We start from the raw sequence: 71,160 nt of genomic DNA, 5'->3' as shown, positions 1-71,160 counted from the left end.
CACTGAAAAAACTCTGGGTGGTAAACATCTCATGAACAACAGCAGAAAGTCACACAGCAGTGTGAGTCTAACCAAATATCCCAGCTCCAACAGAGTCATGCAAAAAAAGTAGGTTAAGCAAAGTTTGTTTGTCCTCTGCTGCACAACCTCTGCACAGGGGTGTGCTTGCTCAGGTTTAACAGGTATTGGTCAACGTGAAATGGCTAGATAGAACTTTTTTTAGTATTATTTTTTTAGTATTTTATTTTGAACTAAGTGAAAATAAAACCAGAGAAAACTCTGCTAATAGTCAGTTAAGTTGCTGAAGCAGAGACCGAGGGTGCTGCAGTGGTGCTCTCAGCTGAGTTTAAGTGGCTGGTTTGGCTTCCACTTTCCCCTCCTGGATTATGGAACTAACTCATGTTTAAAAGTGTATTTTTATATTTAAATGTATAATTATGAACAATAAAAGTAATGCATATTAATATTGTTGCATATATATGTATAGAAGCTCAGGGACCTGAAGTGCAACAAGCAAATATCCCTGATACCACAGCAGCAGCACCCTGATCATATTTTCATGTCATTTGTGCATAATTATAACTGTGAATGTTGCAGCACAAGTTGACACTCACCAGACTTTGCAACATTTTTCTAATTTTTTGCTATTTTGCTGAGCCCATATAAACCGTAGTCTCAGCTTGTTGCCACCAGGTGCAGTCTTCTGCTGCTGCAGCCCATCTGCTTCAAGGGTCCATGTGTTGTGTGTTCAGAGACACTACTTTGGTTGTAACTGTAGTTTTTACTTGAATTACTGTTGCCTTCCTATCAGCTCAAAGGAGTCTGGCTGTATTCCTCTCAAACTTAGCAGACTGATCATGTCTGCATGCCTAAGCATACCGAGTTGCTACCATGTGATTGACACATACACATGAGTGAGCAGTTGAACAGGTGTACCTAATAAAGTGGCCTGTGAGTGTATTCTGTGCTATACTTTTGTTTGACCGAGACAACAGAGACAGATACACAACAAGATTAAATCAGAGATAAGACAGAGCAAGACAAGGCACACTGGAAGTCCTACATGACATGTACATGTATACACAGAAACGTACACACTGCATGTAAGTGTGTATACAACTGAATGTGGGTACTTTTGTGTGCATTTGTGGGAGGGGTGCATATGGGAAGAAAACAAACAACAGATAAATAATCATGCATAACCCTCACCTGTCATGAAAATCGCCAATCAACTTTAACTACTTCTGAAAACCTGTTCTGACAAGATCATTTCCAGCATTTCATGGTTGCCCTCATTCCCATCCACAAAAGAAAACGATGTAATCGGCCTACACTCATTTTGTTTGAGGTAAAGGTTTCGTAGTGACAATAAATATCAGTTTGATGCTTTGTGGCAGCATATTTGTTTAACCTGAAAGAGGTTAACGTTCCCTGCAATGATTAGGTGTCAAATTTCTATACAAGTTCTTAAATGTTTAGCAGACACGAAAAATCAAATGAAGTTTATGTGTAAGTTCAATAAGGAAGGTCTGTAATGACTCATATGCCTGCTTATCTGTTCTTCACATCACTACCACTTTCCCACGTTTTCATTCTCAACCGTAACTCTAGGCCTCAAGGGCCATTGTCCTGCAGGATCGAGCCAATTTAAATGGCTAAATGACCTCCTCAACATGTCCTGAAGTTTTCCAGAGGCTGGTAATGAACTAGTCATGTGATTCAAGTGTGTTGACCCAGGGTGAGATCTAAAACCTGCAGGACACCAGCCCTCGAGGCCTGGAGTTGGACACCTCTGCTCTAGTCCAATCTTCTTCTTGCCTGCCTTCTTTGAGCCAATCAGTCTCCTCATTCTCCCACTTAGACTCTCATTCGTGCAACCCACCGCCTTCCCATCTCCACCTCACAGACAGCTCAGTCAGAGCTCCACCCAAGCCTTTCATTTCAGTCAGTTGCAGTGCAGTGTGGGGTTTTTGTTTTGTTTTTTCTAACCATATGTGGACTACAAGTATGGGTTTTCTGGAGAGACTGGCAATGTAATTCAAACCCATCTTCTTCACAAAGGATCCACTTAGGATCACTGTGTACGATTTGAGAATCATTCTTCTCAATCAAGCACAGGCGACGGACATGGCAGCTGCTGAATGACTCATTAACACAAAGAACTGTGTTCATTCCGAGATAATCTCCAGTGAGCCACTGAACCACACACCTGCCCATCATACAGTAAAAACCTACGAGGCGACCGTGGCTCAAGAGTTGGGAGGTCGCCTTGTAATCCAGGAAAATCACCTTCATGTTTTTCTGTTTTATCTTCAGCTACTTTGAGAGTTGGGAGTTCGCCTTGTAATCGGAAGGTTGCCGGTTTGAGCCCGGCTTGGACAGTCTCGGTCGTTGTGTCCTTGGGCAAGACAGTTCACCCATTGCCTACTGGTGGTGGTCAGAGGGCCCGGTGGCGCCAGTGTCCGGCAGCCTCGCCTCTGTCAGTGCGCCCCAGCTGTGGGTACAATGTAGCTGCCATCACCAGTGTGTGGATGGGTGGATGACTGCATGTGTAAAGTGCTTTGGGGTCCTTAGGGACTAGTAAAGCGCTATACAAATACAGGCCATTTACCATTTACAGACCATTTACCTCTTGGCTTTCAGTGGTTCCAGTATGACACTGAAACCATACTTGTTTGCATCTTGTACATGAAAACGTGATATCAGATTACTGAATTAAATGTAAAGTTTCTGACAACAAAACAAAGACAGGCAGACCCCGGCTGAGAACCAAAAAATGTGAACTTGGATCATGTTCAACTCTTATATGAGAAATCAACTGCGGAAAGAGGGAGAACCCAAATACAGAGAGACAGAGGCAGGGAGTAACAATAACAAAGGCTGATTACCAAACATAGACGAAACAAGAAAACCAAACCAATGAACCAATGAAAAAAACCTAAACTGGAAAGACACTAGAAAACTTGGTGCACGGAAATACATGCTCTGACCAAGGACTGAGGAAGACAGAGACGACACTGTGGGGTGAAGAGCGAAGTGGAAACACATGGGAACATGGCAGGAACAGATTAGACGTAACGAGACGGGGGAAGCAAAACTGAACACACCGAACTCAAGAGACAGTCAAAATAAAACAGAAGTACTAACACTGAAACTATGACTAAGATGTGTGGACTTGATTCAAGCAGACATGACAGAGAGACCTTGACAAAGACAGAGAAAGGAGAAGCAAAGCCTGAAACAAACACAGAGGACGCGACAGACTCTCACAGGAGACACGGGGATGACACAGAGGAACCTAACTGACAAGAGACCAGAAACACCCAAAAAGACCCCAAAAGAATGAAACCCAAGATTAACTCTGTAAAACTTGAACCAAATCATCTTCATTGTGCCAAAGAAAGATTCAAGACGTTGACACCTGAAACAAGTCAGTATGGTTTAACCCACCTACTCACGGTGCAGGAGTGCTTTTGGCTGGTCTGGCTCTCAGATCGCTGACTCTGAGCCAGCCCTTCATTTTCCTCACGTTAAGGTTATATAGTGTTGTTCACAGGAATGTCTAAAAATTCAGCGCAGCATCATCACACAGATTAAACACAGTGTGCATAGAAAATGTTATTTATTTTTGTTTACTTATTTTTTATTCTTCTGGACAAACAACATAAAGGGGACGTGGCTGCTGACCCAACTGGTTCCATGGATGGTTCTCCAAATTGTAACAGAACTACAGCTGAGATAAGAAAACTAAGCATTAGATGCAAGAATGATGTGCAACCACATTATAGAAGAGATTATACAATATTTTCTCACTGGGTACTGAAAGATGGGGAATGTCCATGACATTCAGTCCACTTTTTCACAACCCTTGCTTTACACTTAAAGCCGCCCACCCTCCTCCCTTGGTGGCGCTAGTGTGCCCTACCTTGTAATTACCTTAGAAAAGACTACACGTCTCTCAACTGCATCAATATGTGGAATTTTTTGAGATTGTGATCCCCTGTTGGTGATGGAAGGAGATTACAAGCAATAGCAGGCGGGCCATTTCTCGACCATGGGCTAGCTAGAGTATAAAGATATAAGAACAAACCAGTCAAGTGAACAACCAAATGATCTCACATTGTAACAGTTGCTATTGTAATGCAGTGTATCACCACATGGCGGCGCCTCCTGTCTCACGACTGGTGTCACCCCCTTTTTGTTCTTCTTCGCACTCCTCCTGTAATGGATGCTCCCGTGTGTACGCGGACTAGGGTGCTCTTTAGTAATGTGTGGTAGAGGTGGCACTTTTATTTATTTATTTTTTTCATACTTTATTTAAATTTATACACATATTACAATCTCTCGTTGGGAGACAACATTAGTGCAACAACATGTTGAAAAGGTTGAAACCAAACGAAATAGGAGAAAACTAAAAGCAAAAAAAACAAAACAAAAAAAACAAAAAACCAACATACATAAATATATGAAGGCCATTCTTATGACATATAACAGTTTCCTTTCTGTGAAAACTTTAACATACATGTGGCTTACTTAGTACACCAAAAACACAATCATTAAAAGGATAGAGATTGAGTCCCATTGTCGCATATCAAAGCAGCCTCATTACATGAATCCCTCAGTAATTCTAAAGATGACAAAAAAGATTTTAATTCAATTTTCAATACAGTTAGGGAAGGTCTTTTACTTTGCCATTTACATTTGTGTATGTGGTATTTGCCCATAATTATCACCACCTTGTGTAGCATGGATAGTTCCTTAGATGGATCACCATTATTATATAAAACTTGTGTTAGAGTCAGTGGGGTCATCCCGTCTATTCTTACACTCAACCAGTCTACTAAATCTTGCCAAAAGTCAGTCGTTACTGAGCAGGAAAAAAACAAATGATCAATACTTTCCACATTTTGTGAACAAAATCCACATGGCTCTACCTCAAACCCAAACCTTTTTTTAAGCATTTCAGCTGCTGGGTAATATCCATTAATTATTTTAAATTGCATTTCTTTGACTTTGGGGGGGATAGGCCATTTTAAAAAGTGCGTATATTTGTTCGTTATTTTAACAGTACTCCCTTTTAGTTTTGTGTTACAGTTAAAGTCGTGAAATAATTTGTTTTTAAATATCTTGTTCATGGTTTTATTATTACAGTTTTTATCCGTCAAAGGAATCTGGTTTAGCTGTAAAGAAGGTAGACTAATTTGTGCCTTAGAGTAATACAAATAACCTTGAATCAAACTCAACAGAGGTAAGGGGATTGCCTTACAAACCTTGTCATATTCTCTAAGGGAACACTGGATGTTAAACTTAGCATTAAAAACACCCATTGAGAGAAACTGACCCCTTTCATCAAGTAAGTCTGTTATAAAGATTATGTTTTTTTCATACCACTCTTTAATAAACAACGACTTCTTATTAATTGTAATTGTTCTGTTATTCCACAAGGTGGAGCAATGTGGTGAAAAGTTATGGGCAAACACCATCTTCCAATAAGACAAGACCTGCTTATGATATTCTGACAGTTTCACAGGCAACTTCAATATATCAAAATCACATTTCAGGAGAAAATCCAACCCTCCCACCTTTTTGAAAATATTTTTTGGGATATGGAACCATATGGAATCAGGTTTTAAGAGGAAGGCTTTTATCCAGTTTATTTTAAATACTCCAACCATTGATTGAAAATCAATTGACTTTATACCACCTTTGGCATAATCTTTGACAAGTTGTGATTTTTTAATGTAATGTGTTTTATTGCGCCAAATGAATTGATAGATTATAGAGTTAGCCTTTTTAATACTTTTCGGGGTAATGTATAGTGAGTATGCTGGATAAACCATCTTTGAGACGCCCTCTGATTTAGATAATAGATTGCGTCCAAAAATTGTAATATCTCTCGTCAACCAATGATTTAGTGTTTTGGACATGCCATCAATTTTGTCTTTTAGGTTTTTTGATTCTCTAGTGTTGATGTCTTTGTTTAAATAGATGCCTAGATACTTGACTTCATTTTTCACTGGAATCGTCCTCATGCTATTTTCCAAACAATCATAAAGTGGCAAAAGTTCACACTTCTTTAGGTTCAGACACAAGCCTGAAGCTTTAGAAAAAATTGAAATGACATTCAATGCTTTCTCGAGTATTGATTTATCCTTTAAAAATATTACTGTGTCATCTGCAAACTGACTTATTTTCAGTTCAATATCAAAAATGTTTATTCCTTCGATGTCTGAATGGTTCACAATGAGGTAAGCCATTAATTGAGTGCAAAGAATAAATAATTTTGGAGAAATTGGGCAACCCTGTCGAATTCCACAGAATATGTCTATCCTAGATGTTATGCCTGGATTGAGCGAAACATAACTATAAATTTGCTTGTAGAACAGTTTGATCATTTTGCAAAATTTGTTTCCAAATCCAAAAAGTTCTAAAGATCTAAATAAAAAATTATGGTCTATTGAATCAAATGCTTTAAAAAAGTCAATAAATAGTATTAAACTTTCTGAATTAATAAAGGATCGATAGTCAATCATATCTAATATTAATCTTATGTTATTATGAATCTGCCTTCCTTTAATAAATGCTGATTGGCACTCATCAATCAATTTGGTTAAGACGCTTTTAAGCCTATTTGCATATACTAAGGCTAATAATTTGTAGTCGTTACATAAAAGTGTTATGGGTCTCCAATTGTCTAGCATTTGTAGATCTTTGTTTGGTTTGGGTAATAAGGTTATTAATCCTGTTTTCATTGTTGGGGATAGTTCTTCATTTTTTAAACAATCCAAAAAGCCATTAAATAACAAATCTTTAATGTCTTGCCAAAAGGTTTTATAAAATTCAATCGTTAGACCATCAATTCCAGGCGATTTTCCATTTTTCATTTGTTTTAGAGCTGTATCTAATTCGGATATATTCAAATCTTCTTCTAACCATGTTTTATCATCCTCTTCCAATTTTCTTACCTGGTCTTTAATCATATCAAAAAAGATATCTGCATTTTCTTTTTCAGTTCTTGATTTATACAGATTACTATAGAACATGTTAATTTCCTCACTTATTATGTTTGGTTCCTCAATTATAGTGCCATCCTTACTCAATTTAGTTATTTTTTTTTTTCTTTGTTTGTCTACGCTTCTCTAGACTATAGAAATAAGATGAATTCTTTTCTCCATGCTCAATCCACTTGGCTCTAGACCTTACATATGCTCCTTTAGCTTTAATCAAGTACACCTCATCTAGCTTATTTTGTAAAGATTGTAAGCGTTCTGACTCTTCCGCAGTCATACAGGGTTTACCACATAATAAATGAATTTGTTCAATTAGATTTTTCTGTTCACGTACGCGTAGGGCAGACACTTTCTTTCCCGTTTCTATAGCTAATTGTTTCACACTATATTTAAACCATTCCCATTTACTGACATTAGTCATGCTCATATAGTTAATTTCTGATTTAAGTTTTTTAACTTGTTTACAAAAGTCTTCGTTTTGTAATAAACTATTGTTAAATTTCCATATGTTTTCAGATCTTTGTTGTTTACGTAGAGATAATAAGAGACTTATCAGACAATAATCAGTAAGTGGGGTTGGCTGGGTCTCACATTTCGTAACATGTGATGATACTGTTTGGGAGACAAGCCAATAATCTAATCTTGAACATACGTTTTTATTTGATGGACTAAACCAAGTATATTTCTTCGTATTTGGGTTTGTCATCCTCCAATAATCGATCATATTAGTTGTCGCACAAAAGTCACAAATAATGCTATCGTGTTCTGGTTGATTTCCTCTTTGTGGTTGTCTGTCAAGCCATGAGTTAGGAGCCAGGTTAAAATCGCCTCCAGTTATTACCTGGGTAGAACCATATGTAGTACTCCAATTTGCAATTAATTTACTTAAGTTAGACATCATATTTCTATTTAGAGACCTGTTGTTGTATCCATACACGTTAATAAGAATAATTTTCTGTTCACAGACTTCTACCAACACCATGATCCAATGCCCCATTCCGTCGCTTTTATGATCAATAACTCTCCCTGCAAATTTGTTGAATAAGATCATTACTCCTGCTGAGTGAGTAGTACCATGTGAATAAAGAATACTATCTCCCCATTGATGTTTCCAAAATGTTTCCTCTTCCTTACCAGAATGTGTTTCTTGTAAAAACAAAATGTTTGCCTTAATTTCCTTGCAGAATAAGAACATGGCCTTACGTTTGACATTGTTTTTTAAGCCTCGAACATTTAAGGAACTTAATAGAACAGTCATCTATAAGATAAAGAAAAAACAAAAACGCAAGAACAAAATACAAAACAAGAACAGTAACGGCTTCCTTGGCACTTACTAGAAGAAAAAAAAAGTGCTTGAAGCAGGAATAAGCCTAGTGTCCTACCTATGTAATCATAACAGTACTCCGACCCTATCACAGTACTACCCCTTTATATATGCGGCAATTTCAGCTCTGCATAGCTCACATTTAACTACGACTTTGCTTTTTGACCCTCTCCTAGTTTTTATTTGTGTATTTTCAACAGATATGTATATATAAACATTTATATACACACATACATACCCACATTTTTTGGTTAACTTGTAGTGACTTCTTCAAGTGCATCTCACAGATCGATCCTTTTACCGTCTATTATTGCATAACCCTCCTTTAGGAATGCTCTTTTGCCGTTGTTTCGAGCTTCCTGCACCTTGGGCCACAGCTTGATCCGAGCTTCACGGTCTTCTTTGGAGAAGTCTTCTTTAAATTTTATGTTCAGTTCTTTGCAGACCCTGGCCTCTTTGGATTTCCTCCATACTTCATCCCTTGCCGTCCTCATGCCGAACTGTATGATGATTGGTCTTGGCACCTTGTTGCTCACTGCATTGTCTTTCTTCCCCAATCGGTGTACTGTATCAACCATGAGCTGCAGTTTTTCCACTGATACAGGAACCACTCTTGTTAGAATGCCGATCACTGTTTCACGTGTATTCTCGTTGTTCTTCTCTGTCAGACCCAAAATTCTGAGGTCCCATCTTCTGCGGTAACGTGCACTCTCCAGACAGCTCTCCTTTAATTCTTTGTTTTCCTTCATCAGCGACTCCACCTTCGTCTTCAGCTTGTCAATTTCCTCTCTGTTTTTTTGGGTCGCCTGTGTATTTACTTCAATGCGTTGTTCGAAGGCTTCCAACTTCTTTTCAAGCGAATCAAACCTTTCCTCGCATCTCTTTGTGAAGCCAAGTAAAATTTCATACACATTCTCGATGCTCACCTGCTTCTCAGTAGTTTTGCTTTTCATTTTTTTGGGATTGGGACTTGGTAACGGGGTGTGGTCACCTATGGGTCTTCCGATCTCTTTCTGAAGTTCCATCTCTTCTATATCTTCGTCCTCACATGCTTCTTGCATAGCAGCAAGGTTGTAATCGTGGTCGGAAAGGCTACCTGTTAGCTTGGGGTTAGCCATTTTTATCGCTCTAAGTTTATCTTTGTATCTGCCTGAAGGTCTGTCAAAGTAATTTCCAGGGGGTTTCGCTTGCGTTCTACTTCCTTTTGGAGTAACAGTTTGTCAGTAAAGTATTTTTTAGGACATCAAAATCACGTTTCTTAATCAGACCCGCAGATTGTACAACCGCTTATTCCGCCATCTTTCTCCTCCATTGTCAGGCACTTTTATTTTTGATATTGTAAATAAATGAGTACTTTTTGGAAAGTCGGAAGCTGTTGCTCATTCGCTATCCACCTGCACACCTCCGCGGCTGGCTTCACCTCCATTGCACGTTACAACATGAGCACTTGTTTGGTAATTACATAGCCATGAAAATAAGAACTTAAAAAGCGAAAGTAAATGCAATTAACGAAAATGATTTAAAACAAGCAGAAAAAAATGCAGCTTAATTGTTATTTCATCAAGATCAGTTCCTGGTGGACTTTTGACTGTACCAAGCGTCACAGCTGGGGTCTTGAAGTGATTTGCTTAGCCCCCTTTTATGACCTTTGGCTTGAAGTACTTGGGTCGTTGATACAGTGTTTTTGTGTTTATGGATTTTTGACTGGTGTTTATTCTATATATAAATATAATATATATTATATTATATTATATTTATTGTTTACTGTCTACTTGTGTTTCCTAGTTAAGTGTCTTGTGGTGAGTTTATCAGTACATCTAGTTTAGGTGGTCTTGGTTGTTTTTTGGTCCCTTTCATGTCTCTGTCTTGTCTCTGTGTCTTTCCCTCAGCATCTCCCTGTAAAGTCAGTCTTGTGTCCATGTGTTTTGGCCAGTCTGTCTCCTCAGTCATGTCTCTGGTGAAGAGTGGATGGAGTGGCCTTAAAAGCAGGATTGCTGCCGATGGCTTGCAGGTGAGGCTGGGCCAGCGCTGGTGGCCGACTTTGCCCAACACAGGCCAAAAGGACCAGAAGCACAACACTTCCCTGGACCATGACGTTAACGTGCTGGGTGTCACCAAAATTGCCCTCAAAAGAATCCTGAGTCAGCTGTGAGTAATTTACATGGCTGCTGACTTCCTTGGATTTAGAAGTCACCTGAAAAATGCAGGTGGAGTGTTGACAAAGCAGCCTGTGAAACGTATTAGATTCAGACATTCTCACAGATAATGATTTGAAAGCGCTCCTGAGCCTGCACTTGATCAATTTGCTTCTTTATCAGTCCGAACATTGTCAGAGCTGCTTTCCCCTTTTTGTCATCATTTGCACTTTCCTTGCTAATGTATTAATATGTTATTACTTTTCAAACACCATCTCCTCTACATCACACATGTTAGCCAAGGCGGTTATGGAGAGGAAACTCATCTGCAGACCGGAGATTTATCAGCCACCAGGTCACTCTTGGTCCGTCTGCGGTCTAGAATATAGCCCCGGACAGACACATAACATGGAATTCATCATTTTCTGCCTTCACATGAAGCATATTTTCCAATAAATGCTGTAACACTTTCCTTACTTCTGTCTTCGATGCATTGTTGGAGGTCTCTGGAGAAAACTATGCCATCTAGATACATAGTTGAATTCAAAAAGTGCTTCAGTATATCATTTACTGAAACTTGACAGACTGTTGATGCATTGGTTAGCCCAAAAGGCATCACTTAACTCTTTGACACATAATGGTCACTATAGTGCACAGCAACTCAAAGGCTGTTTTCTTGTATTTGTGCCAGTGTTGATGGTATACTTGCACATAAACCACTACATTGGACACTGATGTGTCACTCCATACACATCATTTGTCCACCTAAGTGGATGGTTAAAGTGGATTTTTAAAAAAATGAAGTTCAAAAATCTTTTTTTTTTATGCCTAAACATTAATAAAAATACTTGAGAAAAAAATCCCGATTGAGGTTGTGTTTTGGCCTTTATTTCAACAAAGAGAAACAAAAAGATGGTTGTATGATTCCTGCGGTGAGTAAATCAAATTTGACAAATTTGGTAGGTTTTGATTGATTTTGATATACCTTTATTAGTCCCACAAGGGGAAACTTCATGCAAAGAGATTGCTTCTCTTTCAGGAGGAAGGAGGCTCCAGAGCTGGTCGGAAGGAGGGGGAGCAGCAGATCAATAGTTGTATGCTTTGATGGTGGTTCCACCATCACTATTGCACTTGTTCTCCCACTTGGTTGGGTTTAGTGCATTTTTGGGGGCTTTTTAAAGCATCCTTAAATTTCATCAAAACACCCCTAAAAATAACAATAACAGTAGCAGGAGGACTCATATTTTCTGACATCGTCTTCCAACGTTGCAATTTCCCAACTTGTCTACTGAAGACAGTACAGCTTGTCCAGTGTTCTTGATGTCATGATAGTGCACTCACATAGAGGTGTTATTACTGTTGTTAATTAATATGAAGTGGATTTTCCCCCACTTTTAATTACAACTTAATTCAAACATTTTTAAACATTTTTTTTATTCCATTTCAAATTTAAATCTGATAAAAACCTCATAAAAATTAATTTTTTCTTTGTTTTTGGGTAAAAAATAAAATAAATCATCAGTTATCGTGAGGATCGTTTCACAACCAGAGTCGGTTGCTTTAACAGATGATCACAGACGGGTTTATGTCAAAGTTAATTTAGAAAGCTGTTTTTAAACTACTTCAAGCTTTTAACTGGCAGCAAATAATCACATCTGTTGTCCTCTGGGCTCAAAAATGACCCCGTTTGCTTTGACTGTTTATAAAGCAACAAGTATAAAATATCATCCATCTCTGTGTTTCAAGTTTTTATTCAACTTTATTCCAACTCATTACCTGACAGTTTTCTATATTTTGGCATGGTAGGAACACCAGGGCATGAGTCTGAGTGAAGGCAAACTTTCATGAGGACAAAGACGTGTCCATATTTGACACAAGTGCAGGAGGAAGCTCAGGTTTATAAATACATTTTACAGTGTTTATTTATCGGATAAAATACGTTAAATGTCACCGTTATTATTGGCCGGCCCGGAAACAGCGGGGGTGTCCAAATTCAGAGGCTGCTTCCACCTGAGGACCCGGCCTTCGCGGTCTAAAGAAAGCCGGGTAGTACGTCACGAGCTCCCTCGGTGGAGTCAAACTGCCGTCTGCTCCTTGCTGTCTAAAATATAACCGGGCGCTGACGTAAACTCTCGACCGTCTCACACTTCTGTTTAATCAGTTTTCTGTTTGACGTTTATTCAGCTGTGGGAAAACCCCGGAGGAACCCACCCGAGGGATTAATAAAGTTACATTTAATTTAATCTAATAACTTTAATCTCAGCCAAACCGATTTACTCACAAACAAATAAAACACTGAAAAAGCCAAACAAGAACATTTTTAGGTTATCAAAGTGACTTATATATCATGTTTAACCCGAGTGGTGAAAGACCGCGGGGGTTTGAAGACGATGTGTCGGTCGGCTCAGATATTTGAAGTTCACACAGCTACATTCTCACCTGAAAATATGTTAAAAGTTTTTGCGACCCAGAAAGAGAAATAAGAGTAATATTAAAACTAAGCAGCTGCCGTCATTGTTGGAGACTGGAATTGGCTGGGCTGCGCTATGAATTCTGCGATATGGTTTTTCAATTTTGTTGTCCGGGTGGAAAATCTGGAGAAAGGTGGGATTCTCCCGGAAAAATCAGGAGGGTTGGCATGTATGGTTGTGGCAACATCACTAACCTTGTCAAACACCTCAGAGTAAATCATATGACAGAATATGAGGAGCGTATGTTGAGACTGAAGAGGAGGAGAGGGACAGGTGCTGCTAGGGCGAGACAGACGTCTCTCACGAAGTCCTTTAGTGCTGCAGGCAGGCAAGGTGTTCAAATAGCCACAACTTCAGGTTTTTTATTTCTATATGATGAACTCTGCATTATTAAGTGATAAGAACAAGTAATCTGATGTCCTGTAATCATTATGACGCTATAATTTGAGATACAATAAATAAAATCCGTTTTTGTACAAAGTATCGGATCAGTATCGTTGATACCACCTTGAATATTACTTGGTATCGGATGGGAAATCAGTGGTATCGCACATCACTAGCAAGCACCTTCGGGGACCGGACTCCCAACTTGATTTCCCCTAACCGGCCAGCGCCGCCTGTCCGCCCGCTTAGGTAGCGTAGGGTTCCCTGACGGCTGCCTCAGGAGGGTCTTTGGCCACTGGGCTGGGGGTATCCCGACCCCCTCACCAATCCTAACCCTAACCACACGGGACATACAAAAACAATTGGACACAACACATCCTGACCCTAACCACGTACAATCTGAATAAAAACAATTGGACATTATACAAAAGTCAACATTATACATTATACAAAAGTCAAAAAAGACAAACACATAATTAGGACAAAACAATAAAAGGAGGAATTGGAGGACACAAAACAATTGGACATAATACAAAGGTCAATAAGACAAACACGTAATTAGGACAAAACAATAAAAGGAGGACTTGGAGGACACAAAACAATTGGACAAAACACAAAAGTCAATAAAGACATACATATAATTAGGACAAAAAAATAAAAGGAGGATTTGGAGGATACAAAACAATTGGACATAACACTAAAGCCAAAATGAGAAACACATAATCGGGACAGAAAAATAAAAGGAGGACTTGGAGGACACAAAACAATTGGGCATCACACAAAAAAATCACAGAGGAGGATATAACAAAGACAAAGGAATGTGGGACAGGATGGTTACACAGACAGGAATAAAATCATAAAGTCACGTAAAAACCAAAGGAAAGGACAAATAGGAAGGGGGTGCCATAAATATATCAAAAAAACGTAAGACAAATACTGGAAAGGAAACTAAAGAAGGGGGTGCCATTAAAATAATAAAAACAAAGAAAGCCAAAGAAAAGACAGGACAAAACATTAAGAATATTAAACAGAAAAATAATGAAACGGAAAACCCAAGAGTGGGAGGAGACAGCACACTATAAAAGCCAAAAGAGGCACACAAAAAACACACATAGACAGACACGTTGGGCCAGCCTGAGGAAGGCCTATAACCGGCCGAAACGTCGCGACGGCCCAAGTGCACAATTTAAAAATAAAACAAAATTACAATAAAAACCTAATCCGGGGACCGGACTCCCAACTTGATTTCCCCTAACCAGCCACAATCCTGGCCCTAACCCTAGCCCCATCCATGGTGAAGCCCTAACCTTAACCCCAGTGAAAGGAACCCCAAGTAAAACTCAAAATAACGGCCATAGACACAAAGAAATAAACAAAAATGAAGGTCATGTGTATAATTAGGAAAGGAGGGTATGTAAGCCAAAGGAAAGGAAGCAGGAATTAGGACCAAAAGGAAACAGAAGGCAAAGTAAGGGTAGGAAAGGAGAAAGGAAAGGAAATGGATAGTGTTAAGCAAAAGAAAGCAGTGGAAAAAAGGAAAAACGGAAAGTCACATATATCCGGCACTTTGGATGCTATGCAGTGGGGAGGAGCCAAAAGCTATAAAAGGAGGGGGCAGAGAGGAGTCTCCTTTATTTGAATTTGGCCACCGATGCATGAGCACAGCCTGAAGAAGGCACAACACCGCCGAAAGCTAGCGCAAGCCATGCATCATCAATAAAAATGTTTTGTTTGTTATTTTAGTTTGTTATTTTTGGGGGAGGTTTATTTGCTGTTTTTTGATTTTCTTCTTTATGTACGGCCTAAAAAACTAATTTAAAACCTAAAATTTGGAATTCATGAAAAACAACACGGAGACTGAAATTCATTGGAAAAATATAAATTTTATTGAAAGCAAAATTAAAAACCAGTTGATTGAAAACTAAAAGCAGTTTAAAAGAGGTTAAGGTTAGGGAAAGCTTCAGGGCCAGGAGTGTGTGTGCTCTGCAGTCTTATCAGTCCAGCAGAAATTGTCTAGGTCTGTGCTGAACTTATCAGCAGGTAGAGCAGGAATGTGCCCCTTTAAACCTGTAATGAAAGTGTTTATGTGCAATAATGTGTCTTGTTCTGTCTCGGGAAGGGCAGAAGAAAAGTTAATAACTGGAACACAAATGTCAGCTTGGGGGAATTTTACTCGTGCTACCCTCAGTGCCCTTCTCAGCTCCGTTAATGGTGCATTTTTATCCCTCTGACGCCTGTTATTCAGGCCGAAGGATAGAATAAGTTTCTCCACCGCTGTGTCCACTTCCGCATTATCCAGAAGGATCTCTGCATGGGCCCATTTGGCTCCTGGAAAGCTGTCAATTTGGACACCCTCTGCAACATGAGGAGGAATCAAGCCCACATTGGTGTCTCCAATGATCACCGATGCCTCTCTTGTGTGCAGTCTCCACGTTCTGGATTTTTTCTTCGCGCTTGGATGACTCGTCGGGGTGCATACCTGTTGTCCAACTAAAGCTGTGTTGGTCTTCTGGGGGGTGGGTTCCCCCTGTATGAGGTCTGTCGCCTCCATGCACCGTTGTAGCTGAATGGCGGGGGAAGATGCCCCCTCAGAAGAAGCCCCATGAAGTGCTGTGGGGAATCTCCTCACCCTCTGGTCTCTCGGAGTCACTTGATTGGGCCCCGGCCCTCTGATGATGCGTTCCACTCGATCATGCGACTGTCCTTTGGGCTGTGCTTTGTAAAGATCTCCAAGGCCAGATCCTCATAGGCCTGCTGCTGTTCAGGATCAAGACTCTCCAGGGATTCCAGCTTAATAAAGGCCTGTGAGCAGGTGCCAAAGGCGCGGTTGGCTGCAGAGCAGACAGCAAGCAGAGAATAGATGTCCACAGGAGGGATCACGTCCTCATACTCACGCAGGTGAAGAGCTTGTCGCTCTCTTTTCCAGCTCTTCCAGGTCATGAAGTCAGCAGTTTAACACAGGAGATGCCCACACTTCCCATTCCCCGGCCAGCTTCTCCTGCTCTTCTGTGAAGACACCGGCCCAGCCAAGAGATAATCTCTTCAACATGGTTCAGCATTGGCGTCTCCTCCCGGCTGAACAAAGAAAAAGTTTACGCTGTTTTATTAACAGAATTATTTATTTACGTGAAAACAGATACAAAGAACCTAAGTATTTTACACTTCTTATAGTAAAAGTCAAAGATTAGGGTGAATCTTGTTTTGGTAGCTCCTCTGTAGCTGCCTGTTCAGGAACTTTAACTTTAAACTTTAAGCCTGAAAGTAGTTAAAATGATTTAACATTTCTCTGTTTTCTATGAAAATAACTTATATTTTCTCATCTTTTGTTCTCCTTTTACAGTATAGGAGTGTGGCACAGCGGGCAGCAGTTATATTTGCTGATTTCTTGATCATGAGCGCAGTGTTTGCACACATGCAAATCCAACAACTGTACTCCTGGACAGGCAGACCAGTTACGATGCAAGTGCGAAATTTTTCCTCCATCCTGACAAAATAAGGAGAAAAAAAAAACAAAAGACAGAAAGCTGCTTCAGGTCATACTGTCATCAAAACAATGCACCAGTAAAAGGGCTACAAAGGAAAGCCCAGAAGTTTTGCAGAGGCCACTGATTCCTGCTTTCGGTGCTCCATTTTAAACGTGTTTAACTTCGGTTCTGGTTTTGAGTCGTGGCTGTTTTCTCGTTTTGTAGTTCTAGATTTAGTTTATTTCATAAACCTAAGGAGATGAATCACAACACAACATTTGGGGCTAATAGCTGCAGTTTCTCTAATGACCACTAGTCCTCACAGACTTCCCTTGTTGGTTACTTTGCAGTAATTACAAGGTAACTGTATTTGTTCATTGCACTGCACTGCTTAGAGATGAAGCTTGCTAATCAACTAACCAGCTACAAACTTTATACTCCACCATGTCTTTCAACTATCATCGCCAAAATCAACATAACAGTAAAATAAAATAAAAAAAAGTTTACATCTAGACATAATTTTCACAACTTTGGGAGATGACGCTGCTCTCAGTTTGATGATAGAGTTTGAAGTTAATTAGCAATAAATCTCACTTCCTGTAGATGTACAGGGGGAGTGGCAGGTCTCAGATCGCCGTCTCTTCCCTCCTCCGTCCTACTGAAGAGTGGCTGTTCACCTCCAATCGGGTCAGACGTCGTAGCAGTCGTAGTTTTGGGTGCGGTGTAAGTTGTGGGTGGAGCATGGACTTGTGCTGTGACAGAAACGGTCCGGCCAGTAGTGGCCTGCAGTGCTGTGGGTTGTGTGTGCAGAGAAGCTGATTGTGATGCTTCCGTCTCACCTCTTCATGTGCTTGTGGCTGATGATGTGGTTCCGTCGACCCAATAGGTGTCTGCACATCTGCCAGCTTCGCCACAATGACAGCCTCAGCTTGCACCAAAGATTCAGGCTGCAGACGGCGGCCCAGATTCCTTTTGGCCCAGGAAGCCGCTATCTCGAACGGGCCTCTCCAGTACTGTTCAGGAAACTCAAAAAGAGTCTTAACTATCTCCTCCATACATTCATTATAATGGTTACGAAGGGTTATGATAGTTGTGCGAGCCCAGTTCTTAGCATTGCCCTCAATTAGAGTCTGCACTTCTCTATTGGGGATAGCTGGCTTAATAACAGTCATTAAATTATTAGTTATTCTGTTCAGAGAGGGAGGAGGAATGTCCCCCGAAACATTCTTTAAATGGTGCACTATCTTAATGAGTTTATAAATAATGCGAACCTTTACTGAGAAGTCAGGATCATCTGACTGTATTTTCTTCTTTGGAGGTTCGGTCCGGACCGTTCGGGAGGAATTGGCATACCGTTTATGCCGAGTTGGTTCCCGGTCCCGTTCGGGTCGTTTTCTCTGGTGGGAAGCGTGGCGGTCCACGATCCGTGGCTCTCCGTTCCATTTTCGCTGCCGCGGGCGGAAAAAGTCTCCCTCATCTCCATGTCTGCCCCTCCTGGAAAACGGGCCGTAGGTTGTGTGATCGCTGCGCAGGGGGGACGGTGTCCGTCTGTTCGACCTTCCACGGCCTGATCCCTCTACGGTGGCCCCTAGAGACAAAGCACGTACAAACTCCAAAACACTTACAAATTCCAAATAGCACGCACAAACTCCTCAACACGTACAAAATCCAAAACACGTGCAAACACCGAGACAGGTACAAAATCCAAAACATCTACAAAATCCAAAACACATGCAAAATCCAAAACACGTGCAAAATCCAAAATAGGTACAAATCCAATACAACACTCACACTGCATGGTCAGAATTTTCTATCCTGCCTTGTACTAATGGTTCAAACTGCTGGTGGTGTTCTGGTTTTTCTTGGCACAAATTGGGTACCACCAATTAAGTATTGTTTAAATATCTCAGCCTGCCTTAGTTTTCCCCTCATAGCATAGTTTCAGGAAGGCCATGGAAACATTCCTCCTCCCATTTTTGTCCATATTGACGTGACAGCATCGTATAATCGACCATACTTTGCTCATCAAGAATTAAAGCAGTTCTGAAAGCAAAAGAGAGTCCGATCAAACTCTAGTAAGGTGTATCTAATGAAGTGGCTGGTGAGTGAATGTCAGTATGTAGCAGAAGGAGGCTAAAATCACTTCCTCCTACTTGAAATCTCATTCAATTTTCCATTTCAGTTTATTTCCAGCACGACCGTACTGCGAAGCCAAAAGTCTCTTTGAAATTTCTTCTTTTTATTGATGTTTCCCTTGAGAAAGTGCATTGTGATTCTTTTGTGAACCAACTGCATCATCTGTGAAAGCTGTAATTTGGCTGCACAGGAAGACACCAAAAAAACATGTAAACAAAAAGAAACGGCAGAAACAGATGTTTTAAGAGGGAGCGGGGCGCGTGTGCACGAGGCCGTGCATGAGGCCGCGCTCATGCCAGCGTGTGACTGGATATACTAAGTGTCTGACATGCGTTTTGTGCCAGCAGTTTTGATTCACAGGACGCCGCATGGAACATGGCAGCGAGCCTCGCCATAATGTCATTGGGGAAAATCATCCAGCTTCGTCTCTTTTGATCCTGCAAGAATCAAACGAACTGAAAAAAATTCATAGAGGTTTTATCCAATAACCGGGGAGACGTTAAAACAAAACGAAGGAAGCATGCCAGACACAAAGAAAATTTTGATTTGGGCAGCGTTAGAGTGCCAAGAACATGAAAATGTTTTATGGAACGTATTTTGATGCTGTCTAAAAGAATTTTGTAGAACTTGGTTTTTATTTGCCACTTAAGGCCTCCTTTAATTTTATTTGCATGTTCATATTAGAGGATTGGCATTGTGGGTGCGTTTGCTGCTGGTATCGAATTAGGTGACTTTAAAGTATCATTTAACAAAAACCACTTACAAAATATGCAAGTCTTTTTAGACAGCATTATTTAAGGGAGAGTTCAAGTAATCGACCAAGGTCACCAGAAGACAGAATTCATTCTCGCTTTATACTCCTGGATCTGCTCTTTTCTGAACTCAGCTGTTTCTGTCAAATTTTAAGGCCCACTTACAGGGCAGAATGACTGTAATCAGAAGTTAGTGAAGGTGGGCTCTGATTATGCAGCTACCTTTGGAAACTATTTGTTGTGATATTTTGATACCATGGTAGCATTTACAGGATATTGTTTTATAGTGATATTATACAGGAAAACTGTTACTCAATAAGGCCCATTTACTAGTTGTTTTTCTCTTTCTCTCTGACCCAAGAATTGATGTGTAAGACTCACAGGCTGGTACCCCAAGGTCGAAAATACCACAGAGACGAGACCACTTCCTTACTCCCATCCTCCCTTCTTTATCTCTTAGAAAAAGGCTCGTTAAAGGCCAGGTGGTTTGTTTCAGAATTCACTAATGAAAGAACTCTGTATTCTATGTCTAGGAGTGTATTTTGCTGGAATGATCATAAATTGTAGCTGAACTGATAAACTACACAAAGGATACTTCTCTGCTCACAAGGCAGTCTTATTTGGTCTGTACCGGTTTGAACTGAGAATCTGCTGACACACGAACCTTTTTCCTCTATATAAGCTGTTGTATACTTAATAAACCTTTGAGTTGGTTTGGGATGACAACCTAGAACAGTCTCCGTGTCTTCTTGTTCTTCCAAACTACTCCCGGTACTCCGGCCGGTACCGTGATTGCCCGTTGATCATGCATGAGAATATTTTAATTTTGTTATATGTTAAAGGATGAACTCTGCTTATTGGTGCCCATGCCTTAGGAGGAAAAGCTCTATCTACGGACAGAGATTTCCTTCACTATTCTAATAGTTGTCAAACACTATTGTTATTGATGTATATACTGAGGGGGGAGGTTGTCAAACTTCGTCTTTCTAACTTAATTATAGACTAGAAATCAGATCAATGCTTTCAATGCATTTTGTCTGTCAACACAAAAAAACAGCAGGTCCAATTTCATGAAACTTGGTGGAGTGATGCACTGTGGGCATTCTGTTATGGATCTGGATCATTTTTATTCGTTTTCCTCTAAAACTGAATGAATGGCACAGGTTTCGCATTTGTTAACATTATGAACCAAACCCTGTTTGCTCATTAAAGTTGTTGTGTGTGTAAGTGAAGTAACCCACTTTCTCCAATATGAGCATCAGTGTATTAGATGCTATATAGAGACAAAGCACTGTGTGCGTCAGTGTCTGCTTTGGGCCCCAAACTCTGCGCGCAAGTGTGTGTGTGTGTGTGTGTGTGTGTGTGTGTGTGTGTGTGTGTGTGACGGCCCAACAGTCCACATTCCAAACCGTGGACTGAAATATTCAAATATGGACCATGTGCGTGTCTACAGTTGGGTGGAAAAGCTTTCTAGAACAAGAGAGATCTGAGCTTTAAAGGCTCATATTAAATATTCATTTAGTTCCCCATGAGACCTGTACCAATAAAATGGAAAATTACAGACCAGGCCATGTTATAAAGTGAGTGATTACTCAATGAATATGCTTTATAGGACGTCTTAGGGTAGCTCTTTGCAAACCAGCATTGAATTGCTGTAGCTGGACAAACAAATCATCGCTGTGTTTTCCACTTTCAAAACTGCATGTGCAGACTTCAGTATGAAGTAGGAATGCTCCATACACTAATATGTGTCTTTAGTTAAAATAATTATCAGAGTAAATATTAAACAAAATTACAGTGTATATTATCTTTTTGGTTCATAAGACCTGCAAGTTGCATGTTTTACTAACCTAAACCGATGAGGTGCTTGTGACACATGCACGAGCAGGTCTTTCTTTAGTTTTAAAGTTCCAGCAATATGTAAAATGCAATTCTCTCATAATCTGCAAGTTGTCTGTGGGATCTGCTCACAAACGAACTTATCTGAAGCTGTCCCTTGTATTGTGGTAATGAATAGACCGACAGAGAGAAAAATGGTTAGAGGAAAAGCGACTTACGTGGGCTCTTTTGGCAGAGACGTAGGGAGCGGATCTGGATCTGGAAAAGAAGACAAGGGGATTTTTTTACTACAGGATAAACAATATTGTTTCCAGATTTTTCTCTGTGCAAGCTGCCAGCTACAAGAAGAATCAGCTGAGATGAGTGCTGCTATGAGGAGCCAGATCTCTAGGAAAAGAAATAGAAATAGGTGGGGGGGAAATGGACGGCAGTAAGTTTTTAAAAGTTTGGCTGTTTTATCAGTTTGAGATGCACAGATGCTTAGATGCTACTAGTAACAAAGTCTTCTCACCGAACTTGACAAACAGCACGCCCGTAGTGGAAACAGAGCCCTGGATGTTGGTGGCCACACACTGGAAGTATCCCGTGTCAGTAGTGTCCAGGCTGCGGATGCGGAGGCGTGATCCAAACAGCGTGGACCTGTAGGAGACCCGCCGCGGCTCCTGTACCACAGGAGCGTCGTTCTTAAGCCAGCGCACAGTGGGTGGTGGGTTTCCGGAGACACGACACAAAAGCTCGGCCGTCTGGCCCACGGAGGTGGTTATGTTGTTCATGGGAGCGTCGAGGCGGATGAAGTGAGGTCCTGGTAGGCAGTGTAGGTAGGATAAAAGAAAAGAATACGAGAGAGAGAAAGAAGAGACAGATGGTGATCGTGTGGAGGTGACTAGAAGAAAAATGCCCTTTGCATGCATTCTTTACAGATTATGAAATGTATGTATTTTCTTTGTTCTTTTTAAATGTACTTAAAGATGTTTGTAGTGCAGTAAAAACAACTGCAAAGTGCAGGTTTTTGATTTTTTGCCCTGTTGAAGCCAAAGCCAATTTATTATACCTGATACACACACGCACACACATATACACATACATATATATATGTATGTGTGTGTGTGTATATGTATATATGTATGTACGAACAAGACCATGAATGAAGAAAATCAAGAAAATTGTACTACACAGCCAAGAACGATGACCTAAATCAAACAACACTTACTGTACTACCTCAGAGCCAGATATTAAATAAAACATGCTGCTGTGTGAAAAAGAAACGCGGTAAAACAAACTCCGTGTTTTCAGACACACATATTCAGAGCCTGGTTTCACAAGTTATTTTGTGGTTGCCACTGTTGTGACACCTAATTTCTCTTTTCATCATGGCTGTATGATGCCAGAGGGTTTCCCCCTCAGATTTATGTGTATGAGCTCATGAGGCAATATCACCTGTGTTGCGGTCTTCGAAAAAAAGAAGAATCAAATTTAAAATGACTGGTTCCCAGTGTTTCGTGCCTGTTTTCAAACAGTCAAAACAAACAGCTCTTGATTACTGTTATGAATGAGAGGAATGATTACAGCGAGCAAAAAGTGCCTCGCCATCGAAACCAATTCATGAAGGGTAATGCTATTAGAACACACTGCAATACAAAGATGAACTAAATCGTGATTCCCTCCAGAACCGTATTTTTCCCCTTAAGCTGGTCAGTAAAAAAAAAAAAACTATCTGGAGGGCCACCTAAGAGTTTAATGTGCAGGAAAAACATTGGTCTTAATGTCATGAAAAACCTCTGGAAAGTTCTCTCAACCCCAAAACCTGTGTTAGGGTAAGTGGTTTTCCTCAGTAACTGTAGAAGATGCTGAATAATCAAACTTTAAATTAAGAGATTTTTAAAAAAGATTTTAATGAACAATTAATCACTGCATCATGTACAATGCTTCAAATTAGAAGAAATTACATTTTCTCTTTACTAACCTCGTTGATTATCAGACAAGAAAGCAGACAGTCAGTGCAGTCAGAATAATCCAAGAGAGGGCAGGGTCAAACTCCCGCCTCTAGCTACACCTGTAGAGAGCCTGTCCCACAGCTTTAGTCTGCTGTCTTCAGACGACTGGTAAGAAACGTAGTAAGGAGACATTAAATACTGCACAGAAACAGTGCTGCATAATGTGGCTGTGTTATTTGTGGTGTTCCTGAAGTCGTGTTCAATGTTGTGTTGTGTAAATACAGGATTAAGAAAAGACAGGGTTTGCAAACTATTCAGTCTCTGGCAAAGCACCACTCGGACATCCTGAAGACTAAACTGCATGAAGTGTGTCTGGTCCTCACTGAGGAGGTATTGCACACTTTATGTTTCTTATATGTGTTTCATGCAGCTAGTTTCCCTTCAAGTGCATACTACAGCCTCAACTGATGATTTTCACTCACATTTTAGGTGAAAAACCAACGCTCAGCAGTAGCCTGTGAGGCCATACATACCATCGATGAGCTCTACATTCAGCTCCAGAAAACAATGGACCCAGAAGTTGAAACAACAGGCCGAGCTCTATTGCTGAAGCTTGCACAGACCAACAACAACTTTCTTCATCAGGAGGTCAATCTGGCACTTGATGCCATGGTGGAAAATTGCAGCCATGGACGGATTCTGAGCGCTCTGTTTAACACAGGACTGACGTAAGAGGAGAGAAGAAGCTGTAGTGATTTTATTAGAAGACATGAAAGAGAGATGATGTTCACTGAGTTGTGTGTCTAATATTGTCCTTGCTCAGCCATCGCTGTGTCGCAGTGAGGAATAGCACAGCTCAACACCTGCACCAGCTGGCTGACAAAGTTGGAGCAGCCGTCATCCTGAAAGCAGGAAGCTTCACTGAAAGGTTTCTAATTGCTGCCTCTAGAATGGCAGGGGATGCTGCACCTGAAGCCAGGTGGGTACTTTTAAATGGGTTTGAAGTGCATCAATGTTTTATTTTCTGTGAGTTTACACAATTAATGACAACTGTAATCTTCCACAGGTACCATGGGCGAACAATCATCAAGAAACTGACCCTTCACAAGGACTTTATGAATTTGTGGATGAAGATTGTCCCTGAAAAAGACAGGCGTCCTGTGGAGAAGAGCCTGAAAAAGGCTAATAATTACAGGCAGCAGGTCAGCATTCAGACTAGGCTCTCCTCTCCAGCAGGGCCTGGGATCCCCAGATGTGACAATGCAAGTCCTGACGAGTACAGAGGAGAAGAGCTACAGTAGCAGCAGCACTCTGAGGCTAAGCTGGGAAAGTGGTTGGAGGTTCAACCATCATGACCACAGACAGTCCCAGTCGCTCTGCAGGAGTAAACTTCTCCATCTTCAGGACTACAAACTATTTCTCTGAAGGACAATATTATTTAGATTTACATTAATTATTATTACATCATTCTTATTATTACATTATTTGTATTATTTCATTATTATTATCACATTTTTAAGATCCTGAATGGACAATGAATGAATAAATCCCTTTTTTTTTTCATGTGAATTAAAATGGCACTTTGGTTGGCACATATACAGTTTCTGTTTTTCTGTCAACAAATATTAATACATTCTTAGTTCTCTTGTTTTCGTTTTTAACCCATGATTTTGCATTTTTATCAGGATTCAAAGTCATTTTTATAACATAAAGAAATATTAAATAAATACTAGAAAGCGAAAATTTCAGAAGAAATTTTAAGTGTGTCTATGCTAATCAGTGTAGTTTAGAATAGAATAGAATAGAATTCAACTTTATTGTCATTGCACATTTCTTGGATTCATTTGGTGATTTATTAAATCTATAACTGTTATTCTAATCTGCTGCTGAGTCTCTTACACTTTTCTTTATGCTGTATATTTTCACGTCTCTGGAATAGTTGGAAGTTAGATAGTCAGGTGGGAAACTTTGTGTTAACTCATGGAGCTGAGGATATCGTGGATATCGTGGACATGCTGACCTCGCTGCGTGGTGTACAGAGCGAGGTCAGCATGATTAATATTCACAATAAAAATATTAGCCGAACATCATGAAGTCTGTATGTGTTTCATAGTGTCGAACAACCTTTGTACAGTTAAAGCCAGCAGTTACTACATGACAGAAACACCAACGTTATCTCTTTTATGCGTTTATACACAGGTCACGCTGATTACTGAACAAAAACCCAAAGATCAGATGTTAAACAGATTTATTTGCTCTCTCTCCTCCTTAAACATGTTTTTAATGTTAGTTATAATTCAGAATTGGCGACTGAAACACGTAAGACACATAGGAACATCAGGAAATAAAACACCAATAAATATAACCTCAGTAAAAGAAGTCAGCGGGGGTTACTACAGCTGTGTACCGGGGCCTGCGCTTTGTCGGTGGGATTGCTTGCGAGGCGAGCGGGTCTATCCCACGCTTTGCCGTGAGACTGGGCAGACATCTCCGAAATCATCGAAACACTTTTGCAAAGAGGCTGTATCTTGACAAACCGACCAGACACATGAAGATTATAGTGATGGGATTTCCGGCTCTTTTTAGAGATCCGGCTCTTTCGGCTCCGAACCGGCTCTTCAGGTTGTTTTGTTGCTTTAATTAATTTATTATTAACAATAATATAAAATTATGCACAAAAGGAATTACTAACGTAAAAACAAGTGGTTTTATTTATATATGTTTATATATAAATATATGCGGTGGCCCCTAGAGACAAAACACGTACAAACTCCAAAACACATTTCTAGCATGAACTGAACTTCCAAAGCAGAGCTACTAGATCACTTAAATTACACAATTGAAAGCATGTGTGTATTGTTTGTATATTTATACACAGGCACTCATATATATATTCAAATAATTTAAAAAAAAGTTCATTTACCTGTTATTACCACACACCAAATCCGGTCGTTGGTACTTGCTGGCTTGTGTAGCCACAAGATAACAAAGGCTCAACACTGCGCCCAGCATCCTGGAGCACTTCTGTTGTCTTTTGTACGTGTTTTGAGTTTTTATGTGCTTCTGAGTTTTTATATGCTTCTGAGTTTTTACGTGCTTCGGAGTTTGTACGTGTTTTTACGTGTTTTTGGAGTTTTTACGTGTTTTGGAGTTTGTACATGCTTCAGAGTTCGTACGTGATTTGAAGTTTGTATGTGCTTTGTCTCTAGGGGCCACCGTAAATATACTTTTATTTATTCACTCCACATAAAATGTAATAAATAAATCATATAATACAAAAATCAACTATTCACATTTCAAGTTTTAACTATTTAAATTTTCAGCTTTTTCCTTTCACAAATTTAAAGTGAAAAGAACACAAAACACTGCAAACCACAACACAATTAAATATAAATTATAATATGAAAACTAAAAGAACATGCATATTCTCTGTCATATGGACCTGCATGAATAAACTTTCTCAATCCTTTATCATCTGCAACCGAAAATAGTTGTGGATGATTACTATACCTTTCTAATGTTGTTGTCCCTGCCTCTCTTTCTCTCTCTCTGGCTCTGTTCCTGTGCTACTGAGTGTAACTACCGCCCCTCCCCCCTCTGCCCAGCGTAAAGCACAAGGCTCGCGTGCAGAGTGAAGCGGAAAAAAAGTGCGAGAGAGAGGCTGAGAGAAAGAAAAAAAAAAGAAAAAAAAACCCACGTGACGGCTCGCGATAAGGAGCCGGCTCGCGTCGTTCACGTCAAAGAGCCGGCTCTAAGAGCCATTTCGTTCGCGAACGACCCATCACTAGAAGATTAAACCACTACATTCTCGGCTAAAAAAATATTAAAACGGTATTTGGTGACACACAAACAGGGTTTTTCAAAGCTCAGTTCTGTTAGCTTCCACATGCCGGTTGTTGTGTGCTAGAAACAATGGCCACCAGGCCAAAGCAATGGTTTTGACTCGATCAGCGTTAACCCCGCCCCCTGAGTTTGATGGGTGAGGCTGACAGATAAAATTATTTCATGATGAGAGCCAGGCGCCAGGACTGCCAAAATGAAATAAATAAATATATCATTAAATAATTAATTAAATGTGTCAATAATTAATTAAATGTGTCAATAATTAATAAAAATGTGAAATACATAAATAATTAATTAAATGTGTCAATAATTAATTAATTAAATGTGTCAATAATTAATTAAAATGTGAAATACATAAATAATTAATTAAATGTGTCAATAATTAATTAATTACATGTGTCATAACTATTTATTTAATTAATTAATTCCAATTTTAATTAATTATTGCCACATTTAATTAATTATTTAATGGTGTATTTAATTAATTCATTATGGCAGTCCTGGCGTTCCATACTGCTCTACCAGGTGTAACAGCTCTACCAGGTGTAACAATTGAGTTTAACATCCAGGCATCCATGAAAACGGAATTTATGACATTTAACGGAGTTAGAAGTTAGCAGGGAGTTAGCTCGCTAGCTTCTATCTAAATACAATATAGCATGTCCTGACTGCGGGGTTTTGGAAACAAATTAAAATGTACAGCTCTGTTATCACTTCCAGCATAAATGAAGACAGAAAACTAAACAGCAGTGACGTTTGTAGGGTTACTGAAGTTGGGCTAGCTGGTATATAATGATGTGCTACGTGACCGCTAGCGACACAGCTATGTTAGCATAATATAAACAAGCTAACTTTTTTTTCCACTCGATAAAAGTTACCGTGAGTGTTCTCGGTGGTCAGGAACAAATGTAATCGCATGGCAGGATGCTGTAAAAGGACCAAACTTCAGCCAGGAGAACAACTGAGATAATCCATCCACAATACGAGGTTAGTCATTCATATACTGCTGCATGGGCTGGGCTGTAGTTACATCCTAAGGTTTTAAAAACTGAGCTTAAATAAATGATTAGCGGTAATAAAAGCCGAGGGAGGTCAACAGTGATCACTGACTGTTTTAGGAGCTTTTTGAGATCAAATAGAAGAAAATACATAACATTAAACATGTTAACAACACAAAAGCCATATTAAACGCAGACTACTTTAGACCCGGAAGTAAGATTCGTCGCGTCATCACTGAACAACCGGATAAGAATAATAAAGCCGACGAATAGTAATAAGTGTGCCTCTTGGTATAGGCACACTTAAAAAGATGAATTAAGTGAGAGGACCAAGGATAAGGAGAAGTGTAAGGGAAGGGTGTGGAAAAAGAGACAGTGAGAAATAAACAGGAGGGAGGTGGTGGGCTGCAGTTGAACATTCCTGAACCTGCTGAGCTCTGATGACGGATCTGATGCTTTGTCTGAGACAGGTCGTTTCCACACACACTCAAGCCAGTAACCCCGGCATGCCGTGACATATCCCTAATGACACACAGAGGGCTGTGCCAGTGTTTTGACTCCTTCTGCAGTCTGTTTGCATGCCAAACGACAGCCTCTTTACAGTCATTACACAACAGCGTGATGATGCACTTAGTGTCCACTTCAAAATCGTGAAGTTTACAGTGTTTAATTTTTGCGTTGATATTACATGTAAAAAGTGTTCTATATCTGCAGAAATAAACGGTAATCTGCAGGATTACCAGGAAGGCCCTCCGTCATTTATTCCCCACCCTGAGTGCCATCTGCTGTGACTGTAACGCTCCCTACCTTAGGCTTGTATGCAGTCGCGAGCATGGACATCTCAACGTTCTGGCCGCGGACGGGTTTGGGTTGGCGCGTCACGGGAGGCCTGGAGGACTTCTGGTTGTTGCGGCACACGCAGATGAAGAAGAAGACCAATGCGATGGCTAAGGGGATTACCACGCTGGGAACCAGGATGTACAAGATCTCAATGCCAGACTCCTTATGGTCTAAACAGATGGGACATCGAGAGAGGGGAATCATGTCATTTCACACGTCACACATGTGTCACAAAGGCAACATCGCAAACTACGATTTAAAACTAGTGTCTCACCACAGAGGGGTATGTCGCAGAGCTCCATTCTGACCCCCTCATCTAGTGTGAAGCACCAGGGGGCCTCGTGTTTGTTCCCTGGGTTGCGGCAGTACGAGTGTCCTCCGTTAAGCTCCGGGTAGCGCACAGCCTGGTAGTTGTGGCTGTGAGGATACTGGGAGTTCCACGGCTGACACTGACGCCCTGACTTGGTTATGCTTACCGTCCCTCTGTAGTCTACCCCACTGTTGTTATAACATTTGTGATCTGGTGGAATATAACAGACAATGATGTTTTAGCAGCGTCAACACAGTAAATCATTACAATTGCCACATGAACATGTCTCACTCTTGTTAATAGGCTCTGTCATAGGGATCCCGATCCTCAGACAGTTGGCGGCCTCGGGGCTGTCGGAAGTAGCCAGGTCATCGCAGTTTGGCAGTTTCAGTCTCTTCAGTATTATCGGGTTGGAGCGGGCGATGATGTACTCGGTTTTACACAAGTCGTTCTCCAGGATCTCGCATTCGTCCTTACAGAGGTCACGGGGTTTGTCGGACCCCGAGCTGCGGTCGCACGTTGGGAAGGCAAAGTGGCAGAGGGAAGGGATGGCGAACTGCGAGCAGCGGTCAGACAAATGGTTGGACGTCCCGATCATGGTGAAGGCCGCTGGGAACGAGAGGATTCAATTTCAGTTGCTTGAAAGTTTCTAAATAACGAAGAATTAGGAGACTGAATAAAAACAGAGAATTTCATACTTTAAATGCACGACTCGCGCACAGCGATGCTGTTCACTTATTGCAAACATGTGCATTGCTGCGGCTGTCATTATCACTACGGCGACTACGATGAAGAGGAGACGCGAATAAAAAGCGGCCAAGTGAACCTGACAACCATCCAAATGTTTCTCCAGCACATGTTGCTTGAGTAAAAAGGAACATAGAGATCAGTAAGTGTGACATTAAATTCAAGCTGCTGAATCTGGACTCTGATATGATTTACAGTCCTACTGTTGGCCTGTTACGACTCTGTGGCGCCATAAATCTCAATTATCACTCGTCCTTGATGTTTCAGATCAGGCTCTGGATTCATGGCCTGCGTCATTCCCTGAACTGTTGCACGGATATAATCAATAATGACCTCTGAGGACAAATGCACGCATACGCATAAAACAAAAAGCACACACGCTGAGACACAGACGTGTAACAACACTGGAAACAGTGTGTCGGCCACATGTGATTCATACTGAGTGGTGAACTCCCTTTGAACTCTCTAAGTGACGTTCTGCTTCCTTCCTGGAGCATATTAATTATGATTACCTTCTGAAAAATCTGAATTTACACAAAGTTTTTATTGAATTACTACATCTTTTTTATTTTTAGCAGCAAATTATGTCTCTAAAAGAGTTTGGCAGTTTCAGTCTCTTCAGTATTATCAGTATTATCAGTATTATTTGTCTTTTAGAGACAAATTATGTCTCTGAAAGACATAATTTCCTCCCATTTAATTGAATCTACCAAAAATGCAGGTGCCATCTGCCATCAAGAGCAAGGACAGAAGAAGCGGCACTTATTCCAATTTTTCAAACAAAGCATAAAGAAATGACTTTTGGCTCAAGACTTTTGCACAGTACTGTATGCCCTTTGGTCATTGATTGTGTTCAGTTGTCTTTCTTGAATCTGCAGGAACTAAATATTTAGTAACATGGAATCATCTTCATCAAGTTAAGCCTGTACACACAAACTAATCAAACGTTTCTTATGAATGAATATGTATTTATGATGGATGTAGAAGTAAATTTAATCTATTCTCAAAACATTAATTCGATTTGTGTTGGCTCGAAGGAGGTTTAGCCCGCTCAAACTCACCTGTGATCTGGGTCTCAATCTCCCCCTGCATCTGCAGCGAGTCGACAAAAATGCTGCGGTTGCCGATAAAGCGGGCGCAGGCTATGCCTCTGTACGGCTGGCAGAATCCATCTTCAGGAAACCCGTTGCTGAGAGGTCAGAGGGGCGAGAAAGAGAGGGTGCTTTTAAAGTTCGTCTGAACAACATGAATCAATTTCATTGACTCTTTCACAGGAAAACCACTAGAGGTCAGTCTACATTAGCATATCCCACAAGACCAACTAGTTCCACTTCTGTGGAGGGAAAGGCTGCTCCTTGCTGCCTTTGCTTGGCTACAGATCAGGCAAACTCAAAGGCAGATATCTAATACACATAAATGTCCTTATTTACAGTAAACTGCTTTAAGAATTAATATCTCACGTCGGACTTTATTCGTGTTGCGTCAGAGAGTCGTCACTCTGAGCCACAATTTAAAACATATGAAAGGAGAAAGAGAGCAACCTTGTTTCTACAGCTATGCAACTCCACTCAGTGAGCTTCTTTTGGGGCATTTCTTTTAATTTCCTCGTTAATGTAACGATTCTTATCCCGCTTAACACAGTCATCATCATCCTCTCCCCTTCCTGTCTCACTCTCTGTGCTTTTTTATTCTTTCTCCATACACACACACACACACACACACACAAAGCCCACGCTCACCGGCAGACCACTCGCTCAGTGTGAGATCACTTTGTCATGCGCTTTAAGTCATACCATATGGGACGTTAAGACCAGGCACAACTGCAATATGTGGTATAGGCGAGTCCACGATGCCACTGCATATATGAAGTATATCCTCATGGTGCAGACCTGCTGCCTGAGTAATGGCGAACAGAAGCAGCTAGACTATGACATTTTTAATATATTTAACTTAAAGTGCAGCCAATCACAGCTAAGACACAGGCCTCAGCTGTGATTGGCTGAACAATAACACCAATAGTCAAACATTTCGACTCTGATAGGTAAGGTGGCCCCGAGAGGTCGATTGGACCGCAGCTTATGAAAACACCAGCAAATAGAAAAATGCTGAAAAAGCACACAAAATAAAACTGAATAAAAACCCCAATAGAAATAGAAAAAAAGTTGCTAATAATCACAAAACAACACACAAATGTTTTTGGGGAGACAATAATGTGACGGAAGAGTTGCACAAATGACAAGCCAACAGTAGATGGCCAATAGCAAACTACCTACAGTATTATACGAAGTGTGCAATTAAAACAACAATATAACACATAACATTGATGAATCCTCAACTGCTTTTAATGACGCCTCCGTATTTTTTGATTTCTGTCCGTTCTGTGGCTGGTCCATCACATTATTGTGTCCCCAGAAACATTTCTGGATTTTGTTTTTTCTACTTCTGTTTTATTCAACTTCTGTTGTGTTTTCTACGCTTTTGCTGCATTTTTCTATTTACTTAGTGTTTCCTTAACTTGCAGTCTGTTTGACCTTTCAGGGCCACCATATATGGGGGTTTAAAAAACACTATTGTGTAGCAGCCTAGTGAGAATTTAACTGCTTCTCTACTTCTTTTGCACATCATTCTTTTATTACAGCTTTACAGAAACGTCACTTTTGCTAATGAGAGTTGGATGGTTTACAAGAGATGGTACAAAGTGCGAAAAGCACTAATTTTACTCCACAAGCTGTAAAAATTGCACACACATTCCCCCATCCTGGTTTGGTGTGAGTGTGAGGTCAGTAGGTTACCTCTCTCTGTGGAGTGTTAAGTGACTGAAGGGCCAAGGTCAGTTAACCCCCTTTCCCTGTCTGTGCAGATCTTAAATGGGCTTTCCAGACATGGACACACACTCACACACACACTCATGCACACACACACCCACACTCACACACATGACTACCAGGGCAGCGGTCTGCATACTGCCGATTCCTCAGAGATAGGGTAACTTTACAACTTAATGCAGGTTTAAACAGATTTTATCCCCGGAATATGTAATTTCCTACTAAAATATGCAGTAATAATGACTTCATGTTGCGGTGGGCCTGCAGAGGGCTTAGCACCCCTTCAACAAGCCGCAAATGCATAAACTGATACTCCTTTGGATGTTTTTCACCCTTTTGGGGAAGAGCCGCCTGTGTTTAGGTGAAAGCAATAAAGGGAGTGTCTGGTAATTGTAAGCAGTAATAATTGAATAATTTGAGAGACTTACAATTGGTTAGGTTCCTGCCATTTTTGAACGTAATGAAGCGGAACATAAAAAAAGGTAGCTCTGGCATGAGAAAACATACACAAACGGGATAAAGAGCGAGGGCTGGAGTGTGTCCAGGCAACCCAGAGGTTAGTTTGGTTGTGCGTCACAGAGAACGGTGGACACAAACATCCACACTAGCATGAAGCCACACACAGACAAGCAAATGACAAGGGAGAGGAGACGATCCACCGCAGTGCAGCCAGATCCCCGCGGGCAAATTATAACTACTGCAAGTCAGAACGCCCTAAACCAAAGCGGCTCAGCTTGAATCCCAAGTCGCCCTCACTGGGCTTCCTGTATTTTAGCTTCTTTCACTGGTTTCCAAATCAACGGAGCTTCCAAGACCATGTCTAAGAAGATGATTAAAGCATCTCGTCTGGTAGGGAAGGAATGGATAACAGCATGTTCGAAGAGCGATAGACACATCTACGAAAACCTAATCACTGTGAGACATCTGAGGTTTTCCGAAAACCTCTCTCGGTGTTTTCTTGTCCATTTATTTTCTCATGTGTTTGTGTGTGTCAGTGTAAGCTATCCCGAGCAGGGGAAAGCTAAGCGCGGTTGCTATTTGTGTAAACAGTGAATAACTGTTCAGGCCTTTGATTTTACACACTAACGCCACGGGCCCTCTGTATAATGTTTTATAACAGTTAATTACAAAGGGAGCCTTCTCCGTTCCAGACTCGATCTATAATCCAGATATAAACAGAAAGACGAGCCTCACCACAGAGCCTAAACAAGGTGCTGAAGACACTGATGCATTGTCCAATTACATTTTTTCCGACCTCATTATTTATTCAGGGAAGTGCTTGCTGAGCAGCCATGGTCTTTTTCCACCCAACACCCAGGTTAACATCCACAGTATTAAATAGAGACTAGTATTTACCAGACCTGTGTGGTAAATACATTTGCACAATAGGTGTGTAGAAAAGATATAGAGTTCAACTCATTCGATTCATATGTAATTCAAGTATTTATTTACTTTTTTCACGCTCGAAATAAATAAATAGGGAGATGGATATAAATGGAACATCTAGCTCATGTGAGCCACATGAAGCAACCCTGAATTGGACAAATGGAAGACGTTGGATGGGTGGATGGTTGTTGAAGAATGGAAGTACAAAAACACCTACGTACATGTTGTTATTACCTGGTTGGACCCCATTATAACCGTCCTTTCAAAACAGCTTTAATTCTTGGTGGCACAAGATTTTATCCATACTAGCGTGAGAGCATGAAGCAGTTGGTGCACATTTTTCTCCCCTTCCACCGCATGCCAAATTGGACTGAGATCTGACAGTGTTGTGTGTCAAAATCCCAGTATATCAGCAGTTTCAGCACATCTAGCACCAACAACCATGCCACAGTCTTTGTTCAGCTTTCTTTTCCATTCCAATGCTTGGTTTGAATTTCTGCAGCTCATCTTGACCATGTCTGCATGGCTAAAGGGTTACTGTCATGTCATTAGCTGATTAGTTATTTGTTAATGACCGGTTGAGCAAGTGTACCTAATAAAGTGGGAGGTGAGTTTTATATAAATTTGAAAGCATCCAATAAGAGAACAAGACTGATCCTATCCATACTAACTATTTTGGCACTGTTATAAAAACCAAGCTAACACTGCTTTATGTTTTCAGTCTCACTCGAAATCCCAAATGTAAATCCACACGGTGGTGCTAGGAGATTGTCAAATACATAAGGTAACATAATCCAACATCTGCATATTATTGCATGGTAATCCATCTAATAGGTGTTGAGATGTTTTAATTTGAACCAATGTGGTAAACCATCAGACTCAAACAGCAGCTCTGGAGTCATTCTGTAAACTAAAATTAGGATTACAAGGAAAAGAACATGGACATATTTACAATATTGTGTCTTGAGCCACTTCAAATTTCTTTATGTTTTGCTAGCAAAATTGGAAATAGGTGCAGGGATATATTAAAACATGTGCAAGCCTACATGGAAATAAAGTATAGAAAGCAAAAACAGAGTTTGTACAATTGTAGTGTGAGAGTCAGTATTTGGTATTTGGCCACCTTTATTTTTCATCACTGCCTGAATTCCCTTTGGCATCTTTCTTATAATTTCTTTAAGTAGTCTTCAGGAATAGTTTTCCTTGAAGGCCATTTAAGTTTTTTGTTTGATGTTGCTTCAGCTAGATAAATGGGAACAATTGCTACAGGCTGCTAGCCCAAAGTTGCAATTTCAAATTGGTACCTTGCGAAGTTTTCGATTATGTTTTGACACAACACTGATTCATCATTTGAGTAAGGTGCCTTTTTATGCTTGAACAAGCCATAGGTCAGCAGTCAGTTGCTTGAACTGGTCAGGTGCACGGACTACACTGTGAAAAAGCAGCCAATGTCCAAACAACTGTGAAAAAGCACCGAGAATCGTTGCTCAAGACCATTTTAATAAACATCACAAGAAAGTCTGGCTCCTAGAAGCAAATTCTAAAGAAATTAGGAGTGGCTCAAAACCTTTGCACTGTACATTTTCAGTTTTTCATAGGCAGAAACACACGTGCTTGGACAATGAAACATATAAACCACAAACTGATGATAGGATGGAGTGGGCTCGTTTTGATGTCTTCTCTCTGATCTCTTGACTAATACTGTGTCAGAACATCAGTACAATGACACAGACACGTTCCGGGATTTAAGGGCTGTGGTTTAACACAAACATAGAATTATCAGGAAAGGGAGAGTTTTCAGTTAAGGAAGAATGTTAAAAAATGTTGAGTCAACTCTGAATATCTCTAATAAGTTGTTCAATCTGGATTTTTTAAACCATATTCATCAAAACGTCCAAAGTTCTCAGGATTTCCACAGATTCCGCAAACTCTCCCAGTTCCACTTTCCAATGTGATGACTCGTCTTCACTCTTATCTGCTTTAACTTTTCCGTGACGATTTTTATTCATTAGTGGGACACATGGCAGTGAAGATAACTGTCCGACCAATGAACACAGAACATGAACACAGCTCAAAAAGGCTGTGACACGAATGAGCACACACTTTCTTTACTCCAGAATCAGAATCAGAAAGGGGTTTATTGCCAAATGTTGAGCAGGTTTACAACATTAGGAAATTGCTGCGGTGCTTCAGTGCAAACATGCTGTCATAAATAGCACTTAAATAGACATGGAAAAAAATAAAAGTAGGGATAAGAATTAAAAGTGCTACGTGGAAAGATATGTGCATGAGATATACATGAGATATATACATGAGAATAAGAATTAAGAGTGCTACGTTGAAAGATATATACATGAGTGCAGGTGGTGATCAGTGCCAAACATAGAATGATGCAGTGAACACAGCGTAGGGTCATGTGTTAGTGGCGGGTACAGTCATATGGTTATTGTTCATGTGTCCAACAGCAGAGGGGAAGAAACTGTTCTTATGGCGAGAGGTTCTGGTGCGAATGGACCGGAGCCTTCTGCCTGAGGGGAGCAGGTCAAACAGACTGTGTCCAGGGTGAGAAGGGTCAGCTGAGATCCGAGCTGCACGCCGCAATGTCCTGGAGGTGTACAGGTCCTGCAAAGATGGGAGTCTGCAGCCAATCACCTTCTCAGCAGAGCGCACAACACGCTGCAGTCTCTGTTTGTCCCTGATAGTGGCTCCAGCGTACCACACGGTGATGGAGGAGGTGAGGATGGACTCGATGATTGCAGTGTAGAACTGCATCATCGTCCGTGTTGGCAGGTTGAATTTCTTCAGCTGCCTCAGGAAGTACATCCTCTGCTGGGCTTTCTTGATGACGGAGGTGATGGTGGGCTCCCACTTCAGGTCCTGGGTGATGGTGGTACCCAGGAAGCGGAATGAGTCCACAGAGGTGATGGGGGTGTCAGACAGGATGATGGGGGGGAATGGGGCTGTGTGCTTCCTGAAGTCCACAATAATCTCCACTGTCTTCTGGGCATTCAGCACCAGGTTGTTGTGGCTGCACCAGGACACCAGACGTTCAACCTCCCTCCTGTAGGCAGACTCGTCCCCGTCCGAGATGAGTCCAATAACGGTGGTGTCATCTGCAAACTTGATTAGCTTGACAGACTGGTGGGTGGAGGTGCAGCAGTTGGTGTACAGGGAGAAGAGCAGAGGAGAAAGAACACAGCCCTGAGGGGAGCCGGTGCTGATGGTCCGGGAGTCCGAGACATTCTTTCCCAGCCTCACATGCTGCTTCCTGTCCGTCAGGAAGTCAGTGATCCACCGGCAGATGGGATCAGGCACATTCATCTGGGAAAGCTTGTCTCGGAGATGGTCTGGAAGGATGGTGTTGAAGGCAGAGCTGAAGTCCACAAACAGGATCCTGGCGTAGGTTCCTGGGGAGTCCAGATGCTGCAGGATGAAGTGTAGGGCCATGTTGATGGCGTCGTCTACAGACCTGTTGGCTCTATATGCAAACTGCAGGGGGTCAAGGAGGGGGGCCGTGAGGGTCCTGAGATGGGAGAGAACTAGGCGCTCAAAAGACTTCATGACCACAGATGTCAGAGCCACGGGTCTGTAGTCATTTAGTCCAGTGATCCTAGATTTCTTGGGGACAGGGATTATGGTGGAGGACTTGAAGCAGGCAGGCACATGACATGCCTGCAGTGAGGAGTTGAAAATGCCAGAAAACACTGGGGCCAGCTCGTTTGCACAGTGTCTGAGGGTGGCAGGAGACACACCGTCTGGGCCGGGAGCTTTCCGAGCATTCAGGTTCTTAAACTGCTTCCTCACATCTGCTTCATGAATATGAAGAGTTGTGGTGGGAGGAGGTGGTGTGACAGAATATGACAAGCGGCCTCGTCCTGGTCTCATTTGAGGATTAAACTTTGGTGTAGGGTTCTGATAATGAAAGAAACCTTTAAGCCTTGAGGATATAAGCTCGAGTGTTTCCCCATAAGAAGTCTGTGATGATGGGTTTGTGCTGAGTTGTGGGGTAAAGGGATGTGAATCTCAATGCTCTTTGTTGGAGCATGCTATGGAAAGGAAAGGATTTGAGGATGATGAGAAGGGGGAGGGAAATCGTGATGACACTTTAGATTTTAGGGTTTTGTTTCCATTAGCTGCTCTGGGTGCTGAGTGAAGAGGAGATGAGCTGCTAGCAACATGAGGTCACAGCTGTTGTATCCTGATTAGGGATGCCCCTAAACTAGTTTTTATTTAATCACTCTCATCCTGGTTTGACAGGAATAATAAATGCTTTGACAGAATCAGGAGGTCTAACATGACCAATAACTTTTTGCTGCTCTAAACCTGCAAATTTAGTTGATAATGTACCTTTTTGTTACCAACCCATTATACATATTACGTTGTATAAATTCATAATTGTCATGTAAAAGAAGCCAAAGTGCAATGATGTGCAAATCATCTAAAGAGAGTCAGAAAAGAAGGTGACTGGTTGGATATGCCCAGTAAAGCTCATGAGTTGTATTGTATCACTTGAATACAACTGTTTGCAAATTTATGTGTTAGACGCTATGTATGTTTGCAACAGATTAAAGATGCCCAACAACAAATCAGACGGCACTTGTGCATCTGGAGATGCACAAGTGCATCTAAGTCTCCGTTTTTCAATTTGTCTGTGCAGCAGGTGAAATCTACACGCATTCGTCAGCATGTTGGGCTCTCTCCATTGGTGTGCACTCGTGATTTCATTATCACAGTAGGGCTGTGTAATGATCTCTTACTGACAGGGAGCCAAAATGGCCACCAGAGGCTGAGGCTGACTGGGATCTGTGGCTGCCAGTGGCCCGTGACCACACTGGGAATGAACAGCAAGTGAGGGCAAACTGAGGCACTGCATCAGGATACAATGGAGAGAGAAGGCCCTCTTGGTCATCATGTTACTGCTGCTCGCTGACTGCAACAATAGAGGCTTCTGTCAGAGAGAAGGAAACTAAGAGAGCGCTAAGAGAAGAAGGATGTAAGAACAAACATGAGGGATTAATTTGAGCTGGTGTGCATTTTTTTTTTTTTAAAAGGGAAAAAAATAAGGAGGCTTCTCTGAAAACAAAATCAAAATCACAGTTTTTTTCCATCCAGCATAGCAAAACTTTGGTAGTATGGTCGAAACTGCCTGAATGCTAAGCTTGATTAATATAGCCATCAGTATGAGGGTTTATTGGGTGCCAAAACCATGAATGAAGCTTTATAATACTAGGAGGAAGAAGGTTTCTTCTTCTGTGCACTCTCAGAAATAGGGGTACCAAAGTGTACCAAAAAGGGTACAAATGCTTGTCGCTGGGGGTGTTCCTTTTTGAAGGACATTTCTGTACCCTTTAGGCTTGGTACATTTTTGTACCTTATGAAGTTGTACCATCTGAAGTACAATCATGTACTTTCCTAAGACATAAATGTACCTTGAAACTATAGTACAGAAATGTTCCCTTGAAAAGGGTACAATAGGGTACCTATGAGGGTACCCCCCCAGCGACAACCTATTTCGTACCTAAAGAGACAAAAATGTACCCCCAATAGTCCAAAATATTTGGTTATTTAACCATTTATTTTCAATAATAGAATCACATCAAAGCACTTAAACAACCACAGGAATACATCCTTGATTACATTCGTATATTGCCATAGGACATAGGTGTCAAACTCTGGCCCGCGGGCCAAATTTGGCCCGCAGCCTAATTACATTTGGCCCGCGAAGCCATACCAGATTACTATTAGAGCTGGCCTACTGGTATTATACAGCTAATATATATATTGTTTAGTATTAAGCTTTGCTTGTTCCACATTCAGTTTTTCACCAAAACTTGTTTGAGTCCATAAGAAGAGATTCATTCTTATATCTGGAGGAAGATATTTTTCAATAAATATTAATGTTAGCCCGCGACCTTGTTCTAGATTTGAATTTTGGCCCACTGTGTATTTGAGTTTGACACCCCTGCCATAGGACATGTCAAGAAAAATACATTCATTTAAAAAAAAAAAAAAAAAAAAAAAAAAAAAAAAGTAAACAATCACATAAAGACATTAAACACCTGAACACAATGTTTTGACGGATCACAGAGATGGCATGTATTTAAAAAACTGTCCACACAAATGTTTTGCTCTACTTCAACAAGCACGCACATACATACGCACGCACGCACGCACACATACATACATAAAAATGTTCTTGCAATCACGTCACACAGAATACCTCAAGGACACAAACCGCCTATCATCAACTTAATAGGTGTCTAGAGCTTGAAAGTCTAATTCATTTCCTGGATTGAACAGGATCCAGTCATTGTCAACTGCCACTTGGTAAGCATGGAAATGACATTCACAAGTGCAAGGAAGTAACAGTTTCCCACACAATACCCAACAAGTATCAACATTCAAAATATACTTGATTTTAAAGAATTGAGGTATGGCTTCAGTGTGTACATGGCCAACTACAAAAACATCCTCAAGTTCATATTTGACACTGCTGACAGATATAGCAGACACACGCTGAAGCACTTTATCCTGAAAATGCACATCTGTAAAACTTTTGTTCATTTCCAGAGCATTCTGTAAGTCACCTGGCAGAGATGAAAATGGCACACTGACACTTGTGCTGAGTGAATGTTCAAAGTCAACAAGCAACTTATCTGAAGAAAACTCCCAGCACTGTTTCATTTGATGACGATTGCTAAGAGTTGCAGTGATGTTTACAAAGTTTTTGCATTTACTCGCTAGATTTTTGAAATATTGATGCTTGCTTTCATATCTCATACACCACAAAGGGCGAAGAGGACCATACATCAAAATCAGCATTGGGTAGTCAATAAGGTAGTGACACTTGGGTGGGGGCGTATTTAATAGAGTTGGTTAAGTACCCTGGCGACACTTACTGGCAGGGGTTTGTCTCCCTGGTCTCCTATGTTGACAATGCAGTTCTGAAGAAAGACAAGTGTTTTCTTGAAGTATGCAGGGTAGGTCATGTTGAACACGAAGAAGGTGGAGAATGCTGAGATGTAGGCCTCATCCAGCGAGCGGCACGAGCAAACATCCACTCCTTCAACTGTCACAACACGGCGACACTGTCTTAAGAGGGCAGTTGTCCAACTCTTATCCTTCATTCGAATGGTTGGGTATGGACTCGTGGGAGTATTCTGCAGAAGAGGAAGAAAAACATTAGTATACAGTATGTTTAAGCAATATGTGCCAAGTGGATTTTCAACAGATTCCTCAAATTACCTTCTTTATTTGCTAGAAAACAAAACTGTCTATTCTGATAACCTGTAAACATGGCCCATACTCCAAACAAAAAGCTTCTTGACCAATGACTGTTGTGGTAGTGTTTGATAAGCTGCTAAAGTTTGACATAATATTCAAGGGCAAAAGCAATCACCCCTGACAGTGACAGTACCTGTGAAGAAGAATTTCCCTAAGGGGACAATAAAGGTCTATCTATCTATATAAACACCAGACAAAACCCAAGAGCACAGCAGCACTGTGGATTAACAGCAGTGTTTCCCCTACATTAGCTTAGCTGTGATGCTGAACCGCAGCTGAATTCAGCTCCATGCCAACAAAACACCAAGAATGAAACTTGTGGCCAAAGGCTATGCATTGCATCATGCATTTACCTCTCCAAGGATGATGAAATCTTCTATCTTCTCCTTGAAGATGGATGGCAAGAGAAGTGCCCCCTTGAAGTCAATTCCTAGGTCATACAGATGCAAATGCACTTCATTAGATTTTGATAGCATGCAAATTCCCATTAACATGCTCTTCACATGACACTATGGTACATCAATTATCTTTGGAAGAGAGAGCAAATGAATTGTCACAAAATTTACTATTTGTATGAGGTCAAATTAGCACCTGTAATGTCTTCAGCCAGTGCATTCTCTCTTGCCTCCATGTAGACCTTCTTCAGTGGCAAATCCTTGGTCATTTGAAGAACAGCAGTGAAGTTTTTGCTAAAGCGGCGACAGATGTTGTCTTGGCAGGGATGCATTAAATCAACCTCATCACACAACTGGAAATGAAAAGAGCAGAATAGACAAAAGAATGACATTTTACATTGAGGATTTAAACTTTTGACATGTTTAAAGACACAGACTGGAGATAAATGTAAAGTGCTTTAACCCTTGAACAAAAATTCTAAAGCTAATAAACAGATTGATTAATCAGTTAGTACAGAAAATAATAATAATCAGATTTAGAGACAAAAAAAATCATTAGCTGTTTCCCCAATCATCTTAACAATTCTTGGGTTGCAGACAGTGTCCCTGCGCAGAGCTTACAGTTCTCATATTCGAAAATCCCAAATCCCACTAAGTAGGTGGAATGGTACAAATGTGTACCTTCCATTGTTTAAAATCCCTTTGAGCGGGAAACACGTTAGATGGGATGAATTTTGCTTAGAGAACGATTTTGTTAATACCTATATTTACATACTAGCATGTTTTGAGAAATTATTGATTTTTTTACATTGTTGTACACGGTTAGTGACTATTTATTGATAAAACACTGGAATACGGCGGGCAGACAGACGTTGAACATTCCACCAACAGTCTAAATAGTCCACATTTGTACCTTTCTTTGTTTAAAACTTAGCTAACTGCTAGCATTCACCCATGTTAAAGCTAGCTCTTCGGACTTTTGCTAACTCTACTGTAAAATTACACGTTGTAATTTTTATAAAAACACAAAATCACACCCGACTTACCTCTAAACCTTTGCGCCTCGTCGTCTGACATCAATGCCTTCTTCCATCAACTTTTTAAGGAGCTCCTCCGTGTCGATAACCCCCTGAGAGTCATTTTCTGCGTCAACGCTAGTCAGCGCGGAGGCGGAGCACTCATCGCTGCTGGCTTTTCAGCCTTTGGGATTAATGCGCGTTGCGAACTTGATACATGGACATTGTGGTATTAATGCGTTTGGAAACCGTTATGCTGTCTTGGCGAACTATATTTGTAACTTACAAAATGTAGTCACCGTAACATAAAAATCTGCTTGACATTTTAACTTCCAAAGAACCTCGGTTTAACTTGATGTTGCAAATTCCATAAAAACCTCCCAATTAATGAACAATTCTAGGATGTAGTAAAAGCGAAAAAGTAAATGGCCAAACATAACAGTAATATGATTTCACGTTTTTGAAGGCTACAACCAAGATTTAAAACATTAAAAATTATAACTGAAACTTAATAAAATGGAAATGGACCAGTTTTTTTTAACATCATTTGGTTGTGCCTGCATGTCATTGTGTGTGTTTTTAAAATATAATTTAACATAACTTACACAAAGGTAGGTTACAGATATTCTTTGCATCATAGGATAATTTATGTACAGAGGAGAGGACCAACAGATTTGATTATAACATGTAGCTTTTATGAGCACACTCACATCTCATATGAATTTTACAATTAACCAGGCCCATCCAGATTTTCCCATGCTGACCCATTACCACATTCTGCCACTGTCACTGCAGTACAGGTCAAAATGGTACAGATTTGTACTTTATTTCAAATTGTACCTTTAAAGGGGCATTTCTGGACTTTTAAAGACCAGTATTGTACTTTTAAGGGAACATTTTTTTAAAATGTACCTATAGGTACAAAAATGTTCTTCTCTCGTACCTCTATTTCTGAGAGTGTGGTTTTGTATCACAGTATTAATATAAACAGTAACGGGGTAAACAGTACAAATGGGGAATTCAGTGTCTGCCGTTTACAGATGATCCAGCTGTTATTTTACTGCCTGCCTGGCTACCCACTCAGTCTGGTATCATTTAAATAAATGGGGAGGCTGCACTTTTAAGCACACAGACAGTGGGTCTAAGGCAAAGTGTATAAAACATGGATGTGTCACTGGTTTGGTTTGTGGACTACTGTTTTGGAGCCTCTATGGCCTTTTAAGAGACAAGTAACCAAACACTGGAGTGACCATATAAGCTGTGAGCTAATGCTAGCTAGGTTAAAAAGGATGATGCAGTGGAAACCAGCTAATTATGTGCTAATATAAAAAAAAATCTCTCTCTCTAGATATTTATCTCACTGCGACTGTAACCGGGGTTTAGACATTAGAATTCTCTCCTAATGAGTCATATTTAAGGTGTAGCATCTGTGCTCCACTGACCAGCAGAAAGGGTACACTTCTGAAGAGACCAGGTGCCAAAGAATCAAAACCAGACATTTTGGAAAACTGTGAACAACTTCACTTTAAAAAAATTTCCTCTTTTACAAGAGCAACTTTGTATCAATAAATATGGAAGAAGAGTGTTGTTTACATAAAACAATGAAATAAGACAACAAAATAGAGAATTATTCCGAAACAAAGTTAGTTACTCAGTGGCTTTGACCCTTTGAATATTTTTACTCTGGCTTCATTTTTCAGTCTCATTGCTTATCACTTGGTCTGAACATAGTCTACAGTCGCAGTCTTTGTTTCTCTGCTAATGCCAAATATAGAATTCTTGCACATACTTCAACTGATTTTTACTGAAAAGCCAGTGCAGTGATTAGTGACTTTGAAAAATAAAAGCTAAAGCTTTCATTAAGCTGTCTGTTTGAATAACTCTTGAATTGAGATAAAACCTAGAAAATTATTTTTGTAAAACACTTCACTGAATGCAACTTAGATACTTATCTATAATAACGCAAAAATGACTCCCAGATATAGATGCTGGTGTTGCACTGCGCTCTGCTATAAGACCCAGAAAAGTTTAATACAAGAGTTCAACATGCAGGAAAGGAACCGACATCAATCCCATCACTCCTCACAAAACTCCTGACCTGGTGACATCACTTTCCCAGAGGGCAGAAGGGACTCAGAGGTCCTGGAGGGTGGAGGGTTTGGGCAGTGAAGGTGTCAATCTGTCTGTCAATTAGGAGTATAGGAGGCAATATGTCTGCTTAAGCCTGACATAAACCCAGTGGTTTTTCGGCAGACGCATACATACAAACAAACAGAGCTCAGGGGTCACAGAGTCGAATTTGCTGCCTGAGGAGGAGAGGGCTGGAGGGTTTTCGCTTGAATAGCCACATGAATGCCTTAGCAAAAACTATAACCCAAAGCAAAGGAAAGTAAAGGAAAAAGTGTGATGAAGAACATTAAAAGGAGGGTCAAAGATTAATAAAATACAAAATACAAAGAACCTGGCAGCTCTGATATCTGAAAAATAGAAATGTTGATAATTTTCAGAACATCTAAAGTCGTTTAAGCAGGAAGGACCAGCAAAATGGGAAAACAGCCTTATAATGTTTGACTTCCATGTAACAAAAAATTAGGGCTCTGAATTCCAAACTGTCAGTCGAGTATAACAAATACATCAGTTCGTAATTTATTTTCGTAAGAGGTCTTCTCCCCCCGGAGAGCTATTACAAATTTTATTCTTGTTTTCCATATCTCTGTTGCAAATAGATTCCTGACTTTATCTTTTTTCTTAATAGCATTCCTTGAATTGACTCCAGGCTGCCAGCAAACATCCGTGTGGAAACAATAATGACGAGAGAAGAAAGGAAAGCAGAAAATAAAGAAGAGTGAAACAAGACTGCCAGGAGCAAACCTGCTTCTACCCCCCGACACACAGATATACACACACACACACACACACACACACAGATATATACACACACACTTTTGTGCATGATTTACGACAGCTTATAGCCTAGATCACAGATCCCAATCTGAACACACAGAGACAGACACTTAAAAAAGACAGGAGGACACATGTTTTGGCTAACTGGCTACTGACGGTGCTTAAGGAACAAGAATGTGCATGTTTGAACACAAGCACGGCTTCCTGAGGAAACTGAAATAATCCTTGATGAGAGCGAGTAAGAATCACAAAAGACACGGAGAAAGGTAACACTGTTGTGAAGCTCATAAATAATCCGTCTTTAAACACACTGGGGACTGTATGACAGAGAAAACACACAAAAAGACTTATGTTCAGTTTAAGGACATCCACCTTAAACGACATTCCTGTAACTAAACAAAGCTTCTAATGAACTGCTGACAGTATGTTCTGTATGCCTTTGTCCACTGGATACATTTTCTGCAATTCCCACGGAAAAAAAAGCATTACAAATGATAACACACTTTATTTATATAGCACCTTTAAAAGCAGTTTACAAAGTGATTTGCCAAAAGTGCAAAGCACTTTAGAAAGGTAGAAAGGTTTCAGGTGAAAAGGAAGGTGAAACTTAAAATTATATCTACTGCAATGTAAAAAAAACCAAACAAACCCTAACATCATTAACCCTTTCAAAATTCGCACTAGCGAAATGAAAATGTCAGGGAGCTATACCTGAGCCTGTGACTTTAAACACTGTTCTGGGAGTTAGAAAGATAGTCTAAGAAATACATTTGAGAAAAGGGATACTCTTCAACTGCATGTTGATAACAGATGTCATAAAATACATGTAGATTTTTTCTTTCTTTTCTTTTACAGCCTCTTTTTAATTTACTGCTGGATATATTCAGTCCGGGTGCGGTGTTGAATTTGGCTCTTTGTCCTTGTAGGAGGTGATAGAGTGAACAAAGGTGCAGCATGTTTGATTAACAATGAAGACCAGATCCTCTGTGCTAAAGTTTGCAGTAAGAGCAGTTAAAAGGAAACAACAGTAAAAAGTGTCAGAAATCAATATGCAAAATACTGGATTTTGATCCCAGTCACTGAAAATATATCTTTGGTTCACTTTATAAATTTCTTTTTAGGATGAATGAACAATTATTACCCAATGTGATCAGGTGGAACCCCCTTTCCTTTGCTATACACATCAGTCGTGTTGCTGTTTCTCAACACATTTTACATTCAGAGTATCCAGGCATTTTGTCTGGAGTTCCTGGGAACTACAGGCAAGTAGTAATATGTTGATGAAACTGAAGCACACAACCAAGCTTAAGGAATGTGAGTACAACAGAAAATATTTATTGGAATGCTCCAGCCATAATAGTACAATATTCACCTGCTGTGTGACAACCGGTGTAAAGCACAAATCTTGACACGGACATAAGAACTTACAGGCATACTCAAAAATGGTTTTGCTGAAGGTATTTTAAGGGATATGACTTGTCTTCAAGGTCCAACCTTCCAATAATAAGATAAGTTAAGGCTCCTGCACTCGTGGAAACAAACACAACTATTCATTTGGTGAAAGCGCCAGGCAAACCCTCTCACAGCTGTCGTATATATTTACAATGTGCTTGATATATGTGTACGTATGTGCAACTTTGTGTATGTTCACAGAACCTTTTTGTGATGGAGGAAACATTATAGTATTTCAACAAACCAAAAGGTTTCTGTGCATGCACGAACCTCGCCGACTCACACGAACTGCTTATCAGCCGAAGCTGCATTATAACAAAGTCAAAGTCCCTCTAGAAGCAAGCCAGCGCAAAACACCACTAGACACATATTTGGGGAGTTATTCTGAAGCATTAGCTAAATTAACTTTAATTTGATTGTTTACTTAGACATGGAAATGGCATGTATGGAATCACAGGTCAAATCAGATGAAAACTGTTTAAAGTGTTTGCTGGCTTGGCTGCAAAAACAACCCTCCTTGCTGTTTGGGGGATTTCCCCATCAATTTAAAATAGGAATTCTTTGAGTTCTGTGTTTATACCAAGAGACATGAAGTCAAAATGATCTCCTAATAGCAAATAATTTCACTTTAGCTCTTATTGAGGCGGTCGAGTCCTCAAGATTTTCTGATTAACAAATGCAAATGCAACTTTTTTTTAGATTCTAACATTTTATAAAAAAAATGGATATCCTGATATATCTCTGCTTTTCCACATAGTACTACATGGTGTATATAAAAAAAATCACTTAACACACTTAAAATAAATGTATTGAGTGGGTTAACTTTTGGAGGCTTTGTTTATTTTTATTTTTTTGGACTGACGATGATGTGAAAGTGTCAAAGTGTATCGTTAGAATGTATCAAAGTGCTACAGAAAGCATTATCAGTGGTCAGACAAAGCAATGGCTATGGGGAAGGGTGAAATCAAAAAGGTATGCGATCCCAGTTGTAATGCATTTGGCAAATTCATTTGTGACTCATAAGACTCAGTTATGAACATGGGTGTCTGTGTGTCATTTTTCACCACACAGACTAAGAGTTTTCATGCTAAGACTGGGTCAGCAGCATTTTATAAAGTCCACTTTAAAATTGCTAAAGTGCAGGAGCAGTGTAAACTCTAGGCATACAATATATCTCTTACAGTCTTTACAAAAAAAGAGCTGAACCCAGGCTGGAAAAAGAAACATAATTTAATCAGTTTTGTCACCAGGCTCCAGCAGCCCAAATTTGCTCATACTTGACCTCACCCTATCCTGGCCCACCTAAGATGAGTTTGACATCATTTCACAGAAGTGAATGAATCTGATCAAAACAGAAAAACATACGTAATCTGGGCTCTCTGCCTCACAATGACACTAATAAAACTGTATAATTGGTCCAGTGAGGTTGCATTCATCTAGCTTTTCAAGAAAATCCAGAAAAGGAGACTTTATCAAAACCCTGAATGGCCTTTGGTCACATGCATGCAATTTGGTGGGCGCCAGGACTAATAAATGCTAAACTGATTGATAAACTGACCTGAACTGATGGAAGATAATAACACTCTCAGCGCAAACTGCATTGATCACATTAAGTGCTGCATGCCATCTGGCTTTCGCTGGCAGGACAGCGATCTAAACTGCTAACAAAAGCGTCTATATAACCTCGAAATAGACACAACGTACACTGTGCCCATTTGTTTCTCTCACACACCACCAAGGGCAAAGAAAGAGCACTTTCTCTGCATACAGTTCCCTTTTTTCCTGTGCAAAAGTGTATATGTGTGTGTGTGTTCATGGGAGGTTTAGGGCAGAGTTCAGGGAAAACCCAAATACCCTGTGTAGACCTTCTAACCCTCAGGGAGAAACTGTGATTCACAAAATATCTCTCTCTCTCTCTCTCTCTCTCTCTCTCTCACACACACACACACACACACACACACACACACACACACACACACACACACCTTAAAACACAGACTTTACCAGATCTGACCTTGACCAGACCTGCCAACGGGATCACCAACACACATACACAAGGAAACCTGGGAAACAGGAAGTCGGCCTTGTCCAAGCATGTGTGCGAAAGCTCCGTTAATAAAGAGTGGTGTATGAAAACTCATAATGTGTGTAAAGACAGACGTGTGTCACGTCTAATGCCTAATAATGTAAATTGCTTTAATGGCTAAGGCCGTCTACAATTTATGCCCCCCCCCCCCCGAGTGTGTGGGGCAGCATTTAGGTGGGGCTTGTGGGAGGGAGGCTGTGGTGGTATCTCTGATTTCAAACAACCGCTGGTGCTCTGGGACCAGGGCATGTCAAAAGGACCCGTCCCCGATGAGCCATATTAGGGCCCTGATCCCCAATCAATCAGCACCACGCTAAAAAGAATCCCAAACAAGACGGCAATTAAGCCCCGCCGAGGACTTAACTAAACATGTGAGAGAGATAGGCTTTGTAAGAGTAACTCTGTGGGCACTTCTTTGACTCGGTTTGTGAGTGTGCATTTTTGCGGGGAAAAAGGCCCCAATCTATGCAAAGTACAGAGGTTCAAAATGTCCCTGCAGAACAACCTTTGTTTTTCAAAGTGGAACAGTAAACACACTCATATTTGAACACGAAGCATCACAGCGCCTACTGATTATGTTTTGACGACTAGACTAGAAGCTGAGTCTGATATGCAAATGCAGGTAAAAAGGAGACCTTTAATATGCTATAACTTGCTTTTTCACCTGGTGAGGTGACCACTGAACCTTTAACTATAATGCCCTTTTTTGAAAATTTCACCAGTAAATTATTTGATACACACCCCAGCTTATTTTAATGGGGTCAGGCTGGAGGATTTGATTGGCTTTCATTGAATGACCCAAACATGGACAGAATACCTTTTTATAAATTTCGCCAAGAAAGTTTCCCCGCTTCATGTTCCACGTTTTGAGGATAAACATAAGCAAATAGGGGACTGTCCACCAGCTACTGCTCTTACCCCAATTAAACTGCAAGCAGGTTGAGAAAACTCACAGAGCCATTTGCATGCAAGTCCGAATGGCAAGAAAAAAGACTTTCAGTGTGACAGATGTGTTCCCCCTACTCCTAAAATTAAAAGAGAGAGAAGAGCCCCATGTGTTAGTCTGAAGCGCTGAAGAAAATCAGCATGTGGTCGAGAAGAAATGCATCCAAAAATTGAGAGGGCCTGTCATCCCCTCAGTCTGAATGGGTGCGATGCTTGTGGTGTAGAGCAAATCATAATCAGTCCTGGCCAGCATCAGAGAACCGCAGCCGTGTTGACACTGGCACCGAGGTGCGAAGAAGTGAAACCAAAATCCAGGGTTTCTCAATACAGCACACAAGTTCACAGTCTCAGTAAGAGTCTATTGTGACCAAAAACAGCACATGCACTATGCTGCGGGCTGGGGGGTTTAATGGGTGAGTGGTTTTGAAATGGCGGGCCTGCATATCTCTCTGAACTAACAGGACACTTTTTTGCACCTCGTTTCAGAGTTAGCATGCATTTGGGGTTTTGTTAATATCAAATAAGGCAACCGGTTAGCCAAACAGCATGTTCACCTTCTTCCTGAAGTTAAGAAATAACGTTTGTATGCTGAATGCGACTCTATCGCCAGGGGTTGCTAGCATGATGACATAAATAAAGGAAGCAGCTACCTCGGCTTTGTCCAACACCACAGATTCACATTTTATATGTTGATTGTGTTATCTGTAAAACTGCTAAAGTGATTTAAAAACAAAAACCAGATTGTAGGGTTGCAGGAGGTTATGTGTGGTGCTTTCTGGGAGTCCTGAAGGCAGTTGATACATTTCAGTGTTTTCAATGGACTAAACAAACAGTTTGGATTTTGTTTACTTTGGACAGCAGCAGGCTATGGCGCGCCGTTTGTAAACTGAAACATGCCGAAATTAACAGCAACATTTTTCCACATTTAGCTCTAAATCTTACAAAAACATGTTTTTTCGAGTCATTTTTTACAACATTTAGTAAAATATTTGTAACTTTTCATATTTAAAACAGGATTTTAAATGTTAAATCTAAATGCTAAATGTTAAATCTAAATGTTAAATGTTAAATCTAAATGCTAAATGTTAAATGTAAATATTATATTTAAATGTAAATGTTAAATGTAAATATTATATTTAAATGTAAATGTTAAATGTTAAATGTAAATATTATATATAAATCTAAATGTTAAATGTTAAATCTAAATGTTATATATAAATCTAAATGTTAAATGTTAAATCTAAATATTATATATAAATCTAAATGTTAAATGTTAAATCTAAATGTTATATATAAATCTAAATGTTAAATGTTAAATGTAAATGTTATATATAAATCTAAATGTTAAATGTTAAATCTAAATGTTATATATAAATCTAAATGTTAAATCTAAATATTATATATAAATCTAAATGTTAAATGTTAAATCTAAATGTTATATATAAATCTAAATGTTAAATGTTAAATCTAAATGTTATATATAAATCTAAATGTTAAATGTTAAATCTAAATGTTATATATAAATCTAAATGTTAAATGTTAAATCTAAATGTTATATATAAATCTAAATGTTAAATGTTAAATCTAAATGTTACGGGAAACTAAATATTTAGCTAATATGCAAATTTATTGTACGGGTCAACGGAAATACCAAAATAAAAGCTTCAAGAAAACCTCCCGCGCTAAAGTGTGCCGGTCGCGGTCAGGTTCTGTGTTTGCGCTCCTCTTACGGTCACTTTTGACTGCCATGAGCTGCTTCGACTATTCCCTACCAGCATGTCCAGCGATTTAGCTGAAAACATTGGAAGAGCCGTTTTGTCGGCCATCCAACGATTCAGCGGTAATGCACCCTCGACCTCACAAACGCCGCAGCACTTGGTAAGTTTATTGTATAGCATTTTGGACGGGTTGATAGCAGTGTTAGCAAAACTAGCAAAGCTAAATTACTTAGCTAGTCCTCAATTATTTCTCTCAGTCAGAACATGGTATGAAATGTTTAGGTGGAAACTAGCAAGCTAACTTCCTGTTAACTTGTAACTCCGTTAAATTTAATAAATTCTGTTTTCATTGATGCATGGATGTTAAACTTAATTGTTACACCTGGTAAAGCAGCAAGGTTGATGATTTTATTAAAGATGAAAGAATTTAGACCGTTTTTAACTCTCAGTGTTCATCCGACTTTGGGAGCTGAAGCCCACGGAGTTTTGGACCCAGATTACTCCATGAAGCTCCTCACTACGGCAGCCGTAATGACAATCCATCAAGCAGTGCAGCTTACCAAAGTAGTACTAAAACATTTTTTAACAGATGTCTGCACGCCAAAATCGGTTCGAGGTCAGTAAGCACAACCAGAATTCATACATAGGCACTCTTTCGATTTTTGAGAAAATTAATTAAGTGTGCCATATAGTGTGGAAAATATGTTATACAGAAGAAAAGAATATTTCCCGATATATATCATTACCGCACGTGCTTCAAATTATACAGCGATATGGATTTTAGGCCATATCGCCCAGCCCTAATGTGACGCCCGACTTTACTCTCAACTTACTGTTTCTTTGCTTCCTCAAACTTCTGGATGAGCTTCCTCAGAACGCCATTTTTAGAAACCCTGGCAGTGAGAGGCCGGTGCTCCGACAGTTACGACATCATATGTCTGTTCTGGAAAGACAAACGAGGATGTTTTAGAGGCACAAAAAGAAGTATGTGTGATCACAAGAAGATTTTTTTAAAATCATATGTATTTGTGTCTAAACCAAAACCCATTTCCCCTGTCCAAATCACGTTTTATGTTTTTAAACCCACTTTGCACAGAGAGGCATGTTTTGAAAAATTATTCTTACAAACGGGGAATGAAACAACTACGCTTAAAATAAAGATGGTATTAGTTTATTTTGTTCCAACCTGTAATTTATTGTAGTTTACTTTTATTTGTTTGCTTTTGGTTTTTTAAAGGTTTGAGGTGTGAAAGAAACTGCAGTGGAGTTTGAAAACAATAAATGGCTGTGTGTGGTTTGAGAATGTGTTTGTGCCGGGGGGCTGCGAAGATTTTCTTGTAAAACAAACAGGGGCCTAGCAAAAAAAAAAAAGGTTTGGAAACCACTGGTTTAATGTAACATCCTTTTATTTATCCTCCCTGTCCTATATATCCACGTTCAAAGTCATGGGTTTGGTCAATCTAAGGAGAGAAACTTAGACCTCCCTTTTGCCAGCCACCTCTTCCAGCTCATCTGGGGGAAAACTGAATTATTTCCAAGCCAACTGTGAAATGTAATCTCTCCACCGAGCCCTCAGTTTGCCCTGGGGCCTCCTACCTCCAGGACATGCCTAAAACACCTCATGCAGGTGGTGTCCAGAAGGCATCCAAATCACATGCCAGAATCACATCAGCTGCCTCCTTTCGATGTGAAGGAGCAGTGTCTCTAATCCAAATGCCTCCCCAATGACTGAACTCTTCATCCTATCACAAAGGCAAAGGCTGCCTACCCTTCAGAGAAGGGTTATTTTGTCACTTATATCTGCCATCTCATTCTTTCTGTCACTATCTAAAGCTCACGACCATAGTTGATGGTGGGGAGGTAGATTGACAGATAAATCAACAGCTTCACTTTTATGCTTAACTCTTACTTCAAAACAACAGAGCCCCAATCTGTCTGTCAACCTCCCGCTCTGTTCTCCCTTCATTTGTGAATAAGACCTTGAGGTACCAAAATTCTCCATTTGATGCAGCGAGTCATCCCTGACCTGGAGACAGGACTCTGCTCTTTCTTTGCTGAAGACCACGGCCCTTGACTTGAAGGTGCTCACTGTCCTTCCTGCAACTTCACTCTTTGATGCAAACCATCCCAGTTTACATCTAAGGCTGTCTGGGAATGTTTAGAGACAGGACACTCTCAGCCATCTGCTCCAGCACTCGTAGGTGGTTCCCATCAGTGGTTGGGAAGCGGCACATCCTCGACATCATGCCGCCAAACACTGAAGAAACACAAAATTCAGTTAGCTGGGATTAGATGAAGACAGATCTGACCAACGTTTTTCTCTGTGGACTGCCACTCAATCTCCGAGGTAAACAGACACCTCCCATTCACCGGGGACAATCAATTTAACTCAACCTTTTCAGGATATGTGACTGGAAGAGTTAATGAAGCTCTGTAAAATTGTCCACTTCTTTGTAAATGAACCGTCCCATGTTGTGTAGCTCTCTGGATTTTGTACTTATTGGCCTACATATTTATTTAAAATAACAACAGCGTGAATATCAAAAACTGTTAACATTGCTTTAAAGTTCTCATCTAGTTTATATTTACCTATAAAACCAGATGAGATGACATTGATAATATAACAGCAGTTTTCTCTGCTGAGTTGATGTTGCTGATCAGTGGCTGGACGACAAAAACAAAACATAATCAGAATCAGAAAAATGTATTAATCCCTAAAGAAATGATGTGGTTACACAATGATAATAACATCATAAATGTTGCTTTGGCTCATTGACCTCAGGTATTTGAATTTCTCCACCTATAGTACTTCTACTTCCTGCAGCATCTCTGTTAAATCTGTCTCCCTCTCATTCACACAACATCTCTCCAGAACACTCCTCCACCGCTACAGGCCGTCTTTCACCTGTTTCTTAATGTTGTCCACAAACATAATAGACCAGAGACTCCTGCCTGACCTCAACTGTCAACATACCCATCATCATAAAAATGAGAACAAAATAAAGAGCATAGATTCCTTTCAATATTTTGGATTTCTTTTCTTTTGACAGAGGAAAAATTCAAAATAAGATGAACAGTAAAAACAGGTAATAAATAATAAAAATAGAAGCTAAGGAAGATCTTCAGAACACAAATTTGAAACTCAAACACAACTCAAAACTCTAGGACCATGGCACTGAATCCTGTGTGCTGTTTAGCAATAGTTTTAGTTGTATGTTTTCTATCCAGCCTTTTCTTAGAGCAACTGCTCATATCCATAGCAAAGAACTCCTGGTACCAATTATATTTTCATTTAAAAAAAGGAAAAATAAGTGTATTATAATGTAGCTGGGCACTGTCCCAAAAACTGGTGTTTCTTTAAAGATAAAAAGGCCCAGTTTGCATAGAAAATCTTATTTACTCATTTTTGTTGTTTGAGCTTAGTTGTTGTTTGAGCTTAGTTGTTGTTGTTTCTGAGGCAAATTGAATGCAATAGTTTGATCAGTTATACTTTGAGGATCTGTTTGGGTTTAAGTGATGGGAAATGTCTGTATTTGTTGAGTATCTATAATCATTTACTCACAAATCAATAAATCTGAGTTTGTAATTCCTGGCATTTCAAAGCAAGTCAGTCCAATATTACATTACAAAATATCAATTTTTTTTTTATATAAAAGATTGCACATGCACACCCACACAATAATTTGTAACCATCAATATAGGCTGATAATTCTTATCATAAAGCTAGCACACAGTTGCAGACTTTTAAACAATATGGTCTTCAAGACACCATAGGGAAAGCTTAAACTGTTTGATTATAAATTTAAATGTACAAAAAAGGCAGTCTGAAAATCAAGTATAAACATTTAAAAACAATTTTACAAATGGACAAAGTACAAAAAGAGCAACAGTCACTCAAAATGAAGAGAAGCAATGTCTGAGGAAGTGGTTCGTAAATAGGAAAAAGGTGTTCATCAGTTTACTGTAGGTGCAGATGGCGGTCTGGCCGAGAATTGTACAGAAAGCATCAGAATGTTTTGCATACATTCTTGTTTGTTTTTCTTCTTTGTTTTTGGCAGTTTCAGTTCAACTCTTGTGTATAGAAAATAGTCTAGATTTAAACGGCATGGGAGGATGAAATGGGAAACTGAATGATGTAAGGTAGGAGGAGGTGGACTGTTCCATTTCACACACAAGGATGGACATCTGCACAATCCCTTAGGGCAGCTTTGAAAATGCATTGGCCTTCAATTCATTGTACATTCACTACTCTACATTAAGGTGTAGATATATATATAGATATATCAATATACAGTACTTGTATCCTGCACCAACATAAAGTGGGACACTGAACAGGCATCACTGACGGATTGGCTTGAAGTATTTCAGATCAAATATATTTTGGGTTAGGAGGGGTAGCATAGAGGTAGCCTTGTGTCTCACTGTTTACTACTGTGAAGTCATCAAACCTGTAGCATTTAGTGAAGCTCAGAAGTGTTGCATGTTAGAAATCCACCGCACTGATATTAATCTTTAATAGGGCTGAAAAAATTTGAGAGCAAAGAAAACAACTGCTGTTTAATGCCCTCCGCTACCTTAGTTTAATTGGTCACATGACTGCATCACATGACTAAAATGTGTCATCGTTTTCAAGGCTCCGGTTCGATGGCCACAATGTGACACAAAAACTGTGTTTTCAAATCTATCCGCTTCTTGTGATCACACATACTTCTTTTTGTGCCTCTAAAACATCCTCGTTTGTCTTTCCAGAACAGACATATGATGTCGTAACTGTCGGAGCACCGGCCTCTCACTGCCAGGGTTTCTAAAAATGGCGTTCTGAGGAAGCTCATCCAGAAGTTTGAGGAAGCAAAGAAACAGTAAGTTGAGAGTAAAGTCGGGCGTCACATTAGGGCTGGGCGATATGGCCTAAAATCCATATCGCTGTATAATTTGAAGCACGTGCGGTAATGATATATATCGGGAAATATTCTTTTCTTCTGTATAACATATTTTCCACACTATATGGCACACTTAATTAATTTTCTCAAAAATCGAAAGAGTGCCTATGTATGAATTCTGGTTGTGCTTACTGACCTCGAACCGATTTTGGCGTGCAGACATCTGTTAAAAAATGTTTTAGTACTACTTTGGTAAGCTGCACTGCTTGATGGATTGTCAGAGCATTACGGCTGCCGTAGTGAGGAGCTTCATGGAGTAATCTGGGTCCAAAACTCCGTGGGCTTCAGCTCCCAAAGTTGGATGAACACTGAGAGTTAAAAACGGTCTAAATTCTTTCATCTTTAATAAAATCATCAACCTTGCTGCTTTACCAGGTGTAACAATTAAGTTTAACATCCATGCATCAATGAAAACAGAATTTATTAAATTTAACGGAGTTACAAGTTAACAGGAAGTTAGCTTGCTAGTTTCCACCTAAACATTTCATACCATGTTCTGACTGAGAGATTTTTTTAAACTAATTAAAACGTACAGCTCTGCTACCACTTCCAACATAAATGAAGACAGAAAAGTAAACAGCAGTGGCGTTTGCAGGGTTACTGAAGTTGGACTACCTGGTATATAATGTTGTGCTACGTGATTGCTAGCGACACAGGTTTGTTAGCATAACATTAGCACAGTGAAGCTGGAGGATGAACGCCAGCTTCACTTTTTTCCACTTGATAAAAGTTAACGTGAGGGATTCTGGTGGTTAGGGACAAATGCAATGGCATAGCGATGACCTCTGCTCCTGTTTTGGGTTTTTATATTTTGCTTTATTCGTCTTGTGATTTGTATTTAAACAGTCGTTTTTGGTCATCTTGTTTCTTCAATTTCTGCATTAATACTTCAGTTCCCATTTTATGGCTTCCTCTTAATTTTGCTTTTGTTACTTTTCCAATCAGCGTAAATGAGGAGGAATGGTGAGTCCTTGCACTGCTTTGCTTGTTTTCATTTGACTGAACTAACTTTATTAGAGTTATTTGATATTGTATTTTGCACTATCCTACTGTATATTACTGTAATAGTAGTATTCTTATTGTATATATGGTATATCTTATTCCTCTGTTCCTCTGTCTCTCTTGCTGCATTGAGTATGTGTATGACTAAAGAATTTCCCTCGGGATAAATAAAGTTCTTATCTTATCCTTAAGATTTGTACAACAAAGTATTTTCAGTTTTAAGCTGGAAGAATGGGGTTTTGCACAGCTTATCATGTTAATGCAAGGAAAAAAGGGCACGTAGCGCATCGGTGATGTGTTCACTAATATAGAACTAAAATGTGTGTTACCTTAAAATGAGCAAATCCTTTGTCACAAAGTTGTATATGAATACTGCTCATTGTATAAATTCAGTCATTTTAAAGTCTATCAAAAACAAGTCAAATCCTGACAATATTAATGAGACGTTTCTAAAATTCTTCTACACAGATGGTCTGAATTTGTGAAGCGAGTGGTATCGCTCTCCGTCCCCGGCAGTCGGCTCCTCCTTGTTTTTTCTAAGCCACGATTAGGCTCGTTGAGAGCAGGCATGTGCATGCAGACAGTGTTTGTTTTTACATCTGGTGGGTAACGTCCCTCCCTATATTTTTGGAACAGTACCTCTGAAGCTTGATTTAGATTTCTGCAGGAAATTTACGTTCTAACTTCAGATGTAACACCTCTTAACACTAAACCGGTCCATTCCACACTGTTGTTTCCAGTTACAGCGTATATTTCCTGCTGAAGCATATTTCAGGCATAAGACAGAAACATTACAAAAATATACACCTGCAGGCCACTCTATTGTCTTTATTTGACTAAATGCACTAAATTGCTGCCACAAGCTTTTGAACACATGTACCTAATAAAGTGGCTGGTGAGTGTAAGAGTATCCTCAGTCCCAGCTTGGATAAAGACGTGTCTGTGTGTCTTTGTTCCCTGCAGTAGTGCCCTCTCCAGCTCAGTCATCATCCACATACCCCAGGACACTGTCCGAGCCAAAGAGATCATCGCCCACGTCAACACGCAGAAGACTCAGGTCAGCTATTATGCAGAGGCTATCTCAAGCTGCCAAAGACCAATCGCTCGCCAGTCTGGCTGACAAGGTACTAAAAGTGTTTGACGTTACGTGGGGACGCTTCATATTTCATTCATACCCTCTTCCTTTCAGACCCGTCAGCTGGTGACAGTGTGCGGCTGCAAGCTGCTAGCTTCAGCTATTTAGGCCCTGAACGCAGTACGGGGCGAGTACATCGCAACCAAAGCTTCTCCTTCCGCTGAGTCTGAACAAGTAGTGCTCCGCAATGACCAGGATACGCTGAGAGCAAAGTACAGCAGTCACAACAGCCAGTCGTCACTGCACGTGGACTGGCACGAAGAGGAGTGGGTGAGTTGATCAGCAGTTATTGGCTGTTTTCTGATTCCAGATTTTTTATTTCTTTAGCATGAGAACAGACAAGCTTAGTTTCTTGGCACACATTGTGGATACAGCTTAATATCTTAACTAGACTCTGAACTCTGTTTTTCTTTTCTTGTTGCTTCTTCTTCTTCTTGAGTCATCCCTCTCATGTTGATTTCCAGCTCAGGTCACTCCTTACTTTTAAGAAGTTGGAGGATTCGTGAGCAGATTTTTCCTTCACCATATCAGCCGACTTTATTCTATGAGAAAATACTCTTAAATGACTCTTCTTTAAAAAGTGTTCAGTGTTTTATGTCTGGTCCGTGTGTCATCTTTGTCTTTACAATGTTGCAGCAATACTGTAGTAATGATATGATATGATATACCTTTATTAGTCCCACAAGGGGAAATTTAAATGTTGGTTTAGTGTAAGCTCAGCTTTTTAACTAATGTAAGAAGTGTTATGACTGACTCGTTTTTAATACCTAAATCTGGCCTCAGTGCACAAACCTAAATGAATCGGTACATATGAAAGCGCCCAAGTCACAAGCTGTGTTCAAGGACATGGATAAAACAAAAAGGTTCAAATTTGTGCACAAAAACCCCACAAATCAGTGTCACTGTTTTAAAATCTGCTGCGAGACCGCTCTAAATGTCAGCTTTTTCTTTACGTAAAGACTGGGGTCTGTAACATATCAGCTCGTTTCTTATTTATTAAAGAACATGCCTGACACCAGGCTTTTGAGTTAACGGCTCCATTAGATCTCTGCAAGTATTTTTAAGTATTTTTAGGTTCTTTCCAGCAGGATTTGTGGCTAGTTCTGGAGCTTGACCCTAAAAGATTTCAGTGTGTCGGTGCTTCTGCTTTCCCTGTTGTCATTCTGTTCCGTCTTTTTTTCTGTTTCTGTCAAATTTAAAAACAACTGCACTCTGAAATACACACTCTTTGCAAGATGTTGTCTAAACTAGTGGTTGGAAGGCATATTTGTGTTTGGTCTCTGATGGTTTATTTACACTTTTTGCAGGCCACGCCCACGGACTACAGAGCCACGATGAGCAACAAAGCCAAGAAGTCTATGGACTTCCTGCTGATGCAGGACACCGCCCCGACGATAGCCACGGACGTGTCACTGCAGTACCGCCTCGACATCGTCTTCTGCCAAACGGTCACCTACACATATTTTAATTATTGAATGTCTGAGCTGATGCGTTTATCCTGCAGTGACTCAGAGTGAAGGAGAAGGCCAAGAAGAAGTGTAAATATCATAAAAGCAAGGAGTTCAGAGCTCTACGACTTAGTGTCTTTATGGTATTTATGTGTGTAATGGAGACCAGGGGTTCCATTACCCTTACTTGTATTTTTATTAATTGACTGACTGATTTGTATTTAAAAACCATAATGAAGAAAAACACACTGGTTGATTGTGATCTTTATTAGGTTTTTTGGGTTGTTATTTAAGTGACTCGTGAAAGGTGAAGAGACAGGGGGACTGGCCATCCTACCTGTGTCAGGAAAAGAACCCGTGTTAGAGCTGTTCACATTTAATCATTTGTCTGTAACCTAAATTAGTTGTATATGTAAAAAGAGAAGTGTTAACAGTACTCACTTTGTAAAGAGTAAAAGCAGCTCAATCACCTGCTTATGAGCTCCTGGAGCAAACCAATGTGCCAGGCTAGGGGAGTGTGTGTTGGAGTGATTTTGTTAAAAGTTGTCATTATTGTGCTTGGACCTTGTCTTGAACTGTATGTTCAGATATTTTTCTGTTCCTCCCCCACATGTAGGATGTTGGGGATGTTACTAGCTATAGTTTTCAACTGCAGGCACAATCTATGTAAGATTCTGGTTTCCTTATCTGGTAAGGAATGTTCACTTCCTGCCCTTTACAGTATGGGCTCACCATGTAAATGGTGGACTGTTAAAGAGGTTAAGCCATATACGAGGTTGAGGGGAGATGCCCTTTTATGACTAGAGATGCGGTTAAAACGTTTGTAACCAGGAAGTCACGTATACAGACACACATACACTCTCTCTCTCACACACACACACACACACACACACACACACACACACACACACACACACACACACACACACACACAGTGCCTTAGCTTTTACCACACAACATATGGGGTTTACAATGGGCGGTTGTGTAACTGTTTTCATTCAATAAAAGGCTGGAGTTGGAGTTGTCTGAGTTTGGGTGTAGAGCTTGCAACTCTGAGAATCTGACCAGGCTTCCCCTGCACAAGTAAAAACCAATCGAACTCTGATTGTCTTACTTTGTTCTGAGTCAGCGAGGGCTGAAACCTAACTGTGTGGTTAAGGTGTTTTAATGCAGCGGTCCCCAACCGCCGGGCCACGGACCGTCGTTTGGTCGAGAGATGAGGCTCGGGTGTGAAATGTATGGTTTTCAGAGTTTTTATCGTTATTTTGTTATCGTTTTTATCGTTAACTCTGTTTTCCTGGGTCTTTCACGTGTGTTATGAATAAATCTTCTTTTTTTCCGGTACCGGTACTAGTTTTATTTTGTTGTATTTATCTGTGACACCTTAAAGGCCGGTCCATGAAAATATTGTCGGGCATAAACCGGTCCGTGGCGCAAAAAAGGTTGGGGACCGCTGTTTTAATGTATATAGAAGAGACTGAAGTTTATATGTTATGGAATTATTTATAGGACTTGTTCCAAATCTTCATATGTCTATGATGTGCTATATCAGCCCATTCTCACTCCCGAGGCGTAACATGTCGACGTTTTGTCACGTCCCGCAGCGTTCCTGAGGAACGCGAAAGGAGACCTTCGGCGTTCTTATGGTACGCGGCGGGCTATGGCTGGAATCCAGTGCAATGACGCTCCCGCGGTAGTAGACGTTCCAGCCCTGTATTCCAGCCCTAAACCTAACCTTATCCCTAGCCCTGACCATAACCTTATTCCTGACCTTAACCAGGACTTTAATGATGTTAAATAGCGTGTTTCTAAGCGATTTGAAGAAAAAGAGCAAACGTGTAGATTCAGTCCAGACGGTTCTCATATTTCCTCTTTTTTCCGAGGTCGTCATTTAGGAACGTGGTGGGTAGCCAAAAACGTAATATGGTGACGATTTGTCACCTAGCGTAAAATGTTACGCTTTGGGAGTGAGAACGTGTTGGTTATATTGTAGTGGTTTTCTTATGGGGAGGGTTTTGTTTTCCTTTGGTTTGCTGACCCCCAGACTTGGTCTATTCCAGATGCTCACCTGAATCAGGTAGAGTATGACAGGAAGCCATTTGCTTTTCAGAAGGGTTGGATTCTTTGCTGTATCACCATGTGTTCTCATTAATAAAGTACATTTTACTCCAGTCTCGTGCTATTTTAGTGGAAGTGACCCATGACCGTCGGCCAAAACTGACAATATGACTATTAAAAGTCTGAGTAATACTGTAATTTTCTGCTGCTCATTCCTGTGCAACATCCCATTTGGCCTCCCGTCATATTTCTTTTCAAGATTTTCTTATTTAATCACTAGTGTACATATATTTATATTTATAGATACATATATATTTAGTCATCTTTTCTCTTTTACCACGTCTCTCTAATATTTTGCTCTTTACTATTTTTCTATTTTTTATTTTATTATATTTTATTATATTTCTACTGTACCATGCTGCTGAGTGACTGCTGCTCGTCAAACACATTTCATTGCAATGTTGACCCTGTGCTAACTTGCATATGACAAATAAAACTGAAAACAGTAAAGGCAAAGGGAACACATCAAGTAAGGATTTCACACTCCCACTCACAACGGCACTTTCAAAGCATAAAGCCAAATATTTCAAAATTTCATTTTGAGGCATTTTAAAAATGAATGTGTTTGAGTTTCATTGCTCCAAAGCAATGTTTTCATATAAGCAAGACAACAACCAGTTTGCAACCATGTAAGTACAGTCCTCTATTGTAAACAGACGTGTTGGCAATCTGTCTGCGTTTATAAATTAGACAACAGTTATTTGCAGATCTTCATCAATCTGCCTGAGAGTGATTGCAGTCGGTCTGAGTTGGACTGCAACTGTTTTGAGTCAGGTTGCCTCCAAGGAGGCAGTTTATTATTTTCCTTTCCTAGTTGGAGAGATGGCTGTTGTTTTGTTTTTACTGTAGTGTGCTGGGCCATTAATGGCTCAGGGGCTGCAGCGTATCCGCGCCAACACCTAAGGCCAACGTGGAAAAACCCTGGATTAACGGAGATGTTCGCGCTTACAGGGAGGAGGTCAGCGCCCTGACCCACTGGTGTCAAGACAACCATCTCACCCTCAACGTCGCAAAGACAAAGGAGTTGATAGTGGACTTCCGGAGGTGCAGAGAAGTACACACCCCCATCACCATCAACGGCGCTGCTGTGGAGAGAGTGAGCAGCTTCCGGTTCCTTGGCGTACACCTGGCTGAGGATCTTACGTGGTCAGTACACACAAACAAAACAGTGAAGAAGGCGCAGCAGCGCCTCTTCTTTCTCAGGAGACTGAAAAGATTCGGCATGAGCCCCCGCATCCTCAGGACCTTCTATCGCTGTGCCAAGACAAGTCAATAAAAAACAAGTAATAACTATAATATTAAACTACAATAGAGAGAAAATCCAGTAAATATAATTATATTATGTAAAAAAATATACAAATATTTACCTCTAATTTAAAAAGACATTACAAGGGTACTAGTTTCATTTTAATCTAAACATAATCTAAATTGACACTAAATCAGTTTAAATATTACAGCTGAAGGTGATTTTAATAAATGTACTGCTGCTTGACTTTTTTACTACTGCAGTATAATTTATCATGTACAAAAGCTCCAAATGTTGTTTCTCTGACTTAATGTTCTGATGACGTTTGTGTTATTTTGCAGGAAATAGTCAGGACCCAGATGAACCTGTGCTGGAATTCAGTGTGGGTGAGTAATATGAGCATTTATGAAGGCTGTCCATGACCCGTAATTAAATTTAGCGTCATTAGTCTTATTTTGTCTCTCAGTGCAGGTATGTAATGTGACAAAACCTCTAATGATCTGATATGTTTGGGATGGATGGGCTGTGAATTATATAGTGAATTGTCTTATTTTGTCGCTCTGTGCAGGCTAGGGCCTATTATATGCTGTAGCCTGAAGGCAGCTGAGTTGCAGAGGATGGAGTGATCACTGGCTTTCTACTTACAGGGTGGTGGGTCTCAGAGGACAATTGCTACCCCTGTTGAAGTGAACAACGTGTGGAGTGCAACTGGCTTTGTGGCATAGCTGGCTCTGGCCTTGGACTGTGTGTTTTTACTTTGTACCTAAATGGGACACTGGACTTTTAACTATTATTCATTGTGTTTATAAATAAAATTTTAGAATTTTATTGACTGTCATCTTTTTGCCCACGGCGGAGACGGTTGGTCAGACCTAGAATCTCTTTATGTGTGTGTGTGTGTGTGTGTGTGTAACATCAGCAGGGTTTTGCATAAAAGAGTGTGAGCAGGTCAAAAGGTCAATTCATTTATTGTAGTTTTATGGCAGCACCTTCTAGTGGCCTTGAAGCAAACAGTCTCCTAACTAAGCCATGGCATCTCCGGTCTCTCCTACTTTTGTGTGCTGTGCTGGAGGAGCAGCATTGGATCTAGTGATACTGAGTAAGCTGATTAGGACCGGCCTGGAGAAATGTGGTTTGCATGAAGTATCAGGAGAAAAACAACCTTGTATTGTAAAATAATAATACACGAATAATAAATACTTTTCATGACATTCAGATTTCTGGACTCACGAGTTCATAGAACATTAATGTTACGAAACATTGAGATAAGTCTTAAAACTACATTGTATACTTATTATTTATTTACTTTAATCAGATTTGACTGGTATTTTTAAACATTAAGTTTTTGTTCCTTCAACTATTGTATTTAAGCTTATGACTCACTCACAGTATGTTTATATAACTGTCTAAAAAACAGTGAGGATGTGGCCGCAGTGGCTGAGAAGCAAGAAGTTTGCTTTTTCTTTTTTTTTTCTTTTTTTTAAATTGGGAAGCATAAATGAACATACCAGAAAACCCTGCACGAAGGAGCCATATTTGTTTTTTGTGTGTGCATAAGATGAAGCTTTAGTATTATTACACATATGATAATGGTGTTAGCATGCAACACACAAACTCAAGTGGTGTTGCCAAGATAGTTGATGACTGGCAAGAAACTTCTAGAAGAAATCTGGTGACAGTCCAAAGCACAAATGAACATGTTTAATACTCGTGCAAGACCCTGCGGGAAGGTGCCAGATTGCTGTATTTTGTGTGAATCAGGAAAAGTGCACGGTGATGACTAAAGCTTATAAAACATCTCTCTCCTTATGTGTGCATATATGAGAAAGAAAATTCTGCCAAAGCAACTTTAGCTTCTTGCAAGCATCAGTACACAAAGGATGCTAACACAAAGCTAGCCAAGAACCAAGAGTGATTTTAAAGTTGAACGTATGCCGACCCCAGCAGCCAAAGGGAGCTCAGGGGAGAGCTTCTTGGGGTCCAGTGATGTGTCCTGAAGAGACGACATGAGCTCTCCCTCCTGTAGGCCCACCCCAGCAGTAGGTGCTGTCTGTCTCATTCCGAGTTAACTGCTACTCCTCTACATCTAAACGAGCCAGTTGAGGAGGTTCAGGCATCTGACAAGGGTGCCTCTTGAGCGCCTCCTGGGTGAGATGTTCCAGGCATGTCCCACCAGGACAGACAGGACACACCCAGGACATGTTGGGGAGATCACAGCACTCAGCAGAGAATGCCTCAGTGTCCCCCAAATAATGGAGGAGCTGGCTCGGGAGAGTAAGGTCTGGGTCTTCTCTGCTTATGCTACTGCCACCGAAACTAGACACCAGGTAAGCTCAGAAAAATGAACAACCTGTTTAAATAAAGGTTAATTTAAAAAAAAAGTTTGTCATTAGCTAGTCTGTGTACATGTACTTCTTCTCCAGTGTTGAAAATGTTAAACTCACAACCTGCACATTTTCTGGTTGCATCATCAAATAAATACCCCCAAAAGTAGTCTGAGTACTTTTACACTGGTTTTATGCTGCGATATTTTCAAAGTCTTTCACTGAACACATTCAGTCACACATTGTTCATAATTTATTGGAAGTTTATTGTTTAATGTCCTGTCTAAATAACTTCAGTCACCATTTGTATTCATTAATGAATAACTGACTTCTAATATTAAAAGAAATAGAAACTGTTGTGCTGTTGTTCACGTAGAAGGGCCTGCTTCTGGATGTCCAGACTTTGTGCGTCAGTGGGAAGGTCAGGGTACAGGGTTCGAACCTCCTCATGAGATGTCGTATCTGCTGGATAAAAGCAAGCTACATCACATCAGGGATTGTCCTAGAGCTGCCCTACAGTAACAATCAACTGACTAATATATGAAATACTTGCAGTAGCACAATAATAAACACAAAGCAAAAAAATGTTTAGTGAAGATAAAAAAAAACCCATCAAAGTTTTAGTTTGGATAAAGGGAGACAGAGCACCAATCTAAACAAGTCTAAACCATCTACAAAGTGATTGTAGGAGGAAACAACCTTGACTTCCTTTACATAGCTTAGTACTGAGAATAAAAGAAAAGCATGATTAGAATTATTTGTGCTTCTTCTTCTTTCGGCTGCTCCCTTTAGAGGTCGCTACAGTGGATCATCCGCCTCCATCTCTCTATTTCTAGCATCCTCCTCAGTCACACCAACCCCCTGCATGTCCACCTTCACTACATCCACAAATCCAGCACCACAGTTACTCTCTTCGCACCTTATCATAGCCTTCACTCCTACCCTCTCTATGCCTCCCGTCTCCATCCTCTTCAGAGTTGCCTCGCTTCCTTCTCTAATTCAATTTTCATCCAAAGTACTCCTTCTCTCTTCTCAACACACATTCTTCACATTAGCACATTTCCATCTCTATACTTGGTTACTCTCTTCCAGGACAATTTATGTGCCTTGCCATTCATTAAAAATCATTTTCTCCTTAGTGTCCAGCCTCACATACAACTCACTACAAGCCTTTTCCTGTGCCAGTGACACCTCTCTCTTTGCTGTGCACCTAGTCTTTTAGTACTCCTTCCTTCAGCTCCCTGACTATCCCACTCTTTCTTTGCCAGTCTCTTCCTTGAATACATTCCTGAATCTGTTATTATTTGTGCAATGAAAATTAAATCAAGAAAGATTTTGCTTTTACAGTCTCACTGCAGGTTGATACATTATAAGCACGCCTGTGGTTCACATAAGCATTAAAAGCTTGTATTACTCCCTGATGTTTTGCCTGTTAGCATGTGCAGCAGCTGGAGAAGGACTCCTAGCTGAAGACAGGACAGCTTCTCGATGTGCAGATTGGTCGTCTTCTACGCAGAAGCAAAGGAGAAAAACCCCAAATTAAACAGAACAACTACTTCTAATTACAAACAGACGTCTCTCTAAAACCGTGGCAGCAGTTCACCATGTCAAATGCTTTCTTGTCGTGCACAGTGACTATAACAATTAGCAGTGGCGTGCACAGACATTTTGGGGGGCAAGTGCTCCAGGGGGGAAAAGGGCACTTTTTGCATATGTGGAAAACCTTTTCTTTTTATAATAAAAAAATCGCACAGGTTAAATGCAATTTGACTTTTATTTCAAAACATTCTCTAAAAATCAAAAATCACACCACAAAAAGATAAAATCTGTATCCAACTCTAAACTATATACATACATATTCTCAAGTGTCCATTAAATGGAGTGTACTGCTCTAAAGAAGCATCCTTCTTGGTGCCATGTCTTTGTAGATGTTGATGACCTCGTTGTAATTGATCTCCACATCTTTCTCAATGGCCAACAAGAGGAGATCAGACAACCTTTCTTCTCCACACAAACTTCTTAGTTTATTTTTGATTATTTTTAGCTTTGAAAAGGATCTTTCAACTGTCGCAGTTGTCACTGGTAGTGTTGCGTAGATCTGAATCATTTTGACAAAGGCAGGAAAGATCAGCTGGCCATTGTTTTCCCTCAGTATCAGAAATATTTCTCTGAGGTCTTTTGAACTAAAGCTGGAGTGGAAGACCTTTAATTCTGTTTTGAGCTGGTCCTCATCTTCTCCATAGAATTCACAGAGGATGTGGACAGCTTCAATGGCTTCTGGGTTTGGTGGGCCTACCCAGTTAGCATGCACAGTTAAGGGCTGGAAGGACTGAATGATTCTGGCCGTTGGGCTTCCAGTATTGTCCCCTTTGAACCTCCTGTTCAGTTCCCCAGTCATGATGTCCAGAAAGGTGAAATATACACCACTCCTGAAATATGCCTCCACTGACTCAAACTGAGCACCTACTTGAGACACTGTGGTGCTGTGTTGGAAACGCACTGGAACTTTCCGCTTTCTCTCCTGACCAGGCACCACGGTAGGTACTGGAATGTTGAAACTCTCTGCCTTCTCTGATGCACATCTAAATATCTCTCCAAATTTCTCCTCAGACCTCATGGTTTGCAATGTGTGAAGCACACCATCAATTACCTTGTAGGCAGTGGAATGGTCCAACCCTTCTTCCTGCAGAGAATCTGATGCCAAAGCAGTGACTTCGAATACTGGTGTGGTGATTTCCATGCAGAGAATGAACATAAAATTAATGGCATTTCTGTACATCTGAGCATCACCTTGGGCCAGGTTAGGTGGGTCACTGTCACTGATGTCATCAAGGAGCATCAAAATGGCTTTCAAATTTCTCTGAAGTGCCTTCAGTGCTTTTTCCCTGCAAGCCCATCGAGTATCTGACAGCTGCTGGAGCTCCATAACACGTTGTCCAGGAAAGAGAGACTCCTGAAATTTGACCAAGGCAGCATGACGCTTTGGGGAGCCTGAGCAAAAGGCATACAATTTCTCCACCAAGTTGAAAAATGTCACAAAATGCTTGCTGGACTTTGATGCCTCCACTAGTACCAAATTGAGGCAATGGGCTTTGCAGTGCACATAGAGGGCCTTCTCATTGTGTGCACGGATTCTAGCTTGGAGACCTTTATACATGCCACTCATGTTGGCTGCTCCATCATAGCCTTGACCATACATGTTCTTCATCTCTAGGCCATTCTTTTGCAGAAGCAAGAACACTGTATTCTCCAGCTCCTGGCCTGTAGTTGTATCAACATTGCACACTTCGATGAATCTCTCCTTTATTTGCATATGATGAAAATATCGCACAACAAATGACACTTGCTCTTTGTGTGAAACATCAGAGGTTTCATCAAGTAGAATGGAATACATTTCAGCCTCTTTTATTTCACGTTGTATCTCCTTCCTGATGTAAGTTCCTAGTGCTGCAATGATGTCATTTTGACTTCTGTTGGAAAGCAGTGACACCTGGGGCCTTGTCTTGGTGGCTTTAACTGTGGCAATTTTTTCCAAATGCATTTTCAGCACACTATCGTAGCGGGAAAATACATTGACTAATTCACGAAAATTGCCACGGTTATCACTGGACTCACTCTCATCATGACCTCGGAATGCTTGTCCCTGACGTGCAAGATACACTGTTAGGTCAATTAATCTTGTCAGGATTTCTTTGTTTGTCTGCCTCTCTCGCTCTCTAACTTCCACCCCTTTTACGTCTGAAACATCAAATGCAGACTGAAGGGCCTTTTTCTGGAAATTGATCCATCTAACCATGCTTGTCATGTGCATCTCTGCGCTGGAGTGTTGTTTGATTTTTTCAAGAGCAGTACTCCACTTTCTGATGCCATCAGTTGTCCAGGCTGTTCTGCTTTTATATTTTTCATCCGAGAGGAAAAGCCGACAACTAAAACAATGCATTGAATTAGCAGTGGGTGAGTATTCCAGCCACACATTAGCAGAAAACCACTGTTTCTGGAATGATCTCCCCTCAGTTTTTGGGTAAGGTATATCAGGCTGACATGGGCCCACATTGCAGCACATTGAAACGTATCTGTCATTGCGCTTTATTTTAAATGTATGGATGTGTGTTGGATCTGTTGGGTATTGTAAAGCTGCTAACTTTGACATTATGTGATCGATCTGTTCTTCCTCATTGTGGTCTTCAGAGAGCACTACATCAGTGTCTGTAGGCCTAACTGAACCTGTTGCTGCATTGGTCGCGGCTTCATCTGTTTCTATATCTCCCTCTTCTGCTATGCTGGTAGATGGCATAGAGCTGCTTCCCTGCTGTGACTGACTACAATGGAACAATAATAATAATAGTATTATTATTTATCATAATAATAAGCTTAAACAGATAGTTTTAATAATAACCCATACTGCAAGTCTTGTAACATAGAAATAACTTTCGTAGGTACAAAATAATAGTTAGCTCAATGCCTGCTGATTAAGTTCATTAAAAGTGTGAACAGCTTTTAAGATTTTTCAATAGAATTAACTGCAAGGAGCAGGTTACATTAAAACATTAAAATAGAACCTGACTCTGCCCTTGACTCTGACCTTTCATCTTCATTTTCCTTTGCTTTCATCCAGGAGAGCAGAGAACTGCTTCCCTGGGCTGCCTGTTGTAGATCCCTTTCTTTCTCCTTTCTCAGCCTCTCTTTCCTAGGCATTATGCTTGCTGAAATTAGTAAATAAATAGACCAAAATGTATGAGAACGAATAAG

The 71,160-nt window shown here is 40.3% G+C and overlaps 4 protein-coding genes and 1 long non-coding RNA gene across 12 annotated transcripts; 2 read left to right on the top strand and 3 right to left on the bottom strand.

Annotated features, from left to right (window-relative positions):
* Positions 1 to 15,278: 15,278 nt before the first annotated feature.
* LOC146649227 (inactive tyrosine-protein kinase transmembrane receptor ROR1-like) lies at positions 15,279 to 54,410 on the bottom strand. The gene is made up of 10 exons (XM_085387555.1): positions 54,225 to 54,410; positions 53,032 to 53,141; positions 31,249 to 31,376; positions 29,732 to 30,049; positions 29,405 to 29,650; positions 29,098 to 29,300; positions 22,027 to 22,317; positions 21,734 to 21,773; positions 17,383 to 18,376; positions 15,279 to 16,399 (listed from the first exon to the last, which is right to left on the bottom strand). Exons 3-7 carry the CDS (start codon positions 31,277 to 31,279, stop codon positions 22,285 to 22,287), a joined length of 831 nt encoding a protein of 276 aa, XP_085243681.1. The 5' UTR covers positions 31,280 to 31,376; positions 53,032 to 53,141; positions 54,225 to 54,410; the 3' UTR covers positions 15,279 to 16,399; positions 17,383 to 18,376; positions 21,734 to 21,773; positions 22,027 to 22,284.
* On the top strand, positions 23,061 to 25,036 carry LOC146649229 (TOG array regulator of axonemal microtubules protein 1-like). The gene is made up of 5 exons (XM_085387496.1): positions 23,061 to 23,124; positions 23,494 to 23,617; positions 23,734 to 23,839; positions 23,939 to 24,177; positions 24,273 to 25,036. Exons 1-5 carry the CDS (start codon positions 23,061 to 23,063, stop codon positions 24,748 to 24,750), a joined length of 1,011 nt encoding a protein of 336 aa, XP_085243622.1. The 3' UTR covers positions 24,751 to 25,036.
* On the bottom strand, positions 39,947 to 43,981 carry LOC146649228 (uncharacterized). 2 transcript variants are annotated; one of them, XM_085387631.1, is made up of 4 exons: positions 43,124 to 43,981; positions 42,274 to 42,430; positions 42,036 to 42,112; positions 39,950 to 41,558 (listed from the first exon to the last, which is right to left on the bottom strand). In XM_085387631.1, the coding sequence occupies exons 2-4, from the start codon at positions 42,407 to 42,409 to the stop codon at positions 41,262 to 41,264; spliced, it is 510 nt and encodes a 169-aa protein (XP_085243757.1). In that variant the 5' UTR covers positions 42,410 to 42,430; positions 43,124 to 43,981; the 3' UTR covers positions 39,950 to 41,261. The 2 variants fall into 2 exon arrangements, with proteins under 2 accessions (XP_085243758.1, XP_085243757.1); XM_085387632.1 differs by lacking the exon at positions 43,124 to 43,981 and having other exon boundaries at positions 39,947 to 41,558.
* A 3,526-nt stretch (positions 54,411 to 57,936) lies between the features above and the next one.
* Positions 57,937 to 66,447, top strand: LOC146649226 (uncharacterized). Of its 7 annotated transcripts, XR_014908269.1 has the most exons (7): positions 57,937 to 59,264; positions 59,330 to 59,545; positions 60,583 to 60,723; positions 63,793 to 63,987; positions 64,429 to 64,473; positions 64,656 to 65,230; positions 66,153 to 66,447. It is a non-coding gene; the product is annotated as an uncharacterized LOC146649226 (long non-coding RNA). The 7 variants fall into 7 exon arrangements; XR_014908268.1 differs by lacking the exon at positions 66,153 to 66,447 and having other exon boundaries at positions 57,953 to 59,264; positions 64,656 to 65,565; XR_014908270.1 differs by lacking the exon at positions 66,153 to 66,447 and having other exon boundaries at positions 57,953 to 59,264; positions 64,735 to 65,564.
* Positions 66,448 to 68,140: 1,693 nt separating this feature from the next.
* On the bottom strand, positions 68,141 to 70,826 carry LOC146649225 (zinc finger MYM-type protein 1-like). Its single transcript, XM_085386652.1, has one exon. It carries the CDS (start codon positions 70,703 to 70,705, stop codon positions 68,303 to 68,305), a length of 2,403 nt encoding a protein of 800 aa, XP_085242778.1. The 5' UTR covers positions 70,706 to 70,826; the 3' UTR covers positions 68,141 to 68,302.
* Between the last annotated feature and the right edge of the window lie 334 nt (positions 70,827 to 71,160).

The sequence above is a fragment of the Rhamphochromis longiceps genome, linkage group LG17 (genome assembly GCF_057381845.1).
Source record: "Rhamphochromis longiceps isolate RC_006_pf linkage group LG17, R_longiceps_female_GT1.1, whole genome shotgun sequence".
NCBI classification, from domain to species: Eukaryota; Metazoa; Chordata; class Actinopteri; order Cichliformes; family Cichlidae; genus Rhamphochromis; species Rhamphochromis longiceps.
This window is presented reverse-complemented; position numbering and strand designations above follow the sequence as displayed.

What these genes read in the sequence shown, in the direction of transcription:
- LOC146649229 (XM_085387496.1), top strand. Translation starts at nt 23,061, where the DNA reads ATGAATGAGAGGAATGATTACAGCGAGCAAAAAGTGCCTCGCCATCGA. An exon ending in CTGCTGTCTTCAGACGACTG is followed by an intron (nt 23,618 to 23,733) that starts GTAAGAAACGTA and finishes GTGTAAATACAG; the next exon opens with GATTAAGAAAAGACAGGGTT. An exon ending in CTGTTTAACACAGGACTGAC is followed by an intron (nt 24,178 to 24,272) that starts GTAAGAGGAGAG and finishes GTCCTTGCTCAG; the next exon opens with CCATCGCTGTGTCGCAGTGA.
- LOC146649227 (XM_085387555.1), bottom strand. Translation starts at nt 31,279, where the DNA reads ATGCAGGGGGAGATTGAGACCCAGATCACAG. An exon ending in CTGCGACATACCCCTCTGTG is followed by an intron (nt 29,301 to 29,404) that starts GTGAGACACTAG and finishes CCATCTGTTTAG; the next exon opens with ACCATAAGGAGTCTGGCATT. An exon ending in CGACTGCATACAAGCCTAAG is followed by an intron (nt 22,318 to 29,097) that starts GTAGGGAGCGTT and finishes ACTGCCTACCAG; the next exon opens with GACCTCACTTCATCCGCCTC.
- LOC146649228 (XM_085387631.1), bottom strand. Translation starts at nt 42,409, where the DNA reads ATGCATCCCTGCCAAGACAACATCTGTCGCCGCTTTAGCAAAAACTTC. An exon ending in ACTGGCTGAAGACATTACAG is followed by an intron (nt 42,113 to 42,273) that starts GTGCTAATTTGA and finishes TGTATGACCTAG; the next exon opens with GAATTGACTTCAAGGGGGCA. An exon ending in ATTTCATCATCCTTGGAGAG is followed by an intron (nt 41,559 to 42,035) that starts GTAAATGCATGA and finishes CCTCTTCTGCAG; the next exon opens with AATACTCCCACGAGTCCATA.
- LOC146649225 (XM_085386652.1), bottom strand. Translation starts at nt 70,705, where the DNA reads ATGCCATCTACCAGCATAGCAGAAGAGGGAGATATAGAAACAGATGAA.